We start from the raw sequence: 68,339 nt of genomic DNA, 5'->3' as shown, positions 1-68,339 counted from the left end.
AGGGCCAGAGAAGGGCAGCAGAGCTGGGGAAGGGTCTGGAGAAGAGGGCTGGGGAGGAGCAGCTGAGGGAGCTGGGGGGGTTGAGCCTGGAGAAGAGGAGGCTGAGGGAGACCTCCTTGCTCTCTGCAGCAGATCTTTCTGATCCTTTGACTTTTGAGATCATGGAGTCCAAGCCTTAAGCCAGCACTGTCAGTCCACCACTAAACCATGGCCCTCAGCACCACATCTCCATAGCTTTCAAACCTCTCCAGGGATGGGGACTCCACCATCTCCCTGGGCCAGGCTTTGTTAACCTTTCCAGCTCCAAGCCATTCTCCCTCAGCCTGGCACTGCCAGCCCTTGTCCAAAGTCCCTCCCCAGCTCTTCTGTAGTCCCCTTCAGGTACAGGAATCTCTCCTGTCCTTGCAAGGAGCTTCTCATCCAACCTGGCTTTGAACACTGTCAGGCTTGGAGCCTCCACGGCCTCCCTGGGCAACCTGTTCCACCCTCACTGCCAAGAATTTCTTCCTCCTCTCCACTCTCAGTCTCCTCTCTCCCAGCTCAAAGCCATTGGCCCTGGGCCTGGCACTCCCAGCCCTTGTCCCAAGTCCCTCCCCAGCTCTCCTGCAGCCCTTCAGGGACTGGGAGGCTGCTCTGAGGTCTCCCCAGAGCCTTCTCTTCTGCAGGCTGCACAGCCCCAGCTCTCCCAGCCTGTCCCACAGGGGAGGTTCTGCAGCCTCTGCTCATCTCTGTGGCCTCCTCTGGCCCCTCTCCAGCAGCTCCAGGTCCTTCCTGTGCTGGGGGCCCCAGAGCTGGAGGCAGTGCTGCAGGTGGGGGCTGAGCAGAGCAGAGCAGAGGGGCAGAATCCCCTCCCTGTGCTGCTGCTCTCCCTGCTCTGGCTGCAGCTCAGCACTCAGCTGCCTCTGGGCTGCCAGGGACCAGTGCTGGCTCCTGGGGACTCTGTCACCAGCTGACCTCCCCAGGGCCTCCTCCTCAGGGCTGCCACTCCTCGCCCAGCCTGGAGCAGTGCTTGTGCCTTTAATTCGCTCAAGTGTGGGTTCCCCACCTCGTTTGTTTTCCTCCCTTCTGAGGAGCAGGCAGAGCTGGACTCGCTCTCCCGGAGCGTCTGGAAGCCGCGGCCGGGGAACAGAGAGCTGCTGTTGAGCAGGCAGCCGCCGCTGACTCATCTGCTCGCAGGCACAAAGCGCTCCCTGCACCAAGCCACCCGGCGAGTCCTGCTCGCTGGGAGCAGCCCGCTGGAACCTGCGAGCCGGCTGCCCGCTGTTTGTCTTGGAGGGGCAGCGGTGGGGACCTGCCGGAGCCAAGGAGCCGCTGCCCACCGCCGCCGCGCCGCGCAGCCCGCCCGGGGCGCCGCCGCTCCGCCCCGACCGGCTCCCAGCTCCCCCTGCCCGCCGCCTCCCCGAAGCTGCTGCTGCACAGCAGCTCTGCCCCCACCCCAGCAGGGCCAACAGAGGACCCTTGTTGGCCTGGGATGACAAACTCCTGCCGAGCCCCGTGGAGATCCCATGGGCAGGGAGGGCTGCGGAGCCCCCCCCCGGGCGCGCCGCGGCTGCCAAGCACTCCGGGAAGTGTCACAGAAGCACCAAGGGTGGAAGAGACCTCCAAGAGCATCGAGTCCAAGCTGGCACCACAGACCCCATGACTAACCCATGGCACCAAGGGCCACATCCAAGCCCCTCCTGAACACCTCCAGGGATGGGGACTCCACCACCTCCCTGGGCAGCTAACAACTCTCTCAGTGAAGAACTTTCTCCTCCCCTCCAGCCTAAACCTCCCCTGGCACAGCTTGAGACTGTGTCCTCTTGTTCTGCTGCTGGCTGCCTGGGAGCAGAGCCCAACCCCTACCTGGCTCCAACCTCCCTGCAGGGAGTTGCAGAGAGCAAGAAGTTCTCCCCTGAGCCTCCTCTTCTGCAGGCTAAGCAACCCCAGCTCCCTCAGCCTCTCCTCCCAGGGCTGTGCCCCAGACCCCTCCCCAGCTTTGTTGCCCTTCTCTGGACACCTTCAAGTCTCTCAATGTCCTTCTTGAGCTGAGGAGCCCAGAGCTGGACACAGGGCTCCAGGGGTGGCCTGAGCAGTGCTGAGCACAGGGCACAAGGACTTCCCTGCTCCTGCTGGCCACACTCTGCCTGCTGCAGGCCAGGATGCCCTTGGCCTTCTTGGCCCCCTGGGCACACTGCTGGCTCATGTTCAGCTGCTGTCAACCAGCACCCCCAGGTCCCTCTCTGCCTGGCTGCTCTCAGCCACTCTGCCCCCAGCCTGTAGCTCTGCCTGGGGTTGCTGTGGCCAAAGTGCAGCCCCTGGCACTGGGACTTGTTGAATGCCATCCTGTTGGCCTCTGCCATCTGCCCAGCCTGGCAAGGTCCCTCTGCAGAGCCCTTCTGCCCTCTAACTGACCAACATCTGCTCCCAGCTTGGTGTCAGCTGCAAATTTACTGCTGATGGACTCAATGCCCTCATCCAGATCATCAATGAAGATGTTAAAGAGCACAGGGCCCAGCACTGCTCCCTGGGGCACACCACTGGTGCCTGGCTGCCAGCTGGCTGTGGCACCATTCACCAAGGAAGGGAGGAAAGGGGAGCTCTGCTCCCTGGGACTTGGACCCAGCAGGCCAAAAGCAGAGCTGGCTGCCACCAGTCCTCAGCTCAGATACCTCTGCCTGGATGGGGCTGACCTGGAAGCCCCTTGTGGAGGGCCCACAAGGAGGCTGGAGAGGGACTGCTCCCCTAGGGCGAGAGGCAATGGTCTGAGATGAGAGCAGAGCAGATTCAGACTGGCTGTGAGGAACAAGTTCTGCCGCAGGAGGCTGCTGGAGCACTGCCACAGGCTGCCCAGGGAGGGGGCTGAGGCTCCAGCCCTGGAGCTATTCAAGGTGAGGCTGGAGAGGGCTGTGGGCAGCCTGAGCTGGTGGAGGATGTCCCTGCTGGCTGCATAGAATCACAGAGTGCTCTGGGCTGGAAAGGACCTGCAAAGCTCATCCAACCCAACCCCCTCTGCACACAGCAGGGACATCCTCCACTAGATCAGGTTGCCCAGAGCCCAGCTGGGGCTTGTTGTGAGCCAGGTGCAAGACCTGGCCCTTGGCCTTGTTGAGCTTCATCCACTGAGCTTTGGCCCTTGGTTCTCACCTGCCCAGACCCTGCTGCAAAGCCTCCCTCTCCCCAGCAGATCCACACAGCCACCCAGCTGGCTGTCACCTGCACACTGGCTGAGGCTGCCCTCAACCCCCTCCTGCAGAGCACTGATAAAGACAGGGAAGAGGGCAGAGCCCAGCACTGAACCCTGGGGGACAGCACTGGTGACTGAGCCCCAGCCAGATGTAGGTCCATTCCCCACTGCTCTTGGCACCCCCCCAGCACTTCTCCTCTTTTACCCAGCAGCAAAAGCCTTCTGCAGCTCTCCTTCCCTTTGGATCAGAACCACAGCATCAACAAGGTTGGAAGAGACCTCAGAGATCATCAAGTCCAACCTGGCACCACAGACCAAATGACTAAACCATGGCACCAAGTGCCACATCCAATCCCCTCTGGAACACCTCCAGGGATGGGGACTCCACCACCTCCCTGGGCAGCACAGCCCAGTGGCCAAAAACTCTCTCAGTGAAGAACTTCCTCCTCCCCTCCAGCCTGAACCTCCCCTGGCACAGCTTGAAACTGTGTCCTCTTGTTCTGCTGCTGGCTGCCTGGGAGCAGAGCCCAACCCCCACCTGGCTCCAACCTCCCTGCAGGGAGTTGCAGAGAGCAAGAAGGTCTCCCCTGAGCCTCCTCTTCTGCAGGCTAAGCAACCCCAGCTCCCTCAGCCTCTCCTCCCAGGGCTGTGCCCCAGACCCCTCCCCAGCTTTGTTGCCCTTCTCTGGACACCTTCAAGTCTCTCAATGTCCTTCTTGAGCTGAGGAGCCCAGAGCTGGACACAGGACTCAAGGTGTGGCCTGAGCAGTGCTGAGCACAGGGCACAAGGACTTCCCTGCTCCTGCTGGCCACACTCTGCCTGCTGCAGGCCAGGATGCCCTTGGCCTTCTTGGCCCCCTGGGCACACTGCTGGCTCCTGTTCAGCCAGCTGTCAACCAGCACCCCCAGGTCCCTCTCTGCCTGGCTGCTCTCAGCCACTCTGCCCCCAGCCTGTAGCTCTGCCTGGGGTTGCTGTGGCCAAAGTGCAGCCCCTGGCACTTGGACTTGTTGAATGCCATCCTGTTGGCCTCTGCCCATCTGCCCAGCTTGGCAAGGTCCCTCTGCAGAGCCCTTCTGCCCTCTAACAGCTCAACTCCTGCCCCCAGCTTGCACATTTGCTGATGCCTGACTCCATCCCCTCCTCCAGATCACCAATGAAGATATTGATCAGGCTGGGGCCCAGCACTGACCCCTGGGGGACACCAGGGCCCCTCTGGCTCTCCCAGCACATTGGAGGTCATGAAAGGCAGGTTTGCAGCTCAGCCCTGCCGTGTCCAGAGGCACTGCTTGGTGCCTGGCTGTTGGTCTTCAGCTGGGGGGGGGATTGTTAAGCGGTTCCAGCAACCCAGGGTGGGGGTGGGAAGGCACAGCAGGCAGTGTGGCCATGGGATGAATGTTTCTGCCATCACTGCAGGAAGCTGTGACAACAGGAGAGAAGCAAACCACCACCACCACCACGTGCTCCTGGCCAGGCACTGAAGCCACCGCCAGGGAGGAGGCCTTCCAGCCAAGCCAGGCTTGATGCAGAGAGGGAAAATCTTCCCCCCCAGGCCAAGCTCATAAAGAAGCAGAAAAAGCAGAGCTCCAAGACAGAGTCAGGGCTGCTGCCATGGGAGCTTCCCATCTGGGCTAGGTGATGGTGCAGAGCTGTGGTGCTGAGGGCCAGGGGTAGGCAGCAGACTAAAGAAGACATGAGAAGAAACTTCTTGGCTGAAAGGGCTCTCAAAAGCCTGGCCCAGGCTGCCCAGGGAGGGGGTTGAATCCTCAGCCCTGCAGGGGTTTCCAAGAGGCAGAGCTGTGGTGCTGAGGGCCACAGCTCAGCCCCAGCCTGGGCAGAGTCAGAGCATGGTTGGAGTGGATGCTCTGAAAGGGCTTTGCCAAGCCAAACAATTCAGAGGTTCCATGGTCTGCCCTCTGCCAGTGCCCAGCTGGACACTGGAGCAGGGCATCCCCACCCAGCCCTGCCACAGCCATCCTATCCCATCCCATTCCATCCCATCCCATCCTGTCCCATCCCATCTCACCCCATCCTACCCCATCCCATCCTATCCCATCCCATCCCATCCCACCCCATCCCACCCCATCCCATCCCACCCCATCCCACCCCATCCCATCCCATCCCATCCCACCCCACCCCATCCCATCCCCCTGCACTGCCAAACCCTGCTCCTGCAAGGGCTCCTGCCAGCTCCTGGCAGCTTTGCAGACCACCAAGTGAGAGCAGGCTCACAAAGCTGCAGGGAAAACCTTCTCAGATTGCTTTTGTGCCTGCCTGGGGGAGAGGGAAGCCGAAGCTGCCTGAGTCACCTTGCCAAAGCCAAGGCAGCCACCCGACCTGCAGCAGGCTCTGGCAGCCCTGCCGAGCTGCAGGCCAGCAAGCAGAGAGCAGAGTGGTGCCAGAGGGAAGGGAGAAGCCTCTCCAGGTGGAGAGCTGGTGGGAAGCCAGCAGAAAATGGGCTCTAGCTGCCAGGCAGAGAGCTGTGTCCTGGGGAAGCAGCAGGTGCAGCAGGGCCAGCCCCAGCCAGGCAAACCTCTCCCTCCCAGCCACCATGTCAGCTAAAACTACTGCCCCAGCGTGGGGACATCAGAGCCTGGAGCTCCAGCTTCTGCCTTGGGCTTGCCTGAACAGTTCAGGAGAGGAGGGAAAAGGTTTCCTGGGGCACTGAGCAGCAGTATGAGAGATGAAGTGGTGCAGGGAGGGGTGGTGAGAACACACTGGGGTTAGAGGCTGGGAGCACAGCTCCACGGAGGTGAAATCCATCTGCACCTCCTCCAGCATGGAATGGAATGGAATGGAATGGAATGGAATGGAATGGAATGGAATGGAATGGAATGGAATGGAACGGAACGGAACGGAACGGAACAGAACAGAACAGAACAGAATAGAATAGAATAGAATAGAATAGAATAGAATAGAATAGAATAGAATAGAATTAACCAGGTTGGAAGAGACCTCAGAGATCACCAAGCCCAACCTCTCCCCCAGCACCATCTGAGCAACTCAACCATGGCACCAAGGGCCTCAGCCAGGCTCTTCCTAAACACCTCCAGGGATGGGGACTCCACCACCTCCCTGGGCAGCACAGCCCAGTGGCCAATCTCTCTTGCTGGGAAGAACTTTCTCCTCACCCCCAGCCTAAACCTCCCCTGGCACAGCTTGAGACTGTGTCCTCTTGTTCTGCTGCTGGGAGAAGAGAGCAACCCCCACCTGGCTACAAACCCCCATCAGGTATCACAGCATCACAGCATCACTAAGGTTGGAAGAGACCTCAAAGATCATCAAGTCCAACCTGGCACCACAGACCTCATGACTAACCCATGGCTCCAAGGGCCACATCCAATCCCCTCTGGAACACCTCCAGGGATGGGGACTCCACCACCTCCCTGGGCAGCACATCCCCAGGGCCAATCTCTCTTGCTGGGAAGAGCTTCTTCCTAACCTCCAGCCTGAACCTCCCCTGGCACAGCTTGAGACTGTGTCCTCTTGTTCTGCTACTGGCTGCCTGGGAGCAGAGCCCAACCCCCAGCTGGCTCCAACCTCCCTGCAGGGAGTTGCAGAGAGCAAGAAGGTCTCCCCTGAGCCTCCTCTTCTGCAGGCTAAGCAACCCCAGCTCCCTCAGCCTCTCCTGCCAGGGCTGTGCCCCAGACCCCTCCCCAGCTTTGTTGCCCTTCTCTGGACACCTTCAAGTCTCTCAATGTCCTTCTTGAGCTGAGGAGCCCAGAGCTGGACACAGGACTCCAGGGGTGGCCTGAGCAGTGCTGAGCACAGGGCACAAGGACTTCCCTGCTCCTGCTGGCCACACTCTTCCTGATGCAGGCCAGGATGCCCTTGGCCTTCTTGGCCCCCTGGGCACACTGCTGGCTCCTGTTCAGCTGCTGTCAACCAGCACCCCCAGGTCCCTCTCTGCCTGGCTGGTACTGGACCCTCACAGCAAATCCATCTCCAGCTGCTCCTGCTGGAGAAGCTGGGAGAGGTGATGGAAGCCCTGAGCCTCTCCAGCTGGCCAGCCCCAGCAGAGGAAGGAAGCCACTGGCAACCCCAGCTGGAACTCCTCTGCCAGGAGTCCCTGGCACAGCACTTCAGAGCTTCTGAGTTGAAGCTGGGGCAGAGCTGAGCTGGAGCTGTCCTGGCCTGCAGGAATGCAGCCCTGGTGCCCAGCTCTGTGAGGGCAGGAGGGCAGGGTTGGAAGGGACCTTCAGGATCAGCCAGCTCCAGCCCCCTGCCCTGGGCAGGGACCCCTCCCCCCAGCACAGCTTGCTCAGGGCCTCATCCAGCCTGGCCCTCAGCACCTCCAGGCAGGAGGCAGCCACAGCCTCCCTGGGCAGCCTGTGCCAGAGTCTCCCCAGCCTCACTGCAATTTCTTCCCCTTCTCCAGCCTCAGCCTCCCCTCCTTAAGCTTAAAGCCTCTCCTCTGGATGGACATTAGGTAGCCACTGGCCACCAAGCCCTCTCCCTGGGCTGGCTGGTGGGGAGCCCCTGGGCAGAGGCAGCAGCTGGCAGATCAATGGCTTCAGTCAACACCTTTGAAGGCAAGAGCAGAAGCCCAACTGTTCCAAGCCCACACAGGGCAACCTGCTTGCCCAATAAACCCTTCCAAGGTCGACTGAGGGCAGCCAGAAGTGTCAGCAGGTTCCTGGGCTGGTTTATGATCCCCATCCAGCTGCTTCATCCCCCCCCTGGGTTGGCCCTTATGCAAACTCTGTTCTGTTGAGGGCTCAGCAAGGACCAGGCACAAGCTGCCTGCAACAGGGACTGCAGAGGCTCAGCAGTGCCAGCCCCAAGCTGCCAGCCCCAAGCTGCCAGCCTCACCTCCTCCCCAGGCCCTGCTCTTCCCAGGAACACAGGGCCCCAGGCACAGCAAACCACAGCTCCACAGAATCCAGTGGCTTGGAAGAGACCTTCAAGATTATCCAGCCCAGCCTTGGACCCAACCAGGTGTGCCCCAAGACAGGGACAGAGTCATGCAGCCACAGAATGGTTTGGGATGGAAAAGACCTTGAAGAGCATCCAGTCCCTGCCATGCTCTGACTCTGCCAAGGGTGCTGCCAAGCCAGGGCCCTCAGCACCACAGCTCTGCCTCTGGCAAAGCCCTGCAGGGGCAGCTGCTGAGCCTCCACCAGCCCAGGCTGCCCAAGGCTCCATCCAGCCAGGTCTTGAACACCTCCAGAGAGGAGCTCTCTACCACCTGGGTCTCCACTACCACATCCAGCTCCAGCTCTCTACCACCTGGGTCAGCATCACCACATCCAGCTCCAGCTCTCTACCACCTGGGTCTCCACTACCACATCCAGCTCCAGCTCTCTACCACCTGGGTCAGCATCACCACATCCAGCTCCAGCTCTCTACCACCTGGGTCTCCACTACCACATCCAGCTCCAGCTCTCTACCACCTGGGTCTCCACTACCACATCCAGCTCCAGCTCTCTACCACCTGGGTCTCCACTACCACATCCAGCTCCAGCTCTCTACCACCTGGGTCTCCACTACCACATCCAGCTCCAGCTCTCTACCACCTGGGTCAGCACCACCAGCTCCAGCTCCAGCTCTCTACCACCTGGGTCTCCACTACCACATCCAGCTCCAGCTTTCTACCACCTGGGTCTCCACTACCACATCCAGCTCCAGCTCTCTACCACCTGGGTCAGCACCACCAGCTCCAGCTCCAGCTCTCTACCAGCTGGGTCTCCACCACCACATCCAGCTCCAGCTCTCTACCACCTGGGTCAGCACCACCACATCCAGCTCCAGCTCTCTACCAGCCAGGTCACCACCACCAGCTCCAGCTCCAGCTCTCTACCAGCCAGGTCACCACCACCAGCTCCAGCTCCAGCTCCCCACCAGCTGGGCATGAGGAGGTCAGCCTGCACCTCTCCCTCCTCTGCAAAGCCTTCCCAGGGGCAGGAACAGCAGCAGCAGGGAGGACAGCAAAGGGAGAGGAGAGGGAGGAGAAGCAAGGGCTGGCAGAGAAGGGCAATGAAGCTGGGGAAGGGTCTGGAGAAGAGGGCTGGGGAGGAGCAGCTGAGGGAGCTGGGGGGGTTGAGCCTGGAGAAGAGGAGGCTGAGGGAGACCTCCTTGCTCTCTGCAGCTCCCTGAGAGGAGGCTGCAGCCAGCTGGGAGAAAAGAGGAAGCAGCCTCAGGCTGTGCCAGGGGAGGCTCAGGTTGGACAGGAGCAACAATTCCTTCCCAGCAAGGGATGCCAGGCCCTGGCCCAGGCTGCCCAGGGAGGTGGTGGAGTCCCCAGCAATGGAGGGGTTTAACAGCCTCCTGGAGGGGGGGCTGAGGGAGGGGGGGCTGAGGGAGGGGGTGCTGGGAGGGGGTGCTGAGGGAGGGGGTTTGGTGGCAGTGGCTCAGCAGCAGGCTGGGGCAGGGAGCTCTGGGTGGGAGGTTGGAGTGGAGGAGCTCTGAGGTCCCTTCCAGCCTCCCCAGTTCCATGGCTCCAAGCCTTGAGTCGCCCTGGGAATGGTCCCAGTGGCAACCCCCCTGCCCTGCCCACCCCGGCTCACCCTGGGCAGGGGGAGGGCCTGTGTGTCCCCCTCCCCCCCTTTAGAAATTGCCTTTCTTCGATGCCAAAAGAAACCAACAGACCCCCCCCAGACCCCCCCCCCCAGACCCCCTGCAAGGAGCAGCAGCGAATCCGAGGGGCTGCTGCACAATGGCCACTTGAGGCTGCCCCGGGGAGGGGGCAGGGGGGACCCCCAGCCCCTCAACCAGTTCAGTTTGCTCCTCGGGAGGGGGCTGGGGGAGCTCGGGGGGAGGGGGCTGGGGGAGGTCGGGAGTAGGGGGGCTGGGGGAGGTCGGGCGGGGAGGGGGCTGGGGGAGGTCGGGAGTAGGGGGGCTGGGGGAGGTCGGGGGGAGGGGGGGCTGGGGGAGGCAGGGTGGAGGGGGGCTGGGGGAGATTGGGGGGAGGGGGGCTGGGGGAGGTCGGGAGTAGGAGGGCTAGGGGAGGTCGGGTGGAGGGGGGCTGGGGGAGGTCGGGAGTAGGAGGGCTAGGGGAGGTCGGGCGGAGGGGGGCTGGGGGAGGTCGGGGGGAGGGGGGCTGGGGGAGGTCGGGGGGAGGGGGGCTGGGGGAGGTCGGGAGTAGGGGGGCTGGGGGAGGCAGGGCGGAGGGGGGCTGGGGGAGGTCGGGGGGAGGGGGGCTGGGGGAGGTCGGGGGGAGGGGGGCTGGGGGAGGCAGGGCGGAGGGGGGCTGGGGGAGGTCGGGGGGGGGGCTGGGGGAGGTCGGGAGTAGGGGGGCTGGGGGAGGCAGGGCGGAGGGGGGCTGGGGGAGGTCGGGGGGAGGGGGGCTGGGGGAGGCAGGGCGGAGGGGGGCTGGGGGAGGTCGGGGGGAGGGGGGCTGGGGGAGGCAGGGCGGAGGGGGGCTGGGGGAGGTCGGGCGGAGGGGGGCTGGGGGAGGCAGGGCGGAGGGGGCTGGGGGGCAGCGGTGCTCTTTCCCATCCCCAATTAAGATGCCAGCGGCGCCGCTCCGCTCCGCGGGAACAATGCGGGTGGGGAGGGGGAGGGGGGCGGCTCTCCGGGGGGCGGCTGCGGCAGGAAGGAGACCTCGGCCGCTCCTGAGCCGGGTCCGAGCCTCCCTCGGAACGCAACCAAGGCTCAGCAGCCAAACCCAGCCCGGGCTGACAGCAGCTGCAGGAGGAAAACCAACCCAGAGCCAGGGGTGGCCGCGGGCTGCTCCTGCTCCAGCGGGGGGGGGGACCCTGCCGGCTGCAGGGGGGGTCGGGCAGGGTGGGCTTCGGAGGGTCCCTTCCAAGCCAGTGCAAGCTGTGAGTTATTTGCCCCTGCTGCTGAGCTCAGTTATCTGCTGCAGGGGCCCTGGCAAACAGACAAAGAGGTGGCCTGGGGCTGGGCTGCCTGCAGCAGGTCTCCAGAAGGCAGCATAGGAGAATTGTGGAGGCCTGGAATGGGTCAGGTTGGAAGGGAGCTTCAAGAGCATCCAGCTCCAAGCCCCCTGCCATGGGCAGGGACCCCCTCCCAGCAGCACAGCTTGCTCAGGGCCTTAGCCAGCCTGGCTTGCAGCTCACACAGCCTCCCTGGGCAGCCTGTGCCAGAGTCTCCCCAGCCTCCCTGGGCAGAGCTCCCTCCTGGTGTCCAACCCAAACCTCCCCTGCTCCAGTCTCAAACCATTGTCCCTGGACCAGCCCTTGTCCCAAGTCCCTCCCCAGCTCTCCTGGAGCCCTTCAGGTCCTGGGAGGCTGCTCTGAGGTCTCCCTGCAGCCTTCTCCAGGCTGAACTCTCCCAGCCTGTGCCCACAGGGGAGGTTCTGCAGCCTCTGCTCATCTCTGTGCCCTCCTCTGGCCCCTCTCCAGGTCTCTCTTGTGCTGGGGGTCCCATACCTGGCCCCAGCCCTGCAGGTGAGGTCTCCCCAGAGCAGAGCAGAGGGGCAGGATCCTCTCTCTCTCCAACTCTGGCAATGGGCACTGGCAGCCCAGGAGGCCAAGGGCAGCCTGAAAGGCTGCCCTTGGCCTCCTGGGCTGCCAGTGCCCATTGCTGGCTCCTGCCCAGCTCCTCCCCACCCCCAGCACCCCCAAGCCCTTCCCTGCAGGGCTGCTGTCAACCTCCTCACCCCCAGCCTGGGTTGGCATCGAGTATTGCCCTGCCCCAGCTGCAGGACCTTGCCCTTGGCCTCGCTGACCCTCAGGAGGTTCTCCTGAGCCTCCTCAGCCTTTCCAAGTCCCCCTGGATGGTGGTTCTGGGAGGCTTGCTCAGGGCCTGACCCTCCCCTGCAGCCCTCCCCAGGCACTGCTGGGGGCCAGCTAAGAGTGAGCCACAGAGCTGTGCTGAGCTGGGCCTGTGGAGGTGCCTGCAGGGAGGGGGGGAGGTGAGGGGCAAATGTCTCACACTGGTCTCTGGCTCCCAGCTGCTCTGCTCAGCCCCCACCTGCAGCACTGCCTCCAGCTCTGGGGCCCCCAGCACAGGAAGGACCTGGAGCTGCTGGAGAGGCTCCAGAGGAGGCCACAGAGATGAGCAGAGGCTGCAGAACCTCCCCTGTGGGGCCAGGCTGGGAGAGTTCTCATCTCCAACCTAAACCTCCCCTGGTGCAGCCTGAGGCCATGGCCTCTTGTCCTGTCATTAGATACTTGGGAGAAGAGGCCAGGACTGGCCTTAATCCAACCTTCTTTCAGGTAGCTGCAGAGAGCAGAGGTGCAGAGGCTTGATGCTGCCTAAGGTGCACCCAGGGCTGGAGCCTGGTCCCCCCTGGTCCTCCCTGTACTGGGTGCACAAAGCACCACCAGCAGCTGGGGCAAGGGTGGAACAGAGAAGCCATTCCTGCCCCATCCCAACAGGCTGCAGGAGCAGAAAGGAGCAGGCTGGGGGCTGGGTGTGACAGTGCTGGTGCCTCTCCTTTCCCTTGCACTACCTATGGGGCCAGGCTGGGAGAGCTGGGACTGTGCAGCCTGCAGAAGGGAAGGCTGCAGGCAGACCTCAGAGCAGCCTCCCAGTGCCTGAAGGGCTCCAGGAGAGCTGGGGAGGGACTTGGGACAAGGGCTGGGAGTGCCAGGCCCAGGGCCAATGGCTTTGAGCTGGGAGAGAGGAGACTGAGAGTGGAGAGGAGGAAGAAATCCTTGGCAGTGAGGCTGGGGAGACTCTGGCACAGGCTGCCCAGGGAGGCTGTGGCTGCCTCCTGCCTGGAGGTGCTGAGGGCCAGGCTGGATGAGGCCCTGAGCAAGCTGTGCTGGTGGGAGGGGTCCCAGCCCATGGCAGGGGCTTGGAGCTGGCTGAGCTTGGAGGTCCCTTCCAACCCGACCTGGTTTGAGACTGGAGCAGGGGAGGCTCAGGTTGGACACCAGGAGGGAGGCTGGGGGGACACTGCCCAGGCTGCCCAGGGAGGTGGTGCAGGCTCCAGCCTTGCAGACATTCCAAGTCAGCCTTGAAGTGGCCCTGAGCAACCTGACCTCGCAGGAGCTGTCCCTGCTGCCTGCAGGGGGCTTGGACCAGGTGACCTTGGAGGGTCCCTTCCCCCTTGCTGTGCCTTCCCTGTGCTCCACTGCCAGGAGCTCCTGGGTTCCAGGCCACCCCCCCCCCCGAGCTGCTGGGAGGCTCCGGCAGGGAGAGGCTGAGCAGGCTGCCGGCTAGGAGACTCTTTGTCATGCAATGAGGCATCCAGAGCTCAAACCAGCCACAGCATCCATCCCTCCCCTCTGCAGCTGGGCCCTCCTCCCTCCCTCCCTCCCCCAGCGGGAGGATCAGCCAGGCTGAAGGTGTCACAGCTGTAGGCCAGGCAGCTACCCCAGCAGCAGCCCTCTGTGGCTATTCTTAGTCCCTTGCTGTGATCAGACTGGAGATGGAAGGGAAGGGGAAGGGAGGGGAAGGGGAAGGGGAAGGGGAAGGGGAAGGGGAAGGGGAAGGGGAAGGGGAAGGGGAAGGGGAAGGGGAAGGGGAAGGGGAAGGGGAAGGGGAAGGGGAAGGGGAAGGGGAAGGGGAAGGGGAAGGGGAAGGGGAAGGGGAAGGGGAAGGGGAAGGGGAAGGGGAAGGGAACAGCTCCCTGCACACCACAGGCAGAGACCCCTGGCCAGGCAGTGCAGGCAGAGACAAAGCTGCTTGGCTTTCAGGAGCTCCACTCCTGGCTCTGCAGGTGAGGCAGGCTCCAGAGATGTCCATGGGTGCCCACCCCAGCACGTGGCTACAAACTGGGCACCATGAGGACTCTCTGGGCCCAGACTGGAGCTGGCACAGCTCCTTGGGCAAGGGTGCCAGTCAAGTCAGAGGGTGGAAGGAGCAGAGGAGGCTGAGGGGAGAGCTCACTGCTGTCCACAGCTCCCTGAAGGGAGGCTGGAGTGAAGAGGGGGCAGAGGCAACGGTTCCTCCCTGCCCTCTGCTGGAGCCCCAGCTGCTCCTGCCTCTGCACAGGCTGCTTTTGCAGGGCTGAGGCTCACAGAGCAGCCCTTTACACCCAACCCATCCCCAGGAAGGAGCAGCCAGATGAACCAAATGCTAACAGGAGCCTCCAGGTCAAACCACCTCCACTGTCAGCAGCCCTGCCCTTGCCAGCACATTCCTGCCACTAATGAGGCCCCCACAGCTTCCTCCTCCCTCCTCAAGTTGCTCCTGGTGATGCAAATCCAGCAGCTTTGTTTCTATTCTGGGAGGAGAAACAGAACCAAAGTAAATAGCAAAGCAGGGCTTGGGTTTCAGGATCCTCTCTTTTTCCATCCTTCCCTCCCCCCCCCCCCCCCCCCCCAGCCCCTGCCCTGCTGCCTGTCCTTGCTGCCAGTGCCAGCTGCCCCCCCCCCGGGCAGCATCTCCCTCCCAGCAGAAATGCTCCTCCTGAGCCCCAGCCCCCAGGGCCCCCTCCCAGGCAGGGCACTGCCACCTCCTGCCCCAGACCTCTTCACTGTGCCCCTTGGCAGCTTTCAGGTGGCACCAGGATACCCTCAGGGAGCACAAGCAGCCCCAGAGAGCCTGCCAAGGACCCTGGTGCTGGCAGAGAGAGCTCCCCCCAGCCCCAGGCCTGCTGCCTGTCAGTGTCTGCAGGGGACCTGCAGGAAGGCTGAGGAGGGGCTGTGGGGATAGGACAAGGGGCAGGGGATTGGAACTGGAGCAGGGCAGGACTGGGCTGGGCATCAGGAGGGAGTTGTGCACAGGGAGGCTGGGGAGACTCTGGCACAGGCTGCCCTGGGAGGTGGTGCAGGCTCCATCCCTGGAGCCATTCAAGCTCAGCCCTGCTGTGTCCCTGGGCAGCCTGCTCTGGTTGGAGAGGTCCCTGCTGCCTGCAGGGGGTTGGACAAAATGCCCTTGGAGGTTCCCTTCCAACCTGCTGCAAGCTGTGAGGCAAGTCTGCAGCAGACAGCATCACAGGCTCCCAGAATCCATCCAGCTGGCACAGAGCTCCCAGCTGCCACAGCCCACCCCTGCCCCCAGCACTGCAGGGTCCCCACTGAGCCATGGCCCTCAGCACAGCTCCCCAGCTGCTGGAGCACCCCCAGGGCTGGGGGCTGCAGCTCTGCCCTGGGCAGCCTCTGCCAATGGCTGAGAGCCTTCCAGTGCAGAACTATTCCCTGAGCTCCAGCCTGAGCCTCCCCTGGGGCAGCCTGGAGCCACTGCCTCTGCTCCTGGCTCTTCACACCAAGGAGCAGAGGCTGCTCCCTCCTCACCCCAACCTCCCTGCAGGGCCACAGGGCTCTGCAACCCCTCCAGGCATGGGGACTCCACCACCTCCCTGGGCAGCCTCTGCCCAGGCCCTGACCACTCTGGCACCAAAGACATTTTGCCTCCTCTCCAACCTAACCCTCCCCTGGCACAGTTTCAGGCCATTGCCTCTCCTTCTGTCCCCTGAGCCTAGGGAGCAGAGCCCAAGCCCCAACTGGCTGCAGCCTCCTCTCAGGGAGCTGCAGAGAGCAAGGAGGTCTCCCTCAGCCTCCTCTTCTCCACCTCCTGACTTCCAGAGTCACCCTTGCCCAAGGAGCTGTGTGCCCAGAGTCCTCATGGTGCCCAGCTGGTAGCCACGTGCTGGAATGGCACCAATGGAGATGCACAGAGTGGGAAAGGAGACAGAGGGCAACACAATGTAGACCTCTGTCACCTGTGCCAGGGTCCTGTGGAGCAGGAGGACAGCAATCCTGCCAGGTGGCACTGCCAGGGGAGCTGCTCATGCCCCACAGGGCTGGGGCTGAAGATCAGCAGGCAGCAGGTGAGGCAGGGAGGGAAAGCTCTGCTAGATACAGCTCCTGCTCTGGAACAAAGCCCTCCAAAGCCTCTTGGCCCTGTCTGAGGTCCAGCAGAGCCAGGCAGGCAGCAGAGCCTGCATCAGGTGCTGGGAGCCTGAGTGGCTCTGGGTGGCACCAGGGTCACAGCCCAGCACAGCTCACACTGGAGAGCAGCCAGCAGCAGAGACCCAGCTGTAGGAGAGAGCACAGAGCCCTGCCAGAGCTGGTTCCTGATGGAGGGTCAGATGTGGCTGACCACACCTGGACGTGCTGCCCCCCACGGTGCTGCCAACGCTACCCCCAGGTTGCCAGGGGCGAGGGGGAGCAGGGGGGAGCAGGGGGACCAGCAGGGTTTGGAGGCTGAGGAGAAGTCAGAGCTCTCCAGTGAGAGATCAGGGATGGTGCCTTCAGGTTAGGAAAGAGGTTGAGCTGCTGGAAGGTGTCCAGAGAAGGGCAACAAAGCTGGGGAGGGGTCTGGGGCACAGCCCTGGGAGGAGAGGCTGAGGGAGCTGGGGTTGCTTAGCCTGCAGAAGAGGAGGCTCAGGGGAGACCTTCTTGCTCTCTGCAACTCCCTGCAGGGAGGTTGGAGCCAGCTGGGGGTTGGGCTCTGCTCCCAGGCAGCCAGCAGCAGAACAAGAGGACACAGTCTCAAGCTGTGCCCAGGGAAGGTTTAGGCTGGAGGGGAGGAGAAAGTTCTTCCCAGCAAGAGAGATTGGCCCTGGGGATGTGCTGCCCAGGGAGGTGGTGGAGTCCCCATCCCTGGAGGGGTTCAGGAAGAGCATGGCTGAGGCCCTTGGTGCCATGGTTGAGTTGCTCAGATGGTGCTGGGGGAGAGGTTGGACTTGGTGAGCTCTGAGGTCTTTTCCAACCTGGTTAATTCTATTCTATTCCATTCCATTCTATTCCATTCTATCCTATCCCATTCCATTCTATTCTATTCCATTCTATTCCATTCTATTCCATTCTATTCTATTCTATTCTATTCCATTCTATTCTATTCTATTCTATTCTATTCTATTCTATTCTATTCTATTCTATTCTATTCTATTCTATTCTATCCCATCCCATCCCATCCCATCCCACTCCACTCCACTCCACTCCATCCCCCTCGCAGCGGAGCTGCGGCGCCGGCAGCCGAAGCGCAGTGCTGCAGAGACCTCTTGCAGCTCACAGCTGCTACTGCAGCCGCGGCCAGGCTGCGGCCAGCGCCCCCCGCCGCTGCCTGCACCCCGAGGGCAGCGCAAAGGCGGTCGGCAGCTCCCCGCCGGCTGCCCCGGAGCGTCCCGGGGCAGGCTGCGCAGCGCCCGGCTGCCGGCCCCCGGCGCCCACCCCCAGGCAGCCACCGCGGAAGGGACCTGCTTGCGAGAGACCTTCCACATCATCCAGGCCAGCTTGCTGCGCCCCTGGGCAGCCTGCTCTGCTTGGAGGGGTCCCTGCTGAGTGCATCAGTGGACAGCAGGAGGGAGCTCTGCACAGGGAGGCTGGGGAGACACCGGCACAGGCTGCCCAGGGAGGTGGTGGAGGCTCCATCCCTGCAGACATTCAAGCTCAGCCTTGCTGTGGCCCTGGGCAGCCTGCTCTGGTTGGAGAGGTCCCTGCTGCCTGCAGGGGGTTGGACAGGAGGCCCTTGGAGGCTCCCTTCCAACCTGCTGCTGCTGTGCTCCCCCAGCACTGCAGGGTCCCCACTGAGCATCAGCCCCACAGCTGCTGGAGCACCCCTAGGGTGTCATCCACAGAAGGGATCCGCTTGGAAGAGACCTTCCAGATCATCCAGCCCAGCTTGCTGTGCCCCTGGGCAGCCTGCTCTGCTTGGAGGTGTCCCTGCTGAGTGCATCAGTGGACAGCAGGAGGAAGCTCTGCACAGGGAGGCTGGGGAGACAGCTTGGCAGCTTTCAGGTGGCACCAGGATACCCTCAGGGAGCACAAGCAGCCCCAGAGAGCCTGCCAAGGACCCTGGTGCTGGCAGAGAGAGCCCCCCCCCCCCAGCCCCAGGCCTGCTGCATGTCAGTGTCTGCAGGGGACCTGCAGGAAGGCTGAGGAGGGGCTGTGGGGGTAGGACAAGGGGCAGGGGATTGGAACTGGAGCAGGGCAAGGACTGGGCTGGGCATCAGGAGGGAGTTGTGCACAGGGAGGCTGGGGAGACTCTGGCACAGGCTGCCCTGGGAGGTGGTGCAGGCTCCATCCCTGGAGCCATTCAAGCTCAGCCCTGCTGTGTCCCTGGGCAGCCTGCTCTGGTTGGAGAGGTCCCTGCTGCCTGCAGGGGGTTGGACAAAATGCCCTTGGAGGCTGCCTTCCAACCTGCTGCAAGGTGTGAGGCAAGTCTGCAGCAGACAGCATCACAGCATCCCAGAATCCATCCAGCTGGCTCAGAGCTCCCAGCTGCTGCAGCCCACCCCTGCCCCCAGCACTGCAGGGTCCCCACTGAGCCATGGCCCTCAGCAGCAGCTCCAGAGCTGCTGGAACAGCCCTAGGGTGCCATCCACAGAATGGATCTGCTTGGAAGAGACCTTCCAGATCATCCAGGCCAGCTTGCTGTGCCCCTGGGCAGCCTGCTCTGGCTGGAGAGGTCCCTGCTGCCTGCAGGGGGTGGGACAGGAGGCCCTTGGAGGCTCCCTTCCAACCTGCTGCTGCTGTGCAGCTGTGAGACAAGTCTGCAGCAGACAGCATCACAGCATCCCAGAATGGATCTGGCTGGCAGAGAGCTCCAAGCTCACCCAGCCCGAGCCTCCAGCCAGCCCTGCAGGGTCACCCCTGACCCATGCCCCACTAAACCACACTGAGCTGCTCCCAGGCCTGCAGCTCACTCCCCTGCCCTGATCCTGGGCTCTCTGTGAAGCCACAGTGGTGTCCAAAAGGCCTTCTTCAGGCTCCACCAGGTCTTCCTGGCAGGTCCAGGGAGGTTCTCCTCCCACTCTGCCCTGCCCTGGTGAGGCCACAGCTGGAGTGCTGTGCCCAGTGCTGAGCTGCCCAGCCCAAGAGGGGCAGGGAACTGCTGGGGAGAGTCCAATGGAGGCTATGAGGGTGAGGAAGGGACTGGAGCAGCTGTGTGAGGAAAGGCTGAGAGCCCTGGGGGTGCTCAGGCTGGAGAGGAGCAGCCTCAGAGGGGATCTTAGTGATGTCTATGAATACCTGAGGGGTGGGGGGCAGGCAGGGGCCAGGCTCTGGTCAGTGCTGCCCTGTGACAGGACAAGAGGCAAGGGACACAAACTGCAACCCAGGAGGTTCCACCTCAGCAGGAGAAAGTTGTTTGGGGTGAGGCTGCTGGAGGCCTGGAGCAGGCTGCCCAGGGAGGCTGTGGAGTCTCCTGGGGTGGGGACTTTCCAGCCCCACCTGGATGTGGCCCTGGGTGCCCTGCTCTGGCTGGGGGCTTGGACTGGATGCCCTCCAGAGGTCCCTCCCAGCCCCAGCCATCTGTGGTTCCCCTTCAGGGAGCAGCAGGACCTGCACCCCCAGCTCAGCTGCTTCCCTTCAGCATCCCAACAGCTGTGGGCAGCACCAGGATGTCTGGGCTGGATGCAAACCACCTCAACATCCAGAGGGGAGAAGCCAGAGCAGAAGTTCTCCCTGAGCCCTGCACTGACTGTCCCAGCAGCCACCACAGACAGGGGCTCAGTCCTGGGTGACCTCCCACAGGGCTCCACAAGGCTGCCACTGAGCCTGGCAGGGTTCATTCTGCCTTCAGGAGCTGAGCTTTCCCCACAGCCATCACCACTCTCCTCCTCCCTCCAGGCAAGGGGCACCAGGGAAGGTCCTACCCCTGCTCCTGGCTGCCCAGCTGAGCACAAACCCCAGACCAATTCCTTGTCCATCATCAAAAAGGGATTTGTCCATCACAAAAGGGGACTGAGTCAGTCAGCAGCAAATGTGCAGAGGACACCAAGCTGGGGGCAGGAGTTGAGCTGTTAGAGGGTAGGAGAGCTCTGCAGAGGGACCTTGCCAGGCTGGGCAGAGGGGCAGAGGCCAAATGGCATTGAACCAAGTGCCAGGGGCTGCACTTTGGCCACAGCAACCCCAGGCAGAGCTACAGGCTGGGGGCAGAGTGGCTGAGAGCAGCCAGGCAGAGAGGGACCTGGGGGTGCTGATTGACAGCTGGCTGAACAGGAGCCAGCAGTGTGCCCAGGGGGCCAAGAAGGCCAAGGGCATCCTGGCCTGCAGCAGGCAGAGTGTGGCCAGCAGGAGCAGGGAAGTCCTTGTGCCCTGTGCTCAGCACTGCTCAGGCCACAGCTTGAGTCCTGTGTCCAGCTCTGGGCTCCTCAGGTCAGGAAGGACATTGAGAGACTTGTGGTTTAGTCAGGAGGTGCCAGGTTGGACTTGATGATCTTTGAGGTCTCTTACAACCTTGGTGATTCTGTGGCTCTGTGACAAAACCTCACCAAGTGAGAGGTCCCAGAGCACAGTCCCAGCCCTGCCCACGGCCCGGGGGCATGGTCACAGCACGGCCACGCTGCCCCCAGAGGGGCAAGGCTGTGTGCCAGGCAGGTGTCACTGCCATCAAAGGCTCCTGTCTCCAAGGGGGAGATGTCAGAGCGCTGCCAGCCTCGGGGGAGGCAGGAGGAGAGGCTCATTAGAGGCAGAGCTCTCCTGACAACCTCATTTGCAACTCCACTTATGCAAATCCCAGCGATCCCCATGGTGCAGATCCATCCCAGGGCTGCAGTGGGACAGCAGAGCCCTGCCACCAGCTGCAGGGCAGGGGCACAGCCACCCCCCCCAGCAGGCTGTGCTCCCCTGGGCACAGGCAGGAAGGGCAGAGGAGAGCCTGCAGCTGCTTGGAGAGGCTCCCTGCACAGCAGCCAGGCAGCAGAGCCATGCCTCAGCAGCACCCAGGCATCCCAGAGCCCTCTGCAGCACCCAGGCACCCCAGAGCCCTCTGCAGCACCCAGGCACCCCAGAGCCCTCTGCAGCACCCAGGCACCCCAGAGCCCTCTGCAGCAGCACAGCATCCCAGAGCCCTCTGCAGCACCCAGGCACCCCAGAGCCCTCTGCAGCACCCAGGCACCCCAGAGCCCTCTGCAGCACCCAGGCATCCCAGAGCCCTCTGCAGCACCCAGGCATCCCAGAGCCCTCTGCAGCACCCAGGCATCCCAGAGCCCTCTGCAGCACCCAGGCACCCCAGAGCCCTCTGCAGCAGCACAGCATCCCAGAGCCCTCTGCAGCACCCAGGCACCCCAGAGCCCTCTGCAGCACCCAGGCACCCCAGAGCCCTCTGCAGCAGCACAGCATCCCAGAGCCCTCTGCAGCACCCAGGCACCCCAGAGCCCTCTGCAGCACCCAGGCATCCCAGAGCCCTCTGCAGCACCCAGGCACCCCAGAGCCCTCTGCAGCACCCAGGCATCCCAGAGCCCTCTGCAGCACCCAGGCACCCCAGAGCCCTCTGCAGCAGCACAGCATCCCAGAGCCCTCTGCAGCACCCAGGCACCCCAGAGCCCTCTGCAGCACCCAGGCATCCCAGAGCCCTCTGCAGCACCCAGGCACCCCAGAGCCCTCTGCAGCACCCAGGCATCCCAGAGCCCTCTGCAGCACCCAGGCACCCCAGAGCCCTCTGCAGCACCCAGGCATCCCAGAGCCCTCTGCAGCACCCAGGCATCCCAGAGCCCTCTGCAGCACCCAGGCATCCCAGAGCCCTCTGCAGCACCCAGGCACCCCAGAGCCCTCTGCAGCAGCACAGCATCCCAGAGCCCTCTGCAGCACCCAGGCACCCCAGAGCCCTCTGCAGCACCCAGGCATCCCAGAGCCCTCTGCAGCACCCAGGCACCCCAGAGCCCTCTGCAGCACCCAGGCATCCCAGAGCCCTCTGCAGCACCCAGGCACCCCAGAGCCCTCTGCAGCAGCACAGCATCCCAGAGCCCTCTGCAGCACCCAGGCACCCCAGAGCCCTCTGCAGCAGCACAGAGCCCTCAGCAGCACCCAGGCACCCCAGAGCCCTCTGCAGCATCCCAGAGCCCTCTGCAGCACCCAGGCATCCCAGAGCCGCCTGCAGCACCCAGGCACCCCAGAGCCCTCTGCAGCAGCACAGAGCCCTCTGCAGCACCCAGGCATCCCAGAGCCCTCTGCAGCACCCAGGCATCCCAGAGCCCTCTGCAGCACCCAGGCACCCCAGAGCCCTCTGCAGCACCCAGGCATCCCAGAGCCGCCTGCAGCACCCAGGCACCCCAGAGCCCTCTGCAGCACCCAGGCATCCCAGAGCCCTCTGCAGCACCCAGGCACCCCAGAGCCCTCTGCAGCACCCAGGCACCCCAGAGCCCTCTGCAGCACCCAGGCACCCCAGAGCCCTCTGCAGCACCCAGGCATCCCAGAGCCGCCTGCAGCACCCAGGCACCCCAGAGCCCTCTGCAGCAGCACAGAGCCCTCTGCAGCACCCAGGCATCCCAGAGAACTCTGCAGCACCCAGGCATCCCAGAGCCTTCTGCAGCACCCAGGCACCCCAGAGCCCTCTGCAGCACCCAGGCATCCCAGAGCCCTCTGCAGCACCCAGGCATCCCAGAGCCCTCTGCAGCACCCAGGCATCCCAGAGTCGCCTGCAGCACCCAGGCACCCCAGAGCCCTCTGCAGCAGCACAGCCTCCCAGAGCCCTCTGCAGCAGCACAGCCTCCCAGAGCCCTCTGCAGCACCCAGGCATCCCAGAGCCCTCTGCAGCACCCAGGCATCCCAGAGCCCTCTGCAGCACCCAGGCATCCCACAGCCCTCTGCAGCAGCACAGCCTCCCAGAGCCCTCTGCAGCACCCAGGCACCCCAGAGCCCTCTGCAGCCTGGCAGACCCCTGGGAGGCAAGGCTCAAAGGTTTCCACATGAGCTGGAACAAATCCTCCTTTGGTAGAGCTCAGCTGGCAGCTGAAGGTGTGCCAGGGGGTGCTCAGGTGGGCAAGAAGGGCAGCAGCAGCCTGGCCTGGAGCAGCACTGGGGTGGCAGCAGGAGCAGGGCAGGGATTGTGTCTCTGTGCTCAGAACTGTTGGCAGGGGCACCCCTTGAATCCTGGGTTCAGCTCTGGGCTCCTCACTCCCAGAAGGACCTTGAGGAGCTGGAGCAGGGCCAGGGGAGGGCAAGAGAGCTGGGGAGGGGTCTGGGGAAGAGGGCTGGGGAGGAGCAGCTGAGGGAGCTGGGGGTGGTGAGCCTGGAGAAGAGGAGGCTGAGGGAGACCTCCTTGCTCTCTGCAGCTCCCTGAGAGGAGGCTGCAGCCAGCTGGGGCTTGGGCTCTGCTCCCTAGTAGCAAGTGGCAGGAGAAGAGGAAACAGCCTCAGACTGCACCAGGGGAGGGTTAGGTTGGGCATTAGGAGAAACTTCAGTGAAAGCTCTCAGACACTGGAACAGGCTCTCCCTGGAGGTGCTGAGGGCCACAGTTTAGCAGCAGCCTTGGTAGAGGTAGAAGGGCCACAAGGAAGAGCAGAGGGCTGGAGCTGCTCTGCTCTGAGCACAGCCTGAGAGAGTTGGGGTTGTGCAGACTGGAGAGGAGAAGGCTCCCAGCAGACCTCATTGTGGCCTTCCAGGATCTGCAGGGGGCTGCAAGGGTGTCAGGGAGGGATAGGGGTCTGGGACACCTCTGAGGGGGTCAGGAATCAGGCCTGGGGCAGGGAGCCAGCAATGGGCACTGGCAGCCCAGAAGGCCAAGGGCAGCTGAGCTGAGCCTTCTGGGCTGCCAGTGCCCATTGCCAGAGGTGGAGGGAGAGGATCCTGCCCCTCTGCTCTGGGGTGTCAGGGAGGGATAGGCCTGGGGGGGATGGAGCAGAACCAGGAGTGGGGAGCTGGAGATTGGCTGTGAGGAAGAAGTTGTTGGCCAGGAGGGTGGTGAGAGCCTGGCACAGGCTGCCCAGGGAGGTGGTGGCAGCCTCCTGCCTGGAGGTGTTTGCAGCCAGGCTGGAGGTGGCTGTGAGCAACCTGCTGCAGTGTGAGGTGTCCCTGGCCATGGCAGGGGGTTGGGGCTGGCTGAGCCTTGAGCTCCCTTCCAGCCCTGCCAGCTCTGTGGTTCTAGGATGGTTGCATTCAGTGATCTTAAAGAGATTTTCCAAGCTGAACCCTTCCATGATTCTTTCCCATGCCCATGACCCCCACACAAAGCCTGCTCAGGTGGATTGGAGGCAGCTGCACAGCACAGGGTGCACACAGGCAGAGCTCTGCCCAATCTCCATCCACCCTGCCAGGTTAGGCTCCCATCTGCCCCTCCAAAGCCCTGCATCAGGAGGAGCCTCTCCCCTCAGCCAGGAGCTCCCAAAACACAAGGCCCAGCAGCTGCCCCTGGAGGCAGCAGCTGCCCCTGAGGCAGCAGCAGCTCAGCCTGGCAGCACAGCAGGAGCAAAGCCCTCACCAGCTGGGGAAGGGCAACAGCCCAGGGGCATGGACCCAGCCTGGCCTGTGCTGAGTGGTCCCAGGTGAGCCACTGCCTGTCCTCTGCTGGCAGTGCTCTGCTGTGCCAACAGCTCTCACCTGGCACAAGTACCTGAAGGGGGCTCCAAGAAGGCTGCAGAGGGACTGTTCCCAAAGGCCTGCAGGGACAGCCCCAGGGGCAATGGCTTCAGAGCAGAGCAGAGCAGATTGAGCTTGGATGTGAGGAACAAGTTCTGCCCCAGGAGGCTGCTGGAGCACTGCCACAGGCTGCCCAGGGAGGGGGCTGAGGCTCCAGCCCTGGAGACATTGAAGGTGAGGCTGGAGAGGGCTGTGGGCAGCCTGAGCTGGTGGAGGATGTCCCTGCTGAGGGCAGGGGGTTGGGCTGGAGGAGCTTTGGAGCTCCCTTCCAGCCCAGAGCATTCTGTGGTTCTAGGTTCCTCCACCAGCCAGGCTCAGAGAGCTGGGGCTGGGCAGGGCAGCAGGACAGGGCTGAACCTGAGCCCAGGGGGAGCAGCAGCACCTCCAGCACAGGGATGGAAAGGAGTTACCAAACCCTGGGAGGTCCTGGAGCCTGGCACTGGCTGGTGGAATTACCCTGCCCAGCTTGGCAGGACCTTTTCCCTCAGCCAGGCTCTCTGGCTGTGTGGACACAGCCGTGCCCAGCCCCTGGGGGTGCCGGGGGGGGGTGGTCTGTGCAGTCCTCCTCCAGCCACCAGGTGTCCCCTGGGCAACCACAGAAGGGCAGAATCAATACAAGTCATGGGATCAATAAGGCTGGGAAAGAGCTGAGAGATCATCCAGTCCAACCACCAGCCTGCCCCTGTGCTCAGCACTGCTCAGGCCACCTTGGGCCCTGTGTCCAGCTCTGGGCTCCTCAAGTCAAGAAGGACATTGTGTGGACAGCCCTGGCCCTGCATCCAGCCCAAGGAGCTGCTGGCTCAGCTTCCTGCACCCTGCCTGCCCCCAGCCTTCCCCAAAGGGCCCTGCTGCTGCCCTTCCCAGGCAGGATCTGTCTGCTCTTCTCAGGAGGTCTCACGAGGGCACAGCCCACGGCCAAGCCTGCAGCAGCAGCAGCTCTCAGCTGTTAAAGCACCCCAGAAACGACCCAGCAAGACAACCCCCTGCCCCACACAGCTGCTGCAGCTCCCTGGCCACACCATGGGAACCTAAAGGTCCCCAAAAGCTCAGGAGGGGAAAGGGCAGGGCCAGCCAGCTGCAGGCAGCACAGCGGTGCTGGCAGGGTGCTGAGCAGGCAGGGGCAGGGCAGAGCTCTCCTCTCTGCAGGCCCCAGGACGCTGCTGGGGCTGAGAGCTGGAGTCCTGCTGCGCCTTTTGCCCCCAGATCCACTGCAGAAGGGAGGCTGAGGCTGGCAGGTCCCACAGGGACACTGGCAGACCATGCCTGAAGGAGCAGCAGTCCCCAGCACCTCAGCCACCTCCTGCTCTCCTGGAGGCAGCCTGGGGCAGCAGCCCCTGGCTGAGGGACAGAAGAAGTGGAAGTGCCTCTCTTACCCCACAGCAGGTCCAGCTCATCTCACGGCCCTCCAGCAGCTCCCAGCTGCTCAGCCGATGCTCCGTCCCACTTCTGCTCAGCACCATCATCCCACGTCTGCTCAGCACCGTCCCACTTGTGCCCAACACCAGCCCTGAGGCCCTCACCCCGAGCCCAGGGCAGCAGGTCCCGCAGAGACGGTCCATGAGCAGCAGGAGGCAGCAGGACGGCGACCAGCTCCCCCGGACTCCCCTCCCCGAGCATCCACCAGCAGGCTGCTGGGGGCAGGAGCAGCCTCCCCGGGAGGAAGGAGGGGCAGGGTGTGTGCAGAGGTGCATCAGACCACCCCAGCAGCAGCAGAGGGGACAAGCCCGTCCCCCAGAGCAGCCCAGGGGCAGCAGCAGCAGCAGCAGGCTGTGTGACCCTCTGGGCCAGAGGAGAGTGAGGAGCTTTGGTGTCTGTCCTAATCCTGCAGCAGGGGAGCACCACAGCCTTGCCCAGCGGCTCTGGGTGGCACTTCTGGGCTGCATGGCTGCGGGCTCAGCCCCCCCCCCCCCCCATCCTGCTCCCATTGTGCCAGGGCTCTCAGCCATCCCCAACCAACACCGAGGGCTTTTCAGCCCCAGGACACCTGAGCCCTCATTACAACCCCGGGGCCGGTAAGGAGACAGGAGGGGGACCAGGTGAAACCCTGGCTCAGGTGTCTCCAGGAAAGAGAAGCCACAAAGGCCATGAAACATTGAGCAGAGCCTCCCGCAGCTGCGGGGCAGCCCTGGAGCCCCCCGGCTGTGCCACCCCCGGCTGTGCCACCCCCGAGGGGCCCAGCAGGGGCTGAGCCGCTCCTGCCTCGCCCCCGGGCCCTCGCTGTGCCCTCTAACGGCACCCAAGCTGCTCCCGCAGGTGGGGGCAGAGGGCAGCAGCACTCAGTCCCTCCGTCCAGCCTTGTGCCACGGCAGCACCCGGGGACAAGCAGCTCCACCGCACCGCCCGACGGCAGCCCCGAGGGGCAGCAGGGCAGAGCCCGCCCGGGGAGGCAGGATGAGGCCCTCCCGTGGGGTGGGCAAACTGGAGGTGCCCACGGGGCTCCAGCAGGCTGGAGCAGGCGAGCTCGGCGCCGGCTGGGTGCAGAAGGTCTCTGGAAGGGGCAGGGGGGGGTGGCGCAGGAGGGGCGGGTGCCCGGATACTCACGAACTGGCGCCGCAGCTTGCTCTTGACCCGCTCAGCCTTGCTCTCTGCGGGGTGCACGGCGTAGCTGAGGGCCCCCAGGTGGTTGTCCACCGACAGGCTCTTCCTCATGTAGAAGGAGCGGGTGCGGAAGTAGCTGAAGGGAGCCTGCTCCACCGCCGTGCCCAGCCCCTGCGGGTCCCGCGGGGGGTCTGTGCCGTCCTCCTCCAGCCGCCAGGCATCCCCTGGGCCACACAGCAGGGCACAGTCAGTGCACATCCCGGACCCAGCAGGGCTGGGAAAGAGCTCAGAGATCACCCAGTCCAGCCATCGAGTCTGCCCCTGTGCTCAGCGCTGCTCAGGGCCACACCTGGAGCCCTGTGTCCAGCTCTGGGCTCCTCAGCTCAAGAAGGACATTGAGAGACTTGAAGGTGTCCAGAGAAGGGCAACAAAGCTGGGGAGGGGTCTGGGGCACAGCCCTGGCAGGAGAGGCTGAGGGAGCTGGGGTTGCTTAGCCTGCAGAAGAGGAGGCTCAGGGGAGACCTTCTTGCTCTCTGCAACTCCCTGCAGGGAGGTTGGAGCCAGCTGGGGGTTGGGCTCTGCTCCCAGGCAGCCAGCAGCAGAACAAGAGGACACAGTCTCAAGCTGTGCCAGGGGACGTTTAGGCTGGGGGTGAGGATAAAGTTCTTCCCAGCAAGAGAGATTGGCCCTGGGGATGTGCTGCCCAGGGAGGTGGTGGAGTCCCCATCCCTGGAGGTGTTTAGGAAGAGCCTGGCTGAGGCCCTTGGTGCCATGGTTGAGTTGCTCAGATGGTGCTGGGGGAGAGGTTGGACTTGGTGATCTCTGAGGTCTTTTCCAACCTAGCTAATTCTATTATTTCTATCCTATCCTATCCTGAAATGCCAGCATGTCCTCCCCCTCTGGCTAACAGCACAGAGTCCCCATGGCTGCAGTGGGAGCATCCTTGCACCACAATGGCTCTGAGGTAGCTGAGATCAGTGCTGGGGGCTTGGCCTGCTCCTTCCAGTCCCACTCCAGAGGCTTTTTAGTTGTTGCTGCCTGTTTTAAACAGCTTGAGGAGTTGAGAGCAGGTAGGATGGAGCTGGAAGACTGAGACATGGAGTTGCTGGAGTGTGTCCAGAGAAGGGAAGCAAAGGTGGGGAAGGGTCTGGAGAAGAGGGTCTGGAGAAGAAGGGTCTGGGAGTGAGGAGCCCCAAACCAAGAGGCTGCTCCTCAAGCTCTTTCAGGAGTAAGGACAGTTCAGCCTGTGCCAAGTCCTGCCAGCGGGTCTGAAGGCACTGAATGGAAGCCAGCAGAACTCACAGGACAAAAGGGAAGAGGAGAACGGCAGAGAGCTTAATAAAATCCCAACAAAGAGGCATCCCGGAGCTGGCTCCACCTGCCACCGCATCTCCTTCCTTCCCTCCCCTCCTTTCGCTGTAATAAGGCGCTGCTGCTCCTCTGCAAATGTCAGCTCGCACAACAGAGGAGCGGCTGTTTGAAAGCTGTGATGGTTGCAGGCACAAACACGTCAATCGCAGCGCGGAGCCGGGCTGCCGCCGGCGGCTGGCGGCGCCGCGGGGCCCCGGCAGGGGGCGCTGTGCCGCCCCGCGGCGCCAGGCGGGCGGCCGGGAGCCGAGCCCCGGAGCGGACCCAGCCCCGGAGCGGACCCAGCCCCGGAGAGGACCCAGCCCCCGAGCGGACCCAGCCCCGGAGAGGACCCAGCCCCCGAGCGGACCCAGCCCCGGAGCGGACCCAGCCCCGGAGAGGACCCAGCCCCCGAGCGGACCCAGCCCCGGAGCGGACCCAGCCCCGGAGCGGACCCAGCCCCCGAGCGGACCCAGCCCCCGAGCGGACCCAGCCCCCGAGCGGACCCAGCCCCGGAGGAGACCCAGCCCCGGAGCGGACCCAGCCCCCGAGCGGACCCAGCCCCGGAGCGGACCCAGCCCCCGGAGCGAACCCAGCCCCCGAGCGGACCCAGCCCCGGAGCGAACCCAGCCCCCGAGCGGACCCAGCCCCCGAGCGGACCCAGCCCCGGAGGAGACCCAGCCCCCGGAGCGAACCCAGCCCCGGAGCGGACCCAGCCCCGGAGCGGACCCAGCCCCCGAGGGGACCCAGCCCCCGAGCGGACCCAGCCCCCGAGCGGACCCAGCCCCCGAGCGGACCCAGCCCCGGAGCGAACCCAGCCCCCGAGCGGACCCAGCCCCGGAGGAGACCCAGCCCCCGGAGCGAACCCAGCCCCCGAGCGGACCCAGCCCCGGAGCGGACCCAGCCCCCGAGGGGACCCAGCCCCGGAGCGGACCCAGCCCCCGAGCGGACCCAGCCCCGGAGCGGACCCAGCCCCGGAGCGGACCCAGCCCCGGAGCGAACCCAGCCCCCGAGCGGACCCAGCCCCGGAGCGGACCCAGCCCCGGAGCGGACCCAGCCCCGGAGAGGACCCAGCCCCCGAGCGGACCCAGCCCCGGAGGAGACCCAGCCCCGGAGCGGACCCAGCCCCGGAGGAGACCCAGCCCCGGAGCGGACCCAGCCCCCGAGCGGACCCAGCCCCGGAGAGGACCCAGCCCCGGAGAGGACCCAGCCCCGGAGCGGACCCAGCCCCCGAGCGGACCCAGCCCCGGAGAGGACCCAGCCCCGGAGCGGACCCAGCCCCCGAGCGGACCCAGCCCCCGAGCGGACCCAGCCCCGGAGCGGACCCAGCCCCGGAGAGGACCCAGCCCCGGAGCGGACCCAGCCCCCGAGCGGACCCAGCCCCCGAGCGGACCCAGCCCCGGAGCGGACCCAGCCCCGGAGGGGACCCAGCCCCGGAGGGGACCCAGCCCCCGAGCGGACCCAGCCCCCGGAGCGAACCCAGCCCCCGAGCGGACCCAGCCCCCGAGAGGACCCAGCCCCGGAGGAGACCTAGCCCCGGAGGAGACCCAAGCCCCCGAGCGGACCCAAGCCCCCGAGCGGACCCAGCCCCGGAGCGGACCCAGCCCCGGAGCGGACCCAGCCCCGGAGCGGACCCAGCCCCGGCTGCAGCTGCGAGGGGATCCGAGCGAGGGCGAGAAACGTCTGAGGCGTGGGGAGCAAGTGGAGAGGGCCAAGCTCTTTATAGTGGTCATAGAATCATAGAGTCAATCAGGTTGGGAAAGACCTCAGAGGTCACCAAGTCCAAGTTGTCACCCAGCACCTCCTGACAGCTAACCCAGGGCTCCAAGTGCCACATCCAAGCCCCTATTGAACACCTCCAGGCATGGGGACTCCACCACCTCCCTGGGCAGCACAGCCCAGTGGCCAATTACCTTTTCTGTGGAGAACTTTCTCCTCCCCTCCAGCCTCAACCTCCCCTGGCACAGCTTGAGACTGTGTCCTCTTGTTCTGCTGCTGGCTGCCTGGGAGCAGAGCCCAACCCCCACCTGGCTCCAACCTCCCTGCAGGGAGTTGCAGAGAGCAAGAAGGTCTCCCCTGAGCCTCCTCTTCTGCAGGCTAAGCAACCCCAGCTCCCTCAGCCTCTCCTCCCAGGGCTGTGCCCCAGACCCCTCCCCAGCTTTGTTGCCCTTCTCTGGACACCTTCAAGTCTCTCAATGTCCTTCTTGAGCTGAGGAGCCCAGAGCTGGACACAGGACTCCAGGGGTGGCCTGAGCAGTGCTGAGCACAGGGCACAAGGACTTCCCTGCTCCTGCTGGCCACACTCTGCCTGCTGCAGGCCAGAATGCCCTTGGCCTTCTTGGCCTCCTGGGCACACTGCTGGCTCCTGTTCAGCTGCTGTCCACCAGCACCCCCAGGTCCCTCTCTGCCTGGCTGCTCTCAGCCACTCTGCCCCCAGCCTGTAGCTCTGCCTGGGGTTGCTGTGGCCAAAGTGCAGCCCCTGGCACTTGGATGTGTTCAATGCCATCCTGCTGGCCTCTGCCAATGTAATGCACTGTGAGACTGTGAAAAGCAGAGTGGGCAGCAGATGGGGAGGGGGATCCTGCCCCTCTGCTCTGCTCTGCTCTGCTCTGGGGAGACCTCACCTGCAGTGCTGTGTTCCAGCTGTGGGGACAGCAAACTGCTGGAGAGGATCCAGAGGAGCAGAGGTTCTGTGCTTTGCTATGTCCCCAAAGGATCTCTGCTTGTCCAGGCCTTGTCCTAGCAAAGGCAGCAGCAGGCTGCTGGGTGAGATGTGTGATCAGCACCTGAGTGCTGGGCTGCAGCCAGAGCAGGGAGAGCAGCAGCACAGGGAGGGGATTCTGCCCCTCTGCTCTGCTCTGCTCAGCCCCCACCTGCAGCACTGCCTCCAGCTCGGGACCCCCAGCACAGGAAGGACCTGGAGCTGCTGGAGAGGGGACAGAGGAGGCCACAGAGATGAGCAGAGGCTGCAGAACCTCCCCTGTGGGGCCAGGCTGGGAGAGCTGGGGCTGTGCAGCATGGGGAATAGAATTAGAATTGGAATAGAATTAACCAGGTTGGGAAAGACCTCAGAGATCACCAAGCCCAAGCTGTCACCCAACACCTCCTGACAGCTAACCCAGGGCTCCAATTGCCACATCCAAGCCCCTCTGGAACACCTCCAGGGATGGGGACTCCACCACCTCCCTGGGCAGCACATCCCAACAGCCAGTCTCTCTTGCTGGGAAGAACTTCCTCCTCCCCTCCAGACTAAACCTCCCCTGGCACAGCTTGAGACTGTGTCCCCTTGTTCTGGTGCTGCTTGCCTCAGAGCAGCCTTCCAGTTCCTGAAAGGGCTCCAGGAGAGCTGGGGAGGGGCTGGGATGGGACCTTCTCAGTGCCTGAGGGGTGGGTGTCAGGATGAAGGGGCCAGGCTCTTTTTGGTGGTGCCCAGTGACAGGACAAGGAACAAGGGGCACAGGCTCCATGGAACCCAGGAGGTTGCATCTCAATGTCAGGAGGAGGCTGCTAGAGGCCTGGAGCAGGCTACCCAGAGAGGCTGTGGAGTCTCCTGGTGGGGAGGCTTTCAAGCCCCAGCTGGATGTGTCCCTGTGTGAGCTGCCCTGGGTGCCCCTGCTCTGCCAGGGGGCCAGGACTGGATGATCTCCAGGGGTCCCTTCCAACCCCTAACTTTCCTTGCTTCTGCCAAAGGTGGTGAAGGATGGAGACAGAGAGCTTGGAGCCTGTCCCAGCTGAGCACACCACCACCTCTGCTGGGTCACCTGAAGGGAAACACCAGAACCAGTCCCAGAGGAATCCCTGAGCTGCTCACCAGCCCAGGCAGCTGCCTGCCCTGCCAGATGAGAAGGAAGGTTGGGTTTGAGAGAAGGAGAGGCTCTGGAAGGCTCAGCAGCCACAGGCTCAGCTCTGCCATCCATCCTGGGGGCCTGAGTTCCCTACCAGCCCCATCAGTACCCACAGAGGGTGCCAGAGCAGGAGCATCTCCAGTGACCTCCCACAGGGCACTGCCCTCCTCCAGCACTGCCAGGCTGGAAGTGCAGGACACAAAGGGAGCACATCTCAGGGGTCAGATGAAGATGTCACTTCTCATCCACACCAGAGAGGACAGCTTCCAGCTTCTCCCACCTTGCTTGGTGACTACTGCTCATGCTGCCCAGGATCAAGCTGTGGTCAGCTTTGGGCCTCTCTCTTCAAGAAGGACCTTGAGGAGCTGCAGCAGGGCCAGGGAAGGGCACCAGAGCTGGGGAAGGGTCTGGGGAAGAGGGCTGGGGAGGAGCAGCTGAGGGAGCTGGGGGGGTTGAGCCTGGAGAAGAGGAGGCTGAGGGAGACCTCCTTGCTCTCTGCAGCTCCCTGAGAGGAGGCTGCAGCCAGCTGGGGCTTGGGCTCTGCTCCCTAGGCTCAGGGGACAGAAGGAGAGGCAATGGCCTGAAACTGTGCCAGGGGAGGGTGAGGTTGGAGAGGAGGCAAAATGTCTTTGGTGGCAGAGTGGTCAGGGCCTGGCAGAGGCTGCCCAGGGAGGTGGTGGAGTCCCCATGCCTGGAGGGGTTGCAGAGCCCTGTGGCCATGGCAGCTGGGGCCAGGGTTTGGTGGCCCTGGTGGGGTTGGGTTGGGGTTGGCCTGGCTGCTCTGGGAGGGCTTTTCCCAGCCAAACAGCTCTATGATTCCATAAGCCAAGTGTAGTTCCTCCCTTGCAGAGCAGTTGAGGTCTCCTTGAAGATGAGCTTAGGGCTCTGCCCCCAGCAGCTGCACTCCTGCCCAAGCCTCCTGCCCCTGGGGCTCAGCTCCTCCCGAGGAGGTTTGGGTCATGTGTGCCCTGCCACAGCTGGCTGTGTCCTCCTCTCTCACACAGGCTGAGGTGGAAGCTGCTGGGCACAAACCCACGAGGTCTGGAGGGGAAGATGTCCTCCAGCCCCTGGCCCCCTGCAGCCCAGCTCTCTTTCACACATGCTCCTGGGGCTCCTGCTGCCCTCAGCAGCAGACCAGGGCTGGTTAACCTCCTGTGCCAGCTGCTGCTCCACTCCTGTCCTGCTGTCCAGATGTCTTACCCTGCTAGCTCTACACTCCCCTGGTGTTACCCTCCACTGAGAGCCTTAATGAGCAGCTAATTAGTGGTTCCCAAGCAATCAAGGAGCCAGGGAAAGGAGCTGGGGAGGATGAGGAAGCAGACAACTCCTCCTTCCTTCACCCAAGGCTGTGGCTGCGCTGGGAGCCCTCCAGCCCAGGAGGGTTTCCACACTCCTCCCCTTCCTGGCATCCCCAACACCTTCCAGCCAGGAGTGAAGCAACCCCCTAAAGCCTTGTGGGGTGCAGCCAGGCCTGCTCCTCCCAGCTGCTGTGCAGAGGTTTGCTGCAGGGTGGCTGTGCCAGGGTGCAGGAGCACATCCCCAGCCCTCCCGGGAGCTGTCTGCAGCGGGAGGAGAAGCAGAGCTCGGCAGCAGCCCTGACTCATGCTGGGACTGTCTGACACCAGCCTCCCCCTTCCTCCCTCCAGCACAGCTCCCTGGGGCACCAAACGACAGCCAGGGACCCGGGAGCTGCAGCAGAGTGCTCTGGATCCTGCAGGGGGAGGCCCTCTCAGGACCAAGTGCTGCAGGGGACTTGGGTTTGCTCTCCAACAGGAGGCAGAGATCCACCACTTGGGCTGGTCTGGGCTTGACAGCCTCGATGCAGATCCTGGGGGCTCACAGAACCCTGATGGAAGGAGATCCTGGGGGCTCACAGAGCCCTGATGCAGCCCAGAAAGCAAATCACATCCTGGGTGGCATCAAGAGAAGCACAGCCAGCAGGGCCCCTCTGCCCCTCTGCTCCACTCTGCTGAGACCACAGCTGGAGCTCTGGGGCCACCTCTGGAGCCTCTGTGCCAGGAAGGCTCTGGAGGGGCTGGAAGGTGTCCAGAGCAGGGCCAGGAGGAGGAGCAGAGGGCTGGAGCTGCTGTGAGCACAGCCTGAGAGAGTTGGGGTTGTGCAGGCTGGAGAGGAGAAGGCTCCCAGGAGACCTCATTGTGGCCTTCCAGGATCTGCAGGGGGCTCCAAGAAAGCTGGGGAGGGACTTTGGAGGGTGTCAAGGAGGGACAGGACTGGGGGGGATGGAGCAGAACTAGAAGTGGGGAGCTGGAGATTGGCTGTGAGGAAGAAGTTGTTGCCCAGGAGGGTGGTGAGAGCCTGGCACAGGCTGCCCAGGGAGGTGATGGAAGCCTCCTGGCTGGAAGTGTTTGCAGCCAGGCTGGAGGTGGCTGTGAGCAACCTGCTGCAGTGTGAGGTGTCCCTGGCCATGGCAGGGGGTTGGGGCTGGCTGAGCCTTGAGCTCCCTCCCAGCCCTGGCAGCTCTGTGACTCTGCTCAGTCCCTGGTGAGCCTGGGCCAGGGGACTGGGAGGCACTGAGGGAGTTGTGAGGCAGCAGCAGTCCCCTCTGGAGTGCCACTTTCTGACCTCAGCCAGAGGCTTCTCTGGAGCTGTCTGAGCTTTCTGGCACTGGTACCTCGAGCCCCAGCACCCTCAGCTGCTCAGCTGTGGCCTTTCTGGAGCTGCAGAATCGTTTTGCTGGGGAAAGCCCTTTGAGACCCTCCAGTCCAACTGCTCTCTGACTCGACCCAGGCTGGTGGCCCTCAGCACCACAGCTTTTAGATGCCTTGTAGACACCTCATGGGAAGGCAAAGCTTCCTCCTGGCTGTCTTCCAGGTGCCAGCACTGTGGGGCTCACAGAAGTGATGGTTCTATGAGCTGGCAGCAGCAGGGAGTGAGGTGCAGGCTGCAGAGCCTCAGGGTGACTCCAGGGTTAGGACAGCTGCTGCCCAGGGAGCTCACAGCCATCCCACTGGCAGCAGCTTGGCTTGAGAGGAATAAAACCCCCAGGGGTGCTGGAGGGAGGGAGCTGCTGAGAAGGATGTCAGCAGCCCTGGCTTGCAGGCCTGATCTCTGTTGCAGTGCTCATAATCCCTTCACTCAGCAGCTTTATGGCCCCAGCGTAGCTCTGCCGGCACCGAGAGCTCTGCAACGCTTTGGCCACCGGCGGTTTGGCCAAGAAACTTGCCCAGAGCAGCTGGCCCAGCCCCATCAGCCTCTCACCAGCAGCAGAACAGCACCATAAAACCCCTCACAGCCCAGCAGGCTGGGGAGCAAACCCCCACCCCCAGGCCAGGAGCATGGGAAGGGCAGAGCCATGCTGCTGCCTGCTGCTGCTCCCAACAGAGACCAGCACCGAGGGCTCTGAGGCCTCCTCAGAGGCATTTTGGCCTTTTGCAGAGGTCAGAGGACCACTGAGGAAGCCCTGGGAGCATGCCAGGAAGCCCTGGCATGTATGGCCAGGAGATGCAGCTCCCTCAGGGGCAGAAGGCTCTGAGCATCACCTCCCTGCATTGCATGGCCCCCGAAAGCCAGCTCCACTTTACCAGCAGCACAACGTGAGTCATGGAGTGAGGGAACCATGCAGTGATAGAATCATGGCCTCATGGCCTCATCAAGGTTGGCAAAGCCCTCCCAGAGCAGCCAGGCCAACCCCAACCCAGCCCCACCATGGCCACCAAACCCTGGCCCCAGCTGCCATGGCCACAGGGCTCTGCAACCCCTCCAGCCATGGGGACTCCACCACCTCCCTGGGCAGCCTCTGCCAGGCCCTGACCACTCTGCCACCAAAGACATTTTGCCTCCTCTCCAACCTAACCCTCCCCTGGCACAGTTTCAGGCCATTGCCTCTCCTTCTGTCCCCTGAGCCTAGGGAGCAGAGCCCAAGCCCCAGCTGGCTGCAGCCTCCTCTCAGGGAGCTGCAGAGAGCAAGGAGGTCTCCCTCAGCCTCCTCTGCTCCGGGCTCACCCCCCCCAGCTCCCTCAGCTGCTCCTCCCCAGCCCTCTTCCCCAGCCCCTTCCCCAGCTCTGTTGAACCTGCTCCAGCCTCTCAAGGTCCTTCTTATACTTCAGTGCCCAACACTGACCCCAGGATTCCAGGGGCAGCCTCAGCAGTGCCCAGCACAGGGGCACTGAATCCCTTCTTCCAATGCTGGGGAGGTTTTAAGTAACAGGCTGAGAGAGGAGCAAAAACCCCTCCAAGGAGGGCTGGTTCTGGGGCAGAATAAACCCCAACAGACGCCCCCCCAGAGTGGAGGAGCTTGGTTTGTGCCCATGGGGAAGCAGCAGAGCGTGGGGAGCTCAGCCCAGCACTCACCGGCGGAGGGGACAGTGCAGCCCTCCTGCTGCTCGGGGCCTGAGGGCTTCTTGTAGGGTTTCTGCTCCGGCATCTCGTCCCTGTAGAGCCCTGCGGGGTCGAGGAGGGGAAGCCTGCTGAGCACCGGCGACTGCGGGATGCTGGGCAGCGTGCGGGACTTGCCCAGCAGGGGGCGCTGCAGCTTCCTGTCCAGAGACCTGCAGGGGACAGGGCAGGGAACACAGAGCACAGATGAGCAGGGCTGGGACCATGGAGTCCAGCCTGTCCCCCAGCACCATCTGAGCAACTCAACCATGGCACCAAGAGCCTCAGCCAGGCTCTTCCTAAGCACCTCCAGGGACTCCACCACCTCCCTGGGCAGCACAGCCCAGTGGCCAATCTCTCTTGCTGGGAAGAACTTTCTCCTCCCCTCCAGCCTGAACCTCCCCTGGCACAGCTTGAGACTGTGTCCTCTTGTTCTGCTGCTGGCTGCCTGGGAGCAGAGCCCAACCCCCACCTGGCTCCAACCTCCCTGCAGGGAGTTGCAGAGAGCAAGAAGGTCTCCCCTGAGCCTCCTCTTCTGCAGGCTGAGCAACCCCAGCTCCCTCAGCCTCTCCTCCCAGGGCTGTGCCCCAGACCCCTCCCCAGCTTTGTTGCCCTTCTCTGGCCACTGTTGTACTCCATCTGTTCCAGAGGGGAAGGCTTTGAGCAGGAGGGATGGCTCCTGCCAGCCAGGGGCCTTCTGCAGCACACTGCTGAGAGCCAACCAGCGTGGAAGGCTTGGAAGGGAACTCAAAGGTCACCCAGCTCCAAGCCCCTGCCATGGGCAGGGACCCCTCCCACCAGCACAGCTTGCTCAGGGCCTCATCCAGCCTGGCCCTCAACACCTCCAGGCAGGAGGCAGCCACAGCCTCCCTGGGCAGCCTGTGCCAGAGTCTCCCCAGCCTCACTGCAAGGAATTTCTCCCTCCTCTCCACTCTCAGTGTCCTCTCTCCCAGCTCAAAGCCATTGGCCCTGGGCCTGGCACTCCCAGCCCTTGTCCCAAGTCCCTCCCCAGCTCTCCTGGAGCCCTTCAGGTCCTGGGAGGCTGCTCTGAGGTCTGCCTGCAGCCTTCTCTTCTGCAGGCTGCACAGCCCCAGCTCTCCCAGCCTGGCCCCACAGGGGAGGTTCTGCAGCCTCTGAGCATCTTCTTGGCGTCCTGTGGAGAGAGGGCTGCAGGCACAGGCAGAGCTGCAGGGACAGGCAGGGCTGCAGGGACAGGCAGGACTGCAGGGACAGGCAGGGCTACAGGGACAGGCAGGGCTGCAGGCACAGGGATGGTTGCAGGCACAAGCAGGGCTGCGGGGACAGGCAGAGCTGCAGGCACAGGAATGGTTGCAGGCACAGGCAGGGCTGCGGGGACAGGCAGGGCTGCAGGGACAGGCAGGGCTGCAGGCACAGGCAGGGCTGCAGGGACAGGCAGAGCTGCAGGCACAGGCAGGGCTGCAGGGACAGGCAGGGCTGCAGGCACAGGCAGGGATGCAGGCACAGGCAGTGATGCAGGCACAGGGAGGGCTGCAGGCACAGGGAGGGCTGCAGAGACAGGCAGGGCTGCAGGGACAGGCAGGGCTGCAGGGACAGGCAGTGCTGCAGGGACAGGCAGGGCTGCAGGCACAGGCAGGGCTGCAGGGACAGGCAGGGCTGCGGGGACAGGCAGGGCTGCAGGGACAGGCAGGGCTGCAGGCACAGGCAGGGCTGCAGAGACAGGCAGTGCTGCAGGCACAGGGAGGGCTGCAGGCACAGGCAGGGCTGCGGGGACAGGCAGAGCTGCAGGCACAGGAATGGTTGCAGGCACAGGCAGGGCTGCGGGGACAGGCAGGGCTGCAGGGACAGGCAGGGCTGCAGGGACAGGCAGGGCTGCAGGGACAGGCAGGGCTGCAGGCACAGGCAGGGCTGCAGGGACAGGCAGAGCTGCAGGCACAGGCAGAGCTGCAGGGACAGGCAGGGCTGCAGGCACAGGCAGGGCTGCAGGCACAGGCAGGGATGCAGGCACAGGCAGTGATGCAGGCACAGGGAGGGCTGCAGGCACAGGGAGGGCTGCAGAGACAGGCAGTGCTGCAGGGACAGGCAGGGCTGCAGGGACAGGCAGAGCTGCAGGCACAGGCAGGGCTGCAGGGACAGGCAGGGCTGCAGGCACAGGCAGGGATGCAGGCACAGGCAGTGATGCAGGCACAGGGAGGGCTGCAGGCACAGGGAGGGCTGCAGAGACAGGCAGTGCTGCAGGGACAGGCAGGGCTGCAGGCACAGGCAGGGCTGCAGGGACAGGCAGGGCTGCAGGGACAGGCAGGGCTGCAGGCACAGAACAGCCCCAGCCCTGCAGGGGCACCAGCAGAGCTGCAGCAGGTGCCCAGCCCCATCCTGCCCTCTCCAACCCCACAGCTCTCTTGCAGCAGGCTGCAATCCAGTGGCAGCAGGGGAGGCCAAGCCAGGATCAGCCCCCTGGGATGTCTGAGTCTGGGCAGCAGGGCTGGGGCTGGGGCTGGGGCTGTAACACTTTTCCCTGGCACAAGGCAAGAGGGCTGAACTCCACACATCCTCCTGCTGCACAAATGAGTCCTGGGCTCTGCTGGGACTGCAAAATGCTCTTTTCCCCCCTTGCCCCCCCTGCAAGTCTCACTGCTTTTAACTCCCTTGCCTATAGCTCCATCTCCACAGATCCCCATTAGCACCTTGAGTGCTCCCAGCCCTGGGTTCCTGCAGAGCCACTCACAGAAATCACAGGGGGGGGGCTGGGGGAAAGGGAAGAATTCACACCCTCAGAGGAGCAATTTCCAAGCTGCAAAGCTGCAGGCAATGGCTTTTATCAGCTAGAGCAAAGCAAGCAGAAGCCTGCTCAGATGAGAGAGCTGAACACCAGCACATCCTGGCTCCACACAGCCACCCCTCAATCCTGCCACCACCCCTGGGCCTCTCACTGCAAGAAGGACAATGAGGGAATGGAGCAGGGCTGGAGCTGGGGAAGGGGCTGGGGAAGTGGGCTGGGGAATGGAATGGAATGGAATGGAATGGAATGGAATGGAATGGAATAGAATCAACCAGGTTGGAAGAGACCTCAGAGATCACCAAGTCCAACCTCTCCCCCAGCACCATCTGAGCAACTCAACCATGGCACCAAGGGCCTCAGCCAGGCTCTTCCTAAACACCTCCAGGGATGGGGACTCCACCACCTCCCTGGGCAGCACAGCCCAGTGGCCAATCTCTCTTGCTGGGAAGAACTTTCTCCTCCCCTCCAGCCTGAACCTCCCCTGGCACAGCTTGAGACTGTGGCCTCTTGTTCTGCTGCTGGCTGCCTGGGAGCAGAGCCCAACCCCCAGCTGGCTCCAACCTCCCTGCAGGGAGTTGCAGAGAGCAAGAAGGTCTCCCCTGAGCCTCCTCTTCTGCAGGCTAAGCAACCCCAGCTCCCTCAGCCTCTCCTCCCAGGGCTGTGCCCCAGACCCCTCCCCAGCTCTGTTGCCCTTCTCTGGACACCTTCAAGTCTCTCAATGTCCTTCTTGAGCTGAGGAGCCCAGAGCTGGACACAGGACTCAAGGGGTGGCCTGAGCAGTGCTGAGCACAGGGCACAAGGACTTCCCTGCTCCTGCTGGCCACACTCTGCCTGCTGCAGGCCAGGATGCCCTTGGCCTTCTTGGCCCCCTGGGCACACTGCTGGCTCCTGTTCAGGCAGCTGTCAACCAGCACCCCCAGGTCCCTCTCTGCCTGGCTGCTCTCAGCCACTCTGCCCCCAGCCTGTAGCTCTGCCTGGGGTGGTTGTGTTGAGGAGCAGCTGAGGGAGCTGGGGGTGCTGAGCCTGGAGCAGAGGAGGCTGAGGGAGACCTCCTTGCTCTCTGCAGCTCCCTGAGAGGAGGCTGCAGCCTGCTGGGGCTTGGGCTCTGCTCCCTAGGCTCAGGAGAGGAAATGGCCTGGAATTTTTGGGGGGGCAGGGTTAGGTTGGACATGAGGAACAATTTCCTCCCCAAAAGAGTTGTCAAGGCCTGGCCCAAGCTGCCCAGGGGGGTGGTGGAGTCCCCAGCCCTGAGTGGGTCTCAAGGCCATGGAGGTGTGGTGCTGAGGGCCATGGTTCAGCAGTGGCTTTGGTGGTGCTGGGTTAAGAGCTGGACTTGAAGGCCCTCAGAGGCCTTTCCAGCCCAAACAATTCTGTGGTTCTTTGCTGTCATCATCCACAGCTCCAGCAGCCTCAACAGCAGCTGCCAGCCAGGGCCTGACCCCATGGGGCAGCCACCCTGCTTCCAGCAGGCTCCACAGCCAGGAGGTCTCAAGGCTGCCACATCCCATTAGCAAAGGTCCCTGCTGGAGTGGTACAGCTCAGGCAGAGAAGCCCTCACCAGTGCTCTGGCAGCCCATCTGCAGCTGCCATTTGGTGTCTGGGCAGGCAGGCAGGAGAGAACATCACCAAGTCTTGACAAGAGTGCAAAACTCCTCCTGGCTGCATGGGAGAGCTCAGGCAGGAGCCCAGTGACAGCTCCAGCACTGCCAGGCTGAGCCAGCTGCAGGAAGGGCACAGTGGCCAAGGTCCCCTGCCACCAGCCCTGGGGCCAAGCAGGCTGTGCTAGGCAGGGTGCAAGTCCAGCTGGGTTCAGCAGGGAGAGCAGCAGCACAGGGAGGGGATTCTGCCCCTCTGCTCTGCTCTGCTCAGCCCCCACCTGCAGCACTGCCTCCAGCTCTGGGGCCCCCAGCACAGGAAGGACCTGGAGCTGCTGGAGAGGGGCCAGAGGAGACCACAGAGATGAGCAGAGGCTGCAGAACCTCCCCTGTGGGGCCAGGCTGGGAGAGCTGGGGCTGTGCAGCCTGCAGAAGAGAAGGCTGCAGGCAGAGCTCAGAGCAGCCTCCCAGGACCTGAAGGGCTCCAGGAGAGCTGGGGAGGGACTCTGGACAAGGGCTGGGAGTGCCAGGCCCAGGACCAATGGCTTTGAGCTGGGAGAGAGGAGACTGAGAGTGGAGAGGAGGAAGAAATTGTTGGCAGTGAGGCTGGGGAGACTCTGGCACAGGCTGCCCAGGGAGGCTGTGGAGGCTCCAAGTCTGACAGTGCTCAAAGCCAGGCTGGATGAGGCCTTGAACAACCTGGGAGGAGTCCCAGCCCATGGCAGGGAGGTTGGAGCTGGATGATCTTGAAGGTCCCTTCCACCCCAACCCATTCTGTGATCCCAGCTGAGGGGATGGAGAAGCCAGGCACCTGCAGGAGCAGAGAGCAGCTCACAGGTGACTGTGGGTGGCTGCTCTGCACCCTCACACCATGAGTTCATCACATCTGCCCAGCAGGGCAAGCTGCTGGAGCTGGAGGTTTGGGGATGAAAAGCTAAAGGAGGTGCTGAGATCAGCCCTGGAGTGATGCAGGCTGGCAGGGCTGGGGGCCAGGAGAGCTGAGTTATTGCAGAGGGACTTCCCAGGCAGAGCCTGCAGCACACTGCTCAGGCTGCTCCTCCAGGAGGTGTCACTTAGCAACCTGGCCTTAAAAACTCTGCAAGGGTTTCAGCTGGGCCCAGGAAAATGAGAGATGCTGAAAGCCAGCAGGAGCAATTACCTTCCACAACCTCCTCCTGGGCTAGGGCAAGGGCAGGAACATCTCTGCTTGGGGAGGAGGATGAAGGAGCTGAGCACCTCCTCCACTGCCTGAACCTCACAGCCTCTCACCTCCAGCAAGGGCTGCAAATAGGGCTGCCCCAACCCATCCCAGCCTGGCCCCACAGGGGAGGTTCTGCAGCCTCTGCTCATCTCTGTGGCCTCCTCTGGCCCCTCTCCAGCAGCTCCAGGTCCTTCCTGTGCTGGGGGCCCCAGAGCTGGAGGCAGTGCTGCAGGTGGGGGCTGAGCAGAGCAGAGCAGAGGGGCAGAATCCCCTCCCTGTGCTGCTGCTCTCCCTGCTCTGGCTGCAGCTCAGCACTCAGCTGCCTCTGGGCTGCCAGGGCCCAGTGCTGGCTCCTGGGGACTCTGTCACCAACTGACCCCCCCAAGGCCTTCTCCTCAGGGCTGCTCTCAGCCACTCCTTGCCCAGCCTGGACACTTTCCATCCTGCCATAGCATCACAGCACTGCCAGGGCTGGAAGGGAGCTCAAGGTCTGTGCCAGACTCTCCTTGTCTCAAATGAGGCTGAATCAGTTCCCTTCATGGAATCATAGAACCACAGAACTGGCAGGGCTAGAAGGGAGCTCAAGGCTCAGCCAGCCCCAACCCCCTGCCATGGCCAGGGACACCTCACACTGCAGCAGGTTGCTCACAGCCACCTCCAGCCTGGCTGCAAACACCTCCAGGCAGGAGGCTTCCACCACCTCCCTGGGCAGCCTGTGCCAGGCTCTCACCACCCTCCTGGGCAACAACTTCTTCCTCACAGCCAATCTCCAGCTCCCCACTTCTAGTTCTGCTCCATCCCCCCCAGTCCTAGCCCTCCCTGACACCCTGTCCACGTTGGTTTTGTACAGCAGGGACCAGAAGTGACTGCAGAGCTCCAGTGTGGGCTGAGCAGCACTGAGCAGAGTGGGACAGTGACTTCCTCTGTGCTGCTGATGCCCTTGGTGATGCCAGAGCATCACTGCACAGGACAGCTGAGCCCAGTGCTCTGCTGGGCAGCTCCTCCCCATGCCCAGCATGCTGCCATGTCCTCCCCTCTTCCCATGGACAGCCCTGGGGCACAGGAAGTTCAGGCAGTCCTGGTGCTGAGCTGGGACCAAGCATCCCTGAGCAGTCCCTATTTAACCCCTTGGGACCAGAGGGGAGGCAGCAGCTACCCCTTCTGCTGCCCACACCAAGCACTGCTGCTGGTCCTCAGGCAGGAGCAGCTTAGCCCTGGGGCATCTCAGGCCAAAGGAGGTCAAGGGAGCTTCTCCTTTCCCTCTCATCTGCCCACCTGAGACCACAGCTGGACTACGTGGTCCAGTCCTGGGCTCCCCAGCTCCAGAGGGACAGGGAACTGCTGGAGAGAGTCCAGGGCAGGCTGCAGAGCTGCTGAGGGGCCTGGAGCAGCTCTGGGAGCAGCAAAGGCTGAGAGCCCTGGGGCTGAGAGCCTGCAGAAGAGCAGCCCCAGAGGGCAGCTGAGCAATGCTCAGCAAGAGCTAAAGGAGCTGTGGGGGGCAAGAGGCTGGGGCCAGGCTCTGCTGAGTGCTGCCCAGGGCCAGCACAAGGGGCAAGGGGCAGCAAGTGTCAGGCAGGAGGTTGGAGCTGAGCAGGAGGAGAAAGTTGTTTGGGGTGAGGCTGCTGGAGGCCTGGAGCAGGCTGCCCAGAGAGGTTGTGGAGTGTCCTGGTGTGGAGAGCTTCCAACCCCCCCTGGCTGTGTCCCTGGGTGCCCTGCCCTGGGTGCCCTGCTCTGGCAAGAGGGTTGGACTGGCTGCTCTCCAGAGCTCCCTTCCCCCCACTCCCTTTCTCTGGCTGTGTGATCTCTCTCTCCTCAGTTCAGGCCAAGCCTCCCTGAAGGTGTCTGAGGAGCAGCAGATGAGAGCAGAGCATCTTTTGTCTGGCTGGGAAAGAGTTTCAAAGCAAAAGAACCCCCAGAGCAGCACTCAGCCTGCAAGCTCAAACAAAAACCAAAGAGGAAAAGAAGAAAATAAGCCCAAACTGTGTGAAGCTATAAAAAGCCCTTCCCAGGCTCAGCTGTGAGCTGGTAAATATCACCACTCCCCCCAGCTGCTTTGCAGAAGCTTCCTCTCCTGCCGCCTCCTTGCCTTGAAGAGCATCTCCCCAGCAGGGGCCACGGCCCAAGCGCCGCACAAAGCCTCCCCCGGCCCCAGGGGAAGGGCTGCTGCGGCCCCTGCTGGCCTGCAGCTCGGCTCACACAGGAGCAGGACGGGATGGGATGGGATGGGATGGGATAGGGTGGGATGGGATGGGATGGAAGAGGAGAGGAGAGGAGGGGAGGGGAGGGGAGGGAATGGAATGGAATGGAATAGAATAGAATAGAATAGACCAGGTTGGAACAGACATAGAATATATAGAATACATAGAATAAACCAGGTTGGAAGAGACCTTCAAGATCATCACATCCAACCCCTCAACCAATCCAACACCACCTAAACAACTAACCCACGGCACCAAGCACCCCATCAAGTCTTCTCCTGAACACCTCCAGTGATGGTGACTCCACCACCTCCCCAGGCAGCACATCCCAATGGGCAATCACTCTGTGTAGAACTTCCTCCTGACCTCCAGCCTGAACCTCCCCTGGCACAGCCTGAGACTGTGTCCTCTTGTTCTGGTACTGGCTGCCTGGGAGAAGAGACCAACATCTGTCTGTCTACAGCCTCCCTTCAGGTAGTTGTAGAGAGCAATAAGGTCACCCCTGAGTCTCCTCCTCTCCAGGCTAAGCAACCCCAGCTCCCTCAGCCTCTCCTCACAGGGCTGTGCTCCAAACCCCTCACCAACTTTGTTGCCCTTCTCTGGACTCGTTCCAGCAAGTCAACCTCCTTCCTAACCTGAGGAGCCCAGAGCTGGACACAGTACTCGAGGTGCAGCCTAACCAGTGCAGTGTACAGGGGCACAATGACCTCCCTGCTCCTGCTGGCCACACTGTTCCTGATGCAGACCAGGATGTCGTTGGCCCTCTTGGCTGCCTGGGCACACTGCAGGCTCATGTTCAGCCTACCATCAACCAGCACCCCCAGGTCCCTCTCTGCCTGGCTGCTCTCAGCCACTTTGCCCCCAGCCTGTAGCTCTGCCTGGGGTTGCTGTGGCCAATGTGCAGCCCCTGGCACTTGGATGTGTTCAATCTCCTGCCCTTGGCCTCTGCCCATCTGCCCAGCCTGTCGAGGTCCCTCTGCAGAGCCCTTCTGCCCTCCAGCAGATCAACTCCTGCCCCCAGCTTGGTGTCGTCAGCAAATTTACTGAGGATGGACTCAATGCCCTCATCCAGATCATCAATGAAGATGTTAAAGAGCACAGGGCCCAGCACTGCTCCCTGGGGCACACCACTGGTGCCTGGCTGCCAGCTGGCTGTGGCACCATTCACTACCACTCTCTGGGCTCAGCCTCCAGCCAGTTCCTAACCCATCGCAGTGTGCTCCCATCCAAGCCAGGGGCTGACAGCTTGGCCAGGAGTTTGCTGTGGGGGACAGTGTCAAAGGCCTTGCTGCAGTCCAGGCAGACCACATCCACAGCCTGCCCCACACCCACCAGGCAGTCACCTGATCATAGAAGGAGATCAGGTTGGTCAGGCAGGACCTGCCCTTCCTAAACCCATGCTGGCTGGGCCTGATCCCTTGGCCATCCTCTAAGTGCTGTGTGATTGCACTCAGGATGACCTGTTCCATAACCTTGCCTGGCACTGAGGTCAGGCTGACAGGCCTGGAATTCCCTGGCTCATCCATCCAGCCCTTCTTGTGCATGGGCACCAGGTTGGCCAGCTTCCAGTCATCTGGGACCTCTCCAGTGAGCCAGGACTGATGAATAGAATAGAATAGAATAGAATAGAATAGAATAGAATAGAATAGAATAGAATAGAATAGAATAGAACAGAACAGAACAGAATAGAATAGAATAGAATAGAATAGAATAGAATAGAACAGAATAGAATAGAATAGAATAGAATAGAATGGAATGGAATGGAATGGAATAGAATGGAATGGAATGGAATGGAATGGAATGGAATGGAATGGAATGGAATAGAATGGAATGGAATAGAATGGAATGGAATAGAATAGAATAGAATCAACCAGGTTGGAAGGGACCTCAGAGATCACCAAGCCCAACCTCTCCCCCAGCACCATCTGAGCAACTCAATCATGGCACCAAGGGCCTCAGCCAGGCTCTTCCTAAACACCTCCAGGGCTGGGGACTCCACCACCTTCCTGGGCAGCACAGCCCAGTGGCCAATCTCTCTTGCTGCAAAGAACTTTCTCCTCCCCTCCAGCCTAAACGTCCCCTGGCACAGCTTGAGACTGTGTCCTCTTGTTCAGGTGGGGCAGCAGAGGAGGTGGCAGACCCCAAGTGCCAGGAGGCACAGGGAGCACCTCAGCAAAACAGCTGAGAGCTGCCTGTAGGCAGCACCCCAGGAGCTGCTGATTCCCACCTGCATGCCTCCCCATTAAAAGGATATAAACCAAGCAGCACCCAAACCACCACCACCACCAAAGCCAAACTAGAACTACTTTGCATGAATTTGCATAATTGCCAGCTATCCCTAGAGGAGCAGAGACAGAGCCTGGCAAAGAGAAGCCACTGCTGAATTATTAACCAACCTGATCTGGGCTGCCCACCCCAGAGCCTCCAGCCACAGCTCTCCTCCTCCTCTTTCCTCTTTGAAAGGCTTCTCTGTGAACCCAGTCACAGGGGCAGGGAATTGTCAGGGCTGGAAGGGAGCTCAAGGCTCAGCCAGCCCCAACCCCCTGCCATGGCCAGGGACACCTCACACACTGCAGCAGGTTGCTCACAGCCACCTCCAGCCTGGCTGCAAACACCTCCAGGCAGGAGGCTTCCACCACCTCCCTGGGCAGCCTGTGCCAGGCTCTCACCACCCTCCTGGCCAACAACTTCTTCCTCACATCCAGTCTGAATCTCCCCACTTCTACTTTTGCTTCCTCCCCAGCTCTTCAGGAGGTCCAGCTCAGCTCACTTCCTTCAGGAGAACATCAGTTGGATGCTCTGCCCCCGAGCAGTCCTCTCCTCCTGCGGTGCCTGCTCCCCTGCAAGGAGTTTGGAGGAGCTCATAGTATCATAGCATCAGTCAGGGTTGGAAGGGACCCCAAGGATCTTCTAGTTCCAACCCCCCTGCCATGGGCAGGGACACCCCACACTGGATCAGCCTGGCCAGAGCCTCATCCAGCCTGGGCTTAAACACCTCCAGGGACGGGGCCCCAACCACCTCCCTGGACAACCCATCCCAGGGCTTCACCACTCTCATGGGGAAGAACTTCCTCCTCACCTCCAGCCTGAATCTCCCCACCTCCAGCTTCATTCCATCCCCCCTAGTCCTATCACTCCCTGAGATCCTGAGCAGTCCCTCCCCAGCCTGCTTGGAGCCCCCTGCAGATCCTGGAAGGCCACAATGAGGTCTCCTGGGAGCCTTCTCTTCTCCAGACTGAACAGCCCCAACTCCTTCAGTCTGTCCTCACAGGAGAGGTGCTCCAGCCCTCTGCTCCTCCTCCTGGCCCTGCTCTGGACACCTTCCAGCCCCTCCAGATCCCTCTTGTCCTAGGGGCTCCAGAACTGGAGGCAGTGCTCCAGCTGTGGTCTCAGCAGAGCTGAGCAGAGGGGCAGAATCCCCTCCCTGGCCCTGCTGGCCACACTTCTCTTGCTGTAGCCCAGGCTCTGCTTGGCTCTCTGGGCTGCAAGTGCTCCCTGCTGGCTCCTGCTGAGCTTCTCCCCCAGCACCCCCAAGGCTCTCTCCTCAGGGCTGCTCTCCAGCCAGTCCCTGCCCAGCCTGGACTTGTGCCTGGGATTTCCTTGACCCAGCTGCAGGACCCTGCCCTTGGTCTTGTTGAACCTCCTGAGGTTGGCTTGTGCCCACCTCTCCAGCCTATCCAGGTCCCTCTGGATGGATCCCTTCCCTCCAGCCTGTCCAGGTCCCTCTGGATGGATCCCTTCCCTCCAGCTGTCTGCTGCACCACACAGCTTGGTGTCATCAGCAACCCTGCTGAGGGTGCACTCAATGCCACTGTCCATGGCACCCACACAGATGTTGAACAATCCTGGTCCCAGGACTGATTCCTGAGGGACTGCGCTTGTCCCTGGACTCCACTGGGCCATGGACCCATTGACAGCCACCCTTTGGGTGCAGCCATCAAACCAGTTCTTTATCCATCTAGTGGTCACCCATTAAACCCATGTGTCACCAGCTTGGAGACCAGGCTGTGCTGCAGGACCTCAAGGCTCAGCCAGCCCCAACCCCCTGCCATGGCCAGGGACACCTCACACTGCAGCAGGTTGCTCACAGCCACCTCCAGCCTGGCTGCAAACACCTCCAGGCAGGAGGCTTCCACCACCTCCCTGGGCAGCCTGTGCCAGGCTCTCACCACTCCCATGGCCACTCATGGGCTCCACCACCACCATCCTCATGGGCTCCTCTTTCCTCCCAGGGCCTGACCACTGCTCCCATGGGTGCTCATGGGCACCACCACCCTCATGGACTCCTCCCTGTTCCCAGGGCCTGACCACCTCTCCCATGGGCACTCACAGGCTCCAACACCACCATTCTCAAGGGGTTCTCCCATCCCCTGTTATTAATCTCAACATTTCTTTGTGGCTCTCAACCTCTCCTCGAGGTGCTCAAGACCTCCCTGAGGCATATGAGGGCACCAAGCACCCTCCCTTCACCTCCACAGGTGAGTGATGCCAGCACCTTGCTGGCTGTTAGCAGGGCAGCCAGCACCCCAGAGCTCCTCTGGGCCTGGCAGGGTCCCCTCAAAACCTACTCCCAGCATTATCCTCACATGCAGCAGTGACAGGACAAGAGGAAGAGGACTCAGGCTGCGGCAGGGGAGGTGCAGGCAGGATATTGGGGGAAATGGGCTGCCAGCAAGGGCTGTCAGGCATTGAAATGGGATGCTCGGGGGGGAGGGGAGTCCCCATCCCGGGAGGTGTTTGAAAGCCTCCTGGGAGGTGGAGCTGAGGGAGGTGGTGCAGTGACAGTGGCTCACCAGCACTGTTGGGGTTGTGAGCTCCACTCCATCCCAGTCCCACTGCACATCTCTGCCGCTCCTGGCTCTGCCATTCCCTATTGCACTCTGCTCCCACTGCACATCTCTGCTGCTCCTGGCTCTGCCACTCCCGTTCCGCTCCGCTCCCACTGCACATCTCTGCTGCTCCTGGCTCTGCCATTCCCTATTGCACTCTGCTCCCACTGCACATCTCTGCTGCTCCTGGCTCTGCCATTCCCTATTGCACTCCGCTCCCACTGCTCATCTCTGCCGCTCCTGGCTCTGCCATTCCCTATTGCACTCCGCTCCCACTGCACATCTCTGCCGCTTCTGGCTCTGCCATTCCCGTTCCACTCCGCTCACACTGCACATCTCTGCTGCTCCTGGCTCTGCCATTCCCTATTGCACTCCGCTCCCACTGCACATCTCTGCCGCTTCTGGCTCTGCCATTCCCGTTCCACTCCGCTCACACTGCACATCTCTGCTGCTCCTGGCTCTGCCATTCCCTATTGCACTCCGCTCCCACTGCACATCTCTGACGCTCCTGGCTCTGCCATTCCCGTTCCGCTCCGTTCCCATTGCACATCGCTGCTGCTTCTGTTTGCTACCTGCACACCCACCCATCTCTGACTCAGTGCCATGGCACCAGTGGATGCAGCCATCAAGCAGGCTTTCGAGCAACCCTGACTCACTGGCCAGGGCTTCCTGCTGACAGAGAAACTTGCTGCAGTCATGCTAGTTCTGTAATTCCCCTCCCTGCCAGCACAGCTTCCCCTTCCTCCCTCTGCCACAGCCACCACTCCACAATAAAGCATGACTTGGCCATGGCCTTCTGCCCAAGCCAGGCAATGAGCAACTTGCTGTGCAGCAAAGAGGCAGCTCCCAACCTGAGCTTCCAGCCCAAAGATTAGTATCCTAGATTCATGGAACTGTGGAATCATGGAATCTGGGAATTGTTTTGGCCTGAAAAGCCCTCCCAGAGCAGCCAGTCCCACATCAACCCAGCCCCACCAGGGCCACCAAACCCTGGCCCCAGCTGCCATGGCCACAGGGGTTTGCACCCCCTTCAGCCCTGGGGACTCCACCACCTCCCTGGGCAGCCTCTGCCAGGCCCTGACCACTCTGCCACCAAAGACATTTTGCCTCCTCTCCAACCTAACCCTCCCCTGGCACAGTTTCAGGCCATTGCCTCTCCTTCTGTCCCCTGAGCCTAGGGAGCAGAGCCCAAGCCCCAGCTGGCTGCAGCCTCCTCTCAGGGAGCTGCAGAGAGCAAGGAGGTCTCCCTCAGCCTCCTCTTCTCCAGGCTCACCCCCCCAACTCCCTCAGCTGCTCCTCCCCAGCCCTCTTCTCCAGACCCTTCCCCACCTTTGCTTCCCTTCTCTGGACACGCTCCAGCATCTCCATGTCTCAGTCTTCCAGCTCCATCCCACCTGCTCTCAACTCCTCAAGTTCTTTAAAACAGGTAGCAACAACTAAAACCTTCTGGAGTAGGCCTTGGAAGGAGCAGGCCAAGCCCCCAGCATTTTGTTTGCTCTTTGAACTGTTTCTTCCTGAGTCCAGAAGAAGTCTCCTTTGTCAATCCAATCCACTCTCCCCTTCCTCTCCAACTCTTCAGGAGGTCCATCTCAGCCCACTTCCTTCAGGAGAACATCAATTGGATGCTGTTCCCTGAGCAGCCCTCTCCTCCTGAGGTGCCTGGTCCCCTGCAAGTGGGGAGGAGACCACCCACCCAGAATCATCATCACTGAATCACAGAATTATTTGGATGGGAAAAGCCCTCCCAGAGCACCCAGTCCAACCTGCAACCCAACCCCACCATGGCCACCAAACCCTGGCCCCAGCTGCCATGGCCACAGGGTTCTGCAACACCTCCAGGGATGGGGACTCCACCACCTCCCTGGGCAGCCTCTTCCAACCCCTGAGCACTCTCAGCTGGAGAAGGAGGCCAGAAGCCAGGCATACAGGCGGTACAGTGGCTGCAAACCACTTGGCTTTGGACACAACATGGCTCCAAAAACCAAAGCAGTGACAGCAAGAGCTGAGCTGTGCTTTCACAGCCTCTCACATCCAGCAGGTCTGAGTTTCCTGCCAGCTTGCAGGCTCTCATGGGAGTGACATTCAACAAACCTCTACCTACACCCACAAAAGCAGGGCTTGAGTAGACCCAAGAGGCAGAGAGGGCAGGGGAAGCAAGGTGGTTCCATCCATACCCTTCCACTTGCAGAGGTGCTGGTGCCCAACACCATGACAGTGCAAGAGAGGATGGATACAGTCACTGGTGCAGAACTGTGGCCAGGTTACTGGGTGCTGGAACTGGAATCACCCTCAGCAACCTCCAGTGCACAGAAACCTTCATGGAGGACCAGGATGGTTCTGGTGGAGAAGCTCCTTAGAATTATAGAACCACAGAAGTGTCAGGGTGGAAGGGAGCTCAAGGCTCAGCCAGCCCCAACCCCCTGCCATGGGCAGGGACACCTCACACTGCAGCAGGCTGCTCACAGCCACATTCAGCCTGGCCTTGCAAAGACCTGAAGGGACCTACAGGAGAGCTGGGGAGGGCTGAGAGTGACAGGACAAGGGGCAAGGGCTTTGAGCTGGGGGGGGAGAGACTGAGAGTGGAGAAGAGGAAGAAGTTCTTTAAAGTGAGGCTGGTGAGACTCTGGCACAGGCTGCCCAGGGAGGCTGTGGCTGCCTCCTGCCTGGAGGTGTTCAGGACCAGGCTGGATGAGGCCCTGAGCAAGCTGTGCTGGTGGGAGGGGTCCCTGCCCATGGCAGGGGCTTGGAACTGGATTTTTAAAGTCCCTTCCCACCCAAACCACTCCATGGATCTATGATTTCTTCTCCATGCTGATCCCCAAGCCCCTTCTTGATAGCTCCCAGGCAGGGTGATGCAAAGAACAGAGGAGAGCACAGCTAAAAAGCCTCTTTAGGTTTAATATGCAAAGCTCAGGCAGCTCAGCACAGCAACAAAAGCTAAATGTCATTTCCTCCCGTGGCACTGCCACCCTGCTCACAGCACAGCAGCCTTCACAGCTGACAGCTTGTCAGCTGCCTGAGACAGCAGGGATCAGCCCTCACACAGCCTGGGGAAAGGCTGATGCAGAGGAAAGGGGAGGAAGGCTCAGTCCTGACCCTCACAGTGCACCACCAGCACCGAGGGGGCAGCAGGGAGCTGTGGAATGCAAGAGCTGAGCAGCACCTGATAGAATAGAATAGAATAGAATAGAATAGAATAGAATAGAATAGAATAGAATAGAATAGAATAGAATAGAATTAACCAGGTTGGAAGAGACCTTCAAGATCATCAAGTCCAACCCATCAACCAGTCCAACGCCATCTAATCAACTAACCCACGGCACCAAGCACCCCAGCAAGTCTCCTCCTGAACACCTCCAGGGATGGGGACTCCACCACCTCCCCAGGCAGCCCATCCCAATGGGCAATCACTCTCTCTGTGTAGAACTTCTTCCTAACCTCCACCCTAAACCTCCCCTGGGGCAGCCTGAGACTGTGTCCTCTTGTTCTGCTGCTGGCTGCCTGGGAGAAGAGACCAACCCCCACCTGGCTACAACCTCCCTTCAGGGAGATGGAGAGGGCAATGAGGTCTCCCCTGAGCCTCCTCCTCTCCAGGCTAAGCAACCCCAGCTCCCTCAGCCTCTCCTCACAGGGCTGTGCCCCAGACCCCTCCCCAGCTTTGTTGCCCTTCTCTGGACTCGTTCCAGCAGCTCAACCTCCTTCCTAATCTGAGGGGCCCAGAGCTGGACACAGGACTCGAGGTGCGGCCTAACCAGTGCAGTGTACAGGGGCAGAATGACCTCCCTGCTCCTGCTGGCCACACTGTTCCTGATGCAGGCCAGGATGCCCTTGGCCTTCTTGGCTGCCTGGGCACACTGCAGGCTCATGTTCACCTGACAGAGAGGAGCCACAGTGCCAGACCTGCTGGGAGGAGCAGTGAGATCCCTCACAGCTTCAAACACACCTCACACCAAGCATACAACTGTGCCTGAGGACATCCTACCATCCACATATCCATCCATCCATCCATCCACACATCCATCCCTCCATCCCTCTACCCCTCCACCCATCCACCCATCCATCCATCCACCCATCCACCCATCCATCCATCCACCCATCCATCCATTCATCCATCCATCCACCCATCCATCCACCCATCCATCCACCCATCCACCCATCCATCCACCCATCCACCCATCCATCCATCCACCCATCCACCCATCCATCCATCCACCCATCCATCCATCCATTCATCCATCCATCCATCCACCCATCCATCCATCCACCCATCCATCCATCCATTCATCCATCCATCCATCCATCCACCCATCCACCCATCCATCCATCCATTCATCCATCCATCCATCCATCCACCCATCCACCCATCCATCCATCCATTCATCCATCCATCCATCCACCCATCCATCCACCCATCCATCCATCCATTCATCCATCCATCCATCCACCCATCCACCCATCCACCCACCCATCCACCCATCCACCCATCCATCCACCCATCCATCCATCCACCCACCCATCCACCCATCCATCCATCCACCCACCCATCCACCCATCCATCCATCCATCCCTCCACCCATCCATCCATCCTTCCATCCATCAGGGTCAGGATGAGAGGCCACAGGCTCAGGCTGTACAGGGTGGGATTTAGGTTGAACCTGCAGGGGCTGTCAAGCCCTGTCCCAGGCTGCCCAGGGAAGTGCTTCAGTCCTCCTCTCTGGAGGGATTTGAAGGACCTGCAGACATGGAGCTGAGGAACAGAGCTTAGCAGTGGCTTTGGCAGCCTTGGGTTGATGCTTGGCCTTGATGATCTGAAAGGGCCAATGTAAGATCTAAAGATCTTAAAGGGTTCTATGACTTTATGATCATAGACCCACAGAGCTGTCAGGGCTGGGAGAGAACTCAAGGCTCAGCCAGCTCCAACCCCCTGCCATGGCCAGGGACACCTCACACTGCAGCAGGTTGCTCACAGCCACCTCCAGCCTGGCTGCAAACACCTCCAGGCAGGAGGCTTCCACCACCTCCCTGGGCAGCCTGTGCCAGGCTCTCACCACCCTCCTGGGCAGCAACTTCTTCCTCACAGCCAATCTCAATCTCCCCACTTCTAGTTCTGCTCCATCCCCCCCAGTCCTATCCCTCCCTGACACCCTCCAAAGTCCCTCCCCAGCATTCTTGGAGCCCCCTGCAGATCCTGGAAGGCCACAATGAGGTCTCCTGGGAGCCTTCTCCTCTCCAGCCTGCACAACCCCAACTCCCTCAGGCTGTGCTCACAGCAGAGCAGCTCCAGCCCTCTGCTCCTCCTCCTGGCCCTGCTCTGGACACCTTCCAGCCCCTCCAGAGCCTTCCTGACACAGAGGCTCCAGCACTGGCCCCAGAGCTGCAGCTGTGGTCTCAGCAGAGTGGAGCAGAGGGGCAGAATCCCCTCCCTGGCCCTGCTGGCCACACTTCTCTTGCTGCAGCCCAGGCTCTGCTTGGCTCTCTGGGCTGCAAGTGCTCCCTGCTGGCTCCTGCTGAGCTTCTCCTCCCCCAGCACCCCCAAGGCCTTTCCTTCAGGGCTGCTCTCCAGCCAGTCCCTGCCCAGCCTATAGCAGTTCCTGGGATTGCCCTGCCCCAGCTGCAGGACCTTGCCCTTGGTCTTGTTGAACCTCCTGAGGTTGTCCTGGGCCCAGCTCTGCAGCCTGCCCAGGTCCCTCTGGATGGATCCTTCCCTCCAGCCTGCCCAGGTCCCTCTGGATGGATCCTTCCCTCCAGCCTGCCCAGGTCCCTCTGGATGGATCCTTCCCTCCAGCCTGCCCAGGTCCCTCTGGATGGATCTTTCCCTCCAGCCTGCCCAGGTCCCTCTGGATGGATCCTTCCCTCCAGCCTGCCCAGGTCCCTCTGGATGGATCTTTCCCTTCAGCCTGCCCAGGTCCCTCTGCATGGATCCTTCCCTCCAGCCTGCCCAGGTCCCTCTGGATGGATCCTTCCCTCCAGCCTGCCCAGGTCCCTCTGGATGGATCTTTCCCTCCAGCCTGCCCAGGTCCCTCTGGATGGATCCTTCCCTCCAGCCTGCCCAGGTCCCTCTGGATGGATCTTTCCCTTCAGCCTGCCCAGGTCCCTCTGCATGGATCCTTCCCTCCAGCCTGCCCAGGTCCCTCTGGATGGATCCCTTCCCTCCAGTCTGCCCAGGTCCCTCTGGATGGATCCTTCCCTCCAGCTGTCAGCTGCACCACACAGCTTGGTGCCATCAGCAAACCTGCTGAGGGAGCCTCAATGCCTCTGTCCATGTCACCAACAAAGATGTCGAACAGGACTGGTCCCAGGACTGATCCCTGAGGGACTCCACTTGTCCCTGGCCTCCACTTGGCCATGGACCATTGATGATGGATCATGATCCAGCCATGTAATCCAAGAGCAACCTGTAAGCCACCCCCAGGCTCCCCAGGCAGCACCACTCCATCTGCAAGAGGCTGAAGGTTTCAACTCCAGCTCTTGTGGCTCCTCCTCACACTGCTGGGGGGAAGAGCTCAGCTCAACCCTATCCATGCTGAGCTCCTTGCTGCCTGTTCCAGTTCACAGGATTAAAGGTGCTCAGCTCTCCTGCAAAGCAGGCCAGGGGCTGAGTCACTGCCACAGGATTTAGGGCTCTATTTGCAGCTCAGCTGCAGCACCAGCACAGAGCAGCCTGCACCCAGCAGCAAGGGACAGCAAGGATGGAGCTGACTTTTTATTTCAAATGGGCACCAACTGATCTCAAGAGGAGCAGCTGAGGGAGCTGGGGGTGGGGAGCCTGGAGAAGAGCAGGCTGAGGGAGACCTCCTTGCTCTCTGCAGCTCCCTGAGAGGAGGCTGCAGCCAGCTGGGGCTTGGGCTCTGCTCCCCAGGCTCAGGGGACAGAAGGAGAGGCAATGGCCTGAAACTGTGCCAGGGGAGGGTTAGGTTGGAGAGGAGGCAAAATGTCTTTGGTGGCAGAGTGGTCAGGGCCTGGCAGAAGCTGCCCAGGGAGGTGGTGGAGTCCCCATGCCTGGAGGGGTTGCAGAACCTCCTCAAGCTCTGCTTGCTGGGGTGTAAGTAGAGGTTTGTTGAAAGTCATTCCCATGAGAGAAGAGAAGAGAAGAGAAGAGAAGAGAAGAGAAGAGAAGAGAAGAGAAGAGAAGAGAAGAGAAGGGAAGGGAAGGGAAGGGAAGGGAAGGGAAGGGAAGGGAAGGGAAGGGAAGGGAAGGGAAGGGAAGGGAAGGGAAGGGAAGGGAAGGGAAGGGAAGGGAAGGGAAGGGAAGGGAAGGGAAGGGAAGGGAAGGGAAGGGAAGGGAAGGGAAGGGAAGGGAAGGAAGGGAAGGGAAGGGAAGGGAAGGGAAGGGAAGGGAAGGGAAGGGAAGGGAAGGGAAGGGAAGGGAAGGGAAGGGAAGGGAAGGGAAGGGAAGGGAAGGGAAGGGAAGGGAAGGGAAGGGAAGGAAGGGAAGGGAAGGGAAGGGAAGGGAAGGGAAGGGAAGGGAAGGGAAGGGAAGGGAAGGGAAGGGAAGGGAAGGGAAGGGAAGGGAAGGGAAGGGAAGGGAAGGGAAGGGAAGGGAAGGGAAGGGAAGGGAAGGGAAGGGAAGGAAGGGAAGGGAAGGGAAGGGAAGGGAAGGGAAGGGAAGGGAAGGGAAGGGAAGGGAAGGGAAGGGAAGGGAAGGGAAGGGAAGGGAAGGGAAGGGAAGGGAAGGGAAGGGAAGGGAAGGGAAGGGAAGGGAAGGGAAGGGAAGGGAAGGGAAGGGAAGGGAAGGGAAGGGAAGGGAAGGGAAGGGAAGGGAAGGGAAGGGAAGAGAAGGGAAGGGAAGAGAAGGGAAGAGAAGGGAAGAGAAGGGAAGAGAATTAACCAGGTTGGAAGAGACCTCAGAGCTCACCAAGTCCAACCTCTCCCCCAGCACCATCTGAGCAACTCAACCATGGCACCAAGGGCCTCAGCCAGGCTCTTCCTAAACACCTCCAGGGATGGGGACTCCACCACCTCCCTGGGCAGCACATCCCCAGGGCCAGTCTCTCTTGCTGGGAAGAACTTTCTCCTCCCCTCCAGCCTCAACCTCCCCTGGCACAGCTTGAGACTGTGTCCTCTTGTTCTGCTGCTGGCTGCCTGGGAGCAGAGCCCAACCCCCAGCTGGCTCCAACCTCCCTGCAGGGAGTTGCAGAGAGCAAGAAGGTCTCCCCTGAGCCTCCTCTTCTGCAGGCTAAGCAACCCCAGCTCCCTCAGCCTCTCCTCCGCCCTGTGTTCCAGACCCCTCCCCTGGGGGTCTCTCTCCCCCTGCCTGCAGCTCACACAGCATTTGTTCCTTCAGTGCAGTTTTGCAGCCCCCAGTTCCTCCTCACCCCCAGCACATCCAGGGGCTGGAGCACAGAGGGAGCTGCCAGCACTGCAGGGAGATTTGTAAACCCTCAAAAGCAGCTCAGCAGAGCCCTGCCAGGGAAGCACTGCCACCAGCCCTCCCCCACTCACACACCCCCAAGCCCCTCAGGATACACAGCAAGGAGCTCCCCTGTGGGGCCAGGCCTGGAGAGCTGGGGCTGTGCAGCCTGGAGAAGAGAAGGCTGCAGGCAGACCTCAGAGCAGCCTCCCAGGACCTGAAGGGCTCCAGGAGAGCTGGGGAGGGACTTGGGACAAGGGCTGGGAGTGCCAGGCCCAGGGCCAATGGCTTTGAGCTGGGAGAGAGGAGACTGAGAGTGGAGAGGAGGAAGGAATTGTTTGCAGTGAGGCTGGGGAGACTCTGGCACAGGCTGCCCAGGGAGGCTGTGGCTGCCTCCTGCCTGGGGGTGCTGAAGGCCAGGCTGGATGAGGCCCTGAGCAAGCTGTGCTGGTGGGAGGGGTCCCTGCCCATGGCAGGGGGCTTGGAGCTGGGTGATCTCAAAGGTCCCTTCCCAGCCTAGGATTCCATGACATGGATCAGGACATCAGTGTGGAAAAGACTCCCAGAGGAGGGGAGGTGACAGCTCCCTGTTGCCAAGAGCAGCTCCATGGCCCAGCTGCCCACGAGGAGTGGGACCAGCTCTGAGGGGGACAGCAGCAGGGCCACCCAGACCTACCCTCTGCTCCACCTGCGAGTGCCAAGGGCAGCACCACCAGGAGGAGCATTCCTGCAGCTGGAGGGCAGCCCCAGCTCCGTGGGCAAACGAGCCAGGCAGGCTGGGCTTGCTCTGCCATTTCATTCCTAGCTAATTGGATTCCTGGCTCATTAGCACCAGCCTCCAGCAGCAGTGCAGAGGGAGTGCACCGAGGAAACAGGCCCTGCAAGCCTGGAGCAAGCACCCTGCCAGCCCAGCACAACACAGCCACCCCTCCTGCCCAGCCCCCAAGCTCAGCTTCCCTGGGCACCACAGCAGCTCAGCCCTCTGCCTCCCCCCAGGCTCCTGTGGGGGACTGAGGTGAGGGTGAGCTCTGGGGAGGGACTTTGGAGGGTGTCAGGGAAGGATAGGACTGGGGGGATGGAGCAAAACTAGAAGTGGGGAGATGGAGATTGGCTGTGAGGAAGAAGTTGCCCAGGAGGGTGGTGAGAGCCTGGCACAGGCTGCCCAGGGAGGTGGTGGAAGCCTCCTGCCTGGAGGTGTTTGCAGCCAGGCTGGAGGTGGCTGTGAGCAACCTGCTGCAGTGTGAGGTGTCCCTGGCCATGGCAGGGGGTTGGGGCTGGCTGAGCCTTGAGCTCCCTTCCAGCCCTGACAGCTCTGTGAGTCTATGATTCCTCTCCTGGACCCACTCAGGACATGAGCTCTTCACTCCCCTGCTTTTTAGGGGCCTCCAAGGTCAGAGGTATCCCCCAGGAGGAGGCAAGATTCAAAGCCAGGCACAAATATATCTCTCCCCCTCCCCATGCTGAAGATGTCCTTCTCCATAACCAAGCAGCACATCCAGCTCAGCACATCCAAGTCCCTCTGCAGGGACCACACAGATCTCTGGGAACCAATGGAGCTGTCAAAGAGGGAGAGTTCATCATCCTCCTGAGGCAAGGTGAGCAGTCCTGGGCCAAGAGAGGAAGCCACTAAACCAACCAGCCTCCAAATTCCTGCCTAGGATAGGATAGGATAGGACAGGATAGAATAGAATAGAATAGAATAGAATAGAATAGAATAGAATAGAATAGAATAGAATAGAATAGAATAGAATAGAATAGAATAGAATTAACCAGGTTGGAAGAGACCTCAGAGATCACCAAGTCCAACCTCTCCCCCAGCACCATCTGAGCAACTCAACCATGGCACCAAGGGCCTCAGCCAGGCTCTTCCTGAACACCTCCAGGGATGGGGACTCCACCACCTCCCTGGGCAGCACATCCCCAGGGCCAATCTCTCTTGCTGGGAAGAACTTTATCCTCACCCCCAGCCTGAACCTTCCCTGGCACAGCTTGAGACTGTGTCCTCTTGTTCTGCTGCTGGCTGCCTGGGAGCAGAGCCCAACCCCCAGCTGGCTCCAACCTCCCTGCAGGGAGTTGCAGAGAGCAAGAAGGTCTCCCCTGAGCCTCCTCTTCTGCAGGCTAAGCAACCCCAGCTCCCTCAGCCTCTCCTCCCAGGGCTGTGCCCCAGACCCCTCCCCAGCTTTGTTGCCCTTCTCTGGACACCTTCAAGTCTCTCAATGTCCTTCTTGAGCTGAGGAGCCCAGAGCTGGACACAGGACTCAAGCTGTGGCCTGAGCAGTGCTGAGCACAGGGCACAAGGACTTCCCTGCTCCTGCTGGCCACACTCTGCCTGCTGCAGGCCAGGATGCCCTTGGCCTTCTTGGCCCCCTGGGCACACTGCTGGCTCCTGTTCAGCTGCTGTCCACCAGCACCCCCAGGTCCCTCTCTGCCTGGCTGCTCTCAGCCACTCTGACCCCAGCCTGTGGCACTGCCTGGGGTTGCTGTGGCCAAAGTGCAGCCCCTGGCACTTGGATGTGTTCAATCTCCTGCCCTTGGCCTCTGCCCCTCTGCCCAGCCTGGCAAGGTCCCTCTGCAGAGCTCTCCTCCCCTCTAACAGATCCACATGTGCAAAACCTCCCCCAGAAGCCTCCCCTGGAGAGCCCTTGGGACTCTTACTGGTGCCATCTGTTGCTGCTATGGGTCACAGCTCCCATGCCAGGATGCTGTTCTTAGGGGGTTCTGCTCTGTGAGAGCATCACAGCATGGTAGGGGTAGGAAAGGACCTCTGGAGATCACCCAGGGCAACCCCACCATGTTCCAGAGCAGAAGCACCTAGGCCAGGGACACCTCACACTGCAGCAGGTTGCTCACAGCCACCTCCAGCCTGGCTGCAAACACCTCCAGGCAGGAGGCTTCCACCACCTCCCTGGGCAGCCTGTGCCAGGCTCTCACCACCCTCCTGGGCAACAACTTCTTCCTCACAGCCAATCTCCATCTCCCCACTTCTACTTTTGCTCCATCCCCCCCAGTCCTATCCCTCCCTGACACCCTCCAAAATCCCTCCCCAGCTTTCTTGCAGCCCCCTGCAGATCCTGGAAGGCCACAATGAGGTCTCCTGGGAGCCTTCTCCTCTCCAGCCTGCACAACCCCAACTCTCTCAGGCTGTGCTCACAGCAGAGCAGCTCCAGCCCTCTGCTCCTCCTCCTGGCCCTGCTCTGGACACCTTCCAGCCCCTCCAGAGCCTTCCTGGCACAGAGGCTCCAGCCCTGGCCCCAGAGCTGCAGCTGTGGGCTCAGCACAGTGGAGCAGAGGGGCAGAATCCCCTCCCTGGCCCTGCTGGGCTGGTGGAGGCTGAGCCCAGCTGCCAGAGACATCCTCCAAAACCTGGTACCAGAGGGCACCAGATCCCTGCCCTTCCAGCAGGGCTGCCAATGCCCTGGACCTCAGCCCTGGGCTGGGCCAGGCCAGCTCCCTGCTAGGAAGCCCTGGCTGAAGCCAGCAGCCTGGCCTGGGGCCAGCCTGCTCCACAGGCTCCTACCCACCCCGCACGCTGCCCTGGCACCGGCAGGGCAGGGCACAGCCCTTTGCTCAGCCCAGGGAGCAGTCAACAGCCTGCCTTGATTCTCTGCTCCACTTTCAGGAGCTGAAGGAGCCCAAAATTAGTTGTCCAAACCTTTCAGTTTAAAAATAGCTGCCTAAAGAGCTGAGCTCTCCTGCACAACCTGCCTGCTCCTCTGCTCGCTCCCCGCTGCCGGCAGCGGATTCCCTCCTCCCTTCCTGCCAGCATGCAGGGAACTGGGCAGGGAACCATGCAATGGCAGGGGGCTGGAAGGGAGCTCTGGAGAGCATCCAGTCCAAGCCCCTTGCCAGAGCAGGGTCACCCAGGGACACATCCAGGGGGGGTTGGAAGCTCTCCACACCAGGACACTCCACAACCTCTCTGGGCAGCCTGCTCCAGGCCTCCAGCAGCCTCACCCCAAACAACTTTCTCCTCCTGCTCAGCTCCAACCTCCTGCCTGACACTTGCTGCCCCTTGCCCCTTGTGCTGGCCCTGGGCAGCACTCAGCAGAGCCTGGCCCCAGCCTCTTGCCCCCCACAGCTCCTTTAGCTCTTGCTGAGCATTGCTCAGCTGCCCTCTGGGGCTGCTCTTCTGCAGGCTCTCAGCCCCAGGGCTCTCAGCCTTTGCTGCTCCCAGAGCTGCTCCAGGCCCCTCAGCAGCTCTGCAGCCTGCCCTGGACTCTCTCCAGCAGTTCTCTGTCCTTCTGGAGCTGGGGAGCCCAGAAGTGGATGCAGGACTCCAGATGTGGAGAAGAACCCCCCCCCAGGCCTGCTGGCCACACTCTTCTGAGTGCAGCCCAGGAGACCACTTGCCCTTTTGGCTGCCAGGGCAGGCTGCTGGCTCACAGGGAGCTCCCTGTTGCATGCTCTTTGCTGGCCCCCTGCCTGCCTTGCTGTGCTGTGGTGCCAGGGCACCGCTGGGCTCTGCCAGGAGCGCTGGCAGCCTGGCTCCTCTCACCGTGTGAAGGGCAGGGGCAGGCCTCTGCTGGGCTCTCTTGGCCATCATGCTGCTGGGTCTGGGATGCAGGATCCCCAGGACCTCCATGCACATGGAGCTGTGGGGCTGAGCATCTTGGCTCCTTGCTCACCTTGTCCACAGCAGCATGGGGAAATGAAAGCAGAGCAGGAGGCTGCTCCACAGGGCTGGAGCAGCAAGGTCAGGGCTAGGCATGGCAGCAGCTGCCTTTGCCTTTGCCTTTACCTTCAGATCCCAGTCCTGAAGCTTTCTGGAGGCCAGCAGCCAGTTCAGCTTGGGTCAGGGGGCTTAACTGGGGGGGGGGGGGGGATGTCTCAATATCCAACACAGATATTGGAGGGAAAGAAGCAGGCACAGCCTCAAGCAGGCTGGGTGAAAAGTGGCACTGAATTGCAACCCTCACACATTGCTCCTTACATAATCAGCTCTCTGCAATCAAGGGACCAGGCTCAGTACCTGCAGCTGCACTCAAGCCCTGCCAGGGGCATCAGGGGCATCAGAACACTGTCTGTGTGCTGAGCCAGCCCAGAGGAGCAGCTCTGGAACAGCTGCATGGCACAGAGGGCAAAGCATGGCAAGGAGCAGGGAGAGCTCAGCTTGGCCACACTGGACCAGCTGGGCACTGGAGAAACTCCTGCTGGGGTCACAGACTGCACTGGGTTGGAAGGGACCCTCCAAGGGCAGCTTGGCCAACCCCCTGCAGGCAGCAGGGACCTCTCCAGCCAGAGCAGGCTGCCCTGGGACTCATTAAGTCTGTTCTTGAGTGTCTCCAGGGATGGAGCCTGCACCACCTCCCTGGGCAGCCTGTGCCAGAGTCTCCCCAGCCTCCCTGTGCAGAACTTCCTCCTGGTGTCCAACCTAAACCTCCCCTGCTCCAGTCTCAAACCACTGCCCCTTGTCCTATCCCCACAGCCCCTTCTGAACAGCCCCTCCCCAGCCTGCCTGATGGAGCTGAGCTTTGGCAGGCATGACTGGGGCATGGTGAGAAACACAAAGCCCCTGCACAAGGGAAGCACTCAACATACCCACAGCCACCCCCCAGCCTGGAAAACATGGCACATGAACACACAGCAGCAAGGCCACTGCTCCTCTGGCTGATGCCCCAGAGCCAGGAGGGCTCTGGGACATCTCCCATGGCCTGGGAAACCACCCAGCTCTGCCCAAAACACAGGGCTGGGGACTGCAACACCCTCTGCATGGGGAATGGATACAGTGTGGAACTTCAAGAGCATCTCCTGGCTTGAGAGCAGCCCTGAAGGAAAGGCCTTGGGGGTGCTGGGGGAGGAGAGGCTCAGCAGGAGCCAGCAGGGAGCACTTGCAGCCCAGAGAACCAAGCAGAGCCTGGGCTGCAGCAAGAGAAGTGTGGCCAGCAGGGCCAGGGAGGGGATTCTGCCCCTCTGCTCCACTCTGCTGAGCCCACAGCTGCAGCTCTGGGGCCAGCTCTGGAGCCTCTGTGCCAGGAAGGCTCTGGAGGGGCTGGAAGGTGTCCAGAGCAGGGCCAGGAGGAGGAGCAGAGGGCTGGAGCTGCTCTGCTGTGAGCACAGCCTGAGAGAGTTGGGGTTGTGCAGGCTGGAGAGGAGAAGGCTCCCAGCAGACCTCATTGTGGCCTTCCAGGATCTGCAGGGGGCTGCAAGAAAGCTGGGGAGGGACTTTGGAGGGTGTCAGGGAGGGATAGGACTGGGGGGGATGGAGCAAAAGTAGAAGTGGGGAGATGGAGATTGGCTGTGAGGAAGAAGTTGTTGCCCAGGAGGGTGGTGAGAGCCTGGCACAGGCTGCCCAGGGAGGTGGTGGAAGCCTCCTGGCTGGAGGTGTTTGCAGCCAGGCTGGAGGTGGCTGTGAGCAACCTGCTGCAGTGTGAGGTGTCCCTGCCCATGGCAGGGGGTTGGGGCTGGCTGAGCCTTGAACTCCCTCCCAGCCATGCCAGCTCTGTGACTCTGATTCCTCACCTTCCTCATGCCCATGCTGTGGAGCACACTCTCCACCTGCTGCTACCCTGCACCACTTTGCTCTGCTCTGCTCAGACCTCACCTCCAACCCTGCCTCCAGCTCTGCCGGCCCCAGCAGGAGAAGGACACAGAGCTGCTGCAGAGAGCCCAGAGGAGGCCACAGAGATGCTGCCAGGGCTGGAGCAGCTCTGCTGGGAGCACAGGCTGAGGGAGCTGGGGCTGTGCAGCCTGCAGAGGAGAAGGCTCCAGGGGCTCCTCAGAGCTGCTGCCAGCACCTGAAGGGATCCTGCAGGAAGGCTGCAGAGGAACTTTTGCTGAGGGGGTCTGAGCCAGGCCAAGGGGGAAGGGTTTGGAGCTGAGGCAGAGCAGGGTTGGACTGGAGTAGAGGCAGAAGTTCCTCAGTGTGAGGGTGGTGAGGCTCTGGCCCAGGCTGCCCAGGGAGGCTGTGAAGGTGTTCAGGGCCAGGTTGGAGGAGGCCTTGGGCAACCAGCTCTAGCTGAGAGGTGTCCCTGCCCATCGCAGGGGGTTGGAGTAGACGATCCCTGAGGTCCCTCCCAACCTGAGCCATTCTGTGAGTCTATGCCATGCCATGCTTGGCAGCTCCTGTGGAACCAACCCCCCTCAGCCCCAGCTCTCCACCAGCACAGCAACAGCCTGAGGGCATAAAAATCCAAGGCTTGTGTCCATGCTGCCAAAGCAGAGCAGAACAAAGCTCCAGACTCAGGCAGGGATGTTTGATGGTTTCCAGAGAAACCACACAGGAGGGGAGAGGAGAGGAGAGGAGAGGGAGAGGAGAGGGAGAGGAGAGGGAGAGGGAGAGGAGAGGGAGAGGAGAGGGAGAGGAGAGGGAGAGGAGAGGGAGAGGAGAGGGAGAGGAGAGGGAGAGGAGAGGGAGAGGAGAGGGAGAGGAGAGGGAGAGGAGAGGGAGAGGAGAGGGAGAGGAGAGGGAGAGGAGAGGGAGAGGAGAGGGAGAGGAGAGGAGAGGAGAGGAGAGGAGAGGAGAGGAGAGGAGAGGAGAGGAGAGGAGAGGAGAGGAGAGGAGAGGAGAGGTTCCTGTGGCTGCTGAGTGAAGAGAGGAGACAGCAGCAGCAGAGCACAGCTCAGCAGCTCAGGGGCAAGCTGGAGAGCAGCAGGAAGGGCCCAAGACCTCCAACTTTTCTTTTATCTGCAGGTACTTTAATAACCTTCAGAGAGGATGAGGTGCTCAGCAACCAGGGAAAGTGGGGAGGGACAGCCTAGGGCTGGCTTGCCTCCCACCTCTCCCCAGACAGACCTGCAGCCCTCCAGGGGCAGGGAGGCGCTCGTGGGCAGGTCGGCAGGGGGATGTGGGGGCACACAAAGGCTCTCTCCCACCACAGAGCTGGGGGGAGCCCAGAGCAGCACGAAGTGCAGCCAGCTCCTACGAGCTGCTCCTAGTGCCCAAGCAGAGAGGAGCCACCCAGGGAGAGAGCAGCTCTCTGAACTGCACTCACTGTGTTTGCACCCAGCACAAGGCCACGGGAACCCTGCAGCTGGGGCTGCCCTTGCTGCCTCCCCCCAGAACCCTCAGCACCCCACGGCGGCTCGCAGGGGATTCCCGGGCAGCCCAGCGCCTCCCCTCCCCCCTCCCATTCCCCTTCTCCATCCACGCCCAAACCAGCTGAGCAGCAACTCTCTGCCTGCCTGCCCGCAGGGGTGCCCTCAACGCTGCACCCTGTCCCCAAGCACAGCCACGACCACCCCCCCCTCCTCCTCCACCCCTCCCCCACCTGCTGCCGTGTGCCAGCCTCCAGCCCCACGTTCGGCTCTCTCCGTGGAGCCCCTTCCTGCCGCTCGCAGCGGAGGAGCCCCCCGAGGCAGGGGGATGGGAGGGCGACGGTGGCACCAAACCTCCCCATCCCCCCCCGGCTGCCGGCAGGAGGGAAGGGCACAGAGGCACAGCGCAGAGAGCCGAAGGCAGAGGCCGGCAGGGACACGCGCGGGCGGCCACCCGGCAGACATCTGAGCTGCGACAGCGACACCGGGGCCGTGCCCCGGGCGGGGCGAGGGGTGCCAGGGCACGGGGCTTTGCCAGAGCCGTCCTGCAGCGCTGAGCTGCGCTCCGCAGCCCCGGCTGGCACCAAGGTGACGCTTCCAGAGCTCTCCGCTTGCTCCCAGCCCCAGGAGAGCCCAAGGCAAAAGCAAAGCGCCAAGCGCTGCGTCTCCCACCCGCAGCCCCCCGGCCGCGGCGGCAGGCACCGGGACGAGGGAGGGAGGGCCACGGCCGCCCCGTACCTGCACTCGGTGACACTACAGCAGCAGCTGCCACTGCGCCGGCTCCTCCGCCCCGAGTGCAGCTCCATCCTCGACTTCCTGAGGCTGAAGTACTCGGTCAGCTTGCCGAAGGAAGCCATGGCTCCGGCGGCGGCCCCGGGCGTGCCCGCCGGCGTCCCTGGGCACCGGTCCCACGCCAGGCTGGGGCATGCTACGGCCCCGCCGCGCTGCCCGCCCCGACCGCTCCCGCAGCCCGCGGGGCCACGGCGGGAGTCGGAGAGAGTCGCAGCCCCGAGAGCTCAGCCGGCAGATACTTGTTGGACGGTGCAGGGCGTGCTCCGGGCTGACCCCTCGGGTGCCGGGGGGCAGGGGGCTCTGCGTCCCCAAGCCACGCAGCTCGGCTGGGCTGCAGGAGAGCAGCTGCTGTGGGGCTTAGTGCGATCCTGCAGGGGCGAGTTGAGGAGGAGAGGGGGGAAATGAGTACACAGCAACACCCACTGGGGAGGGCTCCTCAGGAGAGATGATGGCACGGCTCGTCAGGTGAGGCAGCTGGCCCCTGGGCAGGTAGCCCGGGCTGGCCGTGGTGCCCCTCGGCCAGGCAAGGGGATGCTATGTGGATGGTGGTGAGGAGCCCCCAGAAGCCGGCTGGCCAGAGGAATTTCCCAAGGGTCTGTCCTTACGGTGCACAATAGGTGGAAAGCATCCCAGCTTGCTCTTCTGGTGAGTAATCCTCACTTGCTCTCATGGTGAAGGATCTCAGCTGGCTCTCCTGGTGAAGGATCCCCCACTTGCTCTCCTGGCACAGGATCCCCACTTGCTCTCCTGGTGAAGGATCCCCACTTATTCTCCTGGTAAAGGATCCTCACTTGCTCTCACAGTGAGGGATCCTCACATGCTCTCATGGTGAAGGACCCTCCCTTGCTCTTGCAGTGACAATTCTCCACTTGCTCTCCTAGCACAGGATCTCCACTTGCTCTCCTGGTGAAGGATCCCAAGTTGCTCTCCTGGTGAAGGATCCCCACTTGCTCTCCTGGTGAAGGATCCTCACTTGCTCTCCTGGTGAAGGATCCCCAGTTGCTCTCCTTAAAAGATCCTTCACTTGCTCTCCTGGTGAAAGATCCTTTACTTGCTCTCCTGGTGAAGGATCCCAAGTTGCTCTCCTGGTGAAGGATCCCCACTTGCTCTCCTGGTGAAAGATCCTTCACTTGCTCTTCCCGTGGCTCCTCAGACCTCCCCAGATCTCCTTCCTCCCTCCCGGTTTTCCGGAGCCTCCAGCAGCGCCTAACTCGATTTTCCAGCCTGTCACCCAACACCTCAGTGCCAGCAGAGGGTCAGACACCTACAGCAAGCAAGTCTGATGCAGTCGGAGGTCACCCGCGGGCTCTGCTCCCCGCGCTCCGGCACAAAGCCTGCCTCCGGCAGGCAGCGGATGAAGGGATGCTGCGAACCTGGCAGGAAATCCTCCTGCCGAGCCTCCCCTAGTCAGGAGCGAGCACTTCTCTCTGCATCCTCGGTGCCTGACGCCAGCTCAGCGGAGGGAACAAAACCAAGGGCTTCACAACCCCCCCCCCCTCGCCTCGGAGCAAAGGCGAATTGAGTCAGCGGAGCGCGGCCGGGGGGCAGGGGGGTGCCTGATGGCAACTCACAGCCACGCCGAGAGACCCTCGGAGGAGGCGGCAGGGAAGAGCGGCGTTAAGTCGGCGGGCAGCCCGGCGCAGCTGCCTCCACATCCTCTCGGTGCCTCGGCGGTGGATGCCATGTTACAAAATAAACAACCCCCCCGCCCCCCCTGCGCTGCCATCTCCCTGCTCCGAGCAGCCACCGCACGCAGCCTGCTTGCGCCGAGGGGCGGCCGCCCCGCTGCCGAAATCCTGCTCCCCCTCCTCCCTGCTTTTCTTCCTCCTCCCTTCAGCAGGCTCTGATCCTCCAGCTTCAGCTCCCGGCTCCGGATGAAGCGCCCCGGAGCAGCCCCGGCGGAGCGGGAGCCCCGCAGCCCACGGTCACCTGGGTGGCCGCCCGCCCACGCCAGCCTCTTGTGCCTCCCGGAGCCAGCGGCCCCCGGTCCCTGCCCGCGGCTCGGGGGGGCAGGACTTGAATCTGGTTGCTCCCCCTGGCTCCCTGCCCGCCCGCCCCGGGCACTGCCATTCATTCATCCCAGCGGAACGGCGGGGGGCTGCCGATGCAACGGGGATAAAAGGGAGGGGGGGCCGAGGCCATGGGGACGCCGCCAGCCGCTCCACCGGGCAGGTCCCCGGACCCCCAATACCTTCTCCTTCCTTTCGCACCCCGGGAGGGGAAAGCGCAGCCCGGCTCCCCGGGCCGGGGCGCCCCGAGCCGTCTGCCCGCCGCCCCGCACGGCCACCCCCTTCACCTTCCGCCTGCCGCCTC

At 62.3% G+C, this 68,339-nt stretch overlaps 1 protein-coding gene across 1 annotated transcript; it reads left to right on the top strand.

Moving 5' to 3' along the window:
• Positions 1-28,248: 28,248 nt before the first annotated feature.
• LOC128897193 (basic proline-rich protein-like) lies at positions 28,249-31,884 on the top strand. Its single transcript, XM_054161263.1, has 2 exons — positions 28,249-29,850; positions 31,840-31,884. Exons 1-2 carry the CDS (start codon positions 28,249-28,251, stop codon positions 31,882-31,884), a joined length of 1,647 nt encoding a protein of 548 aa, XP_054017238.1.
• Positions 31,885-68,339: the final 36,455 nt, after the last annotated feature.

This window comes from Dryobates pubescens, chromosome 4 (assembly GCF_014839835.1).
Source record: "Dryobates pubescens isolate bDryPub1 chromosome 4, bDryPub1.pri, whole genome shotgun sequence".
Lineage (NCBI taxonomy): Eukaryota > Metazoa > Chordata > Aves > Piciformes > Picidae > Dryobates > Dryobates pubescens.
Note: the sequence above shows the minus strand (reverse complement) of the source record. Positions and strands in the feature narration are given on the sequence as shown.

Bases quoted from the DNA above. Each gene is read 5' to 3' on its own strand.
- LOC128897193 (XM_054161263.1), top strand. From the start codon at position 28,249: ATGTCAGCTCGCACAACAGAGGAGCGGCTGTTTGAAAGCTGTGATGGT. The intron at 29,851-31,839 runs GTGGAGAGGGCC...CTTCTGCCAAAG, and splicing joins GTCTGAGGCGTGGGGAGCAA to GTGGTGAAGGATGGAGACAG.